Source organism: Mesoplodon bidens, assembly GCF_964165515.1.
Source record: "Mesoplodon bidens genome assembly, chromosome: 7".
NCBI classification, from domain to species: Eukaryota; Metazoa; Chordata; class Mammalia; order Artiodactyla; family Ziphiidae; genus Mesoplodon; species Mesoplodon bidens.
The window spans coordinates 116,660,120-116,732,208 of NC_138164.1; the positions used below are offsets into that span (position 1 = coordinate 116,660,120).

At 44.5% G+C, this 72,089-nt stretch overlaps 1 long non-coding RNA gene and 1 pseudogene across 2 annotated transcripts; one reads left to right on the forward strand and one right to left on the reverse strand.

Annotated features, from left to right (window-relative positions):
- Positions 1 to 560: 560 nt before the first annotated feature.
- LOC308619817 lies at positions 561 to 58,048 on the reverse strand. The gene is made up of 3 exons (XR_014016244.1): positions 57,888 to 58,048; positions 14,647 to 14,889; positions 561 to 1,088 (listed from the first exon to the last, which is right to left on the reverse strand). It is a non-coding gene; the product is annotated as an uncharacterized lncRNA (long non-coding RNA).
- Positions 17,177 to 19,109, forward strand: LOC308620384 (putative ATP-dependent RNA helicase DDX28; annotated as a pseudogene). Its single transcript has one exon. The product of its transcript is annotated as a putative ATP-dependent RNA helicase DDX28 (transcript).
- Positions 58,049 to 72,089: the final 14,041 nt, after the last annotated feature.

The following is a 72,089-nucleotide window of genomic DNA, read 5'->3' on the forward strand; positions in this document are numbered from 1 at the left end:
TAGAGGGCCAGCGCCCGGCGGCTGGGAATGACCCGTCCCGTGGGTCCCTGGCACCCCAGCGGCATCCGAGCGCGGAGCGGAGGGAGTCTAGGGAGCCAGCGCCCGGCGGCTGGGAACGACCCGTCCCGTGGGTCCCTGGCACCCCAGCGGCATCCGAGCGCGGAGCGGAGGGCTGCGGACCGCAGGTAAGGGGACAGGGGTTGGTGGGGGTGGGTGGAGGAAGGAACGAGGAATTACACCAGAGCTGTTTGGTACAGGGGCAGAAACAGAAAACTCAGACGTACCACTGCAGAGGCCATGGGAGTTAAGTTGTAAATGCTGCTGGCTTTCAGTAGCCTGCAGCCATTCTCTTCCTGTAGCTGATGGGATACAAAGCTCTACTGGCTTCTTTGCACGGGATAGTCTTGTTTTGCAGCAATTCAGCTCAGAGCCATCCTTGATGTTTAAGTGTAAGGTCGGATCTTAACAAACGGCATCGCGAAACAGAGGAAAGCTTCAAGTGAGCTTTATTAGGGGGCGCTGCCGGGCGAGGTTCACTGGTCCGAGAGAGGGGCCAGAGAAGTCGCCCCCGGGCGAGGGCTGGGCAAGATTTTATAGGGGAAGGGAAAGGGGTGTGGTGAATCTGGGAGGGCGCAGGGTATTCCTTATCTGGTGGTCTCTTGGGGTGTCGTGGCACTATCTGGTGCCGGTTACATCAGTCTTGGGACCGCTAGTCCTGTCCCTCGAAAGGCGGGAAGGCTGGGCCGCCAGGTCAGTTCCTGGAACTGGGTGGTCCAGAATGTCTCCAGGTCAGCTTCTGGAACTGGGTGGTCCAGGGAGTTTCGGTCTGATGCAACCTGTGAATCTGATTGCGTTCCCCTGCCTCGGGCCAGTTGGCCTTACATCCCGACATCTGGTGTAATGGGGCGGCGTTCCGATCTCTGGCTACTTCATGCTGAATGGGGGCGTCGAAAGGGGAGTCGGGCGACCAGAGGTCCGAGGCTTAGGGGAGACCAGTGGGGGTTTCTGTAGGAAGCAAGGTGTAAGGACCGAGGAACATTTGGTTTGTGGCCACCCGAGAGACTTCCTCCATGCGCCGGCGAAGGAACCTAAGAAAACAGGGGGCAAACATGAGCAAGATACAGATGAGAATTAAGGGGCCTCAGATTGGTGTTAGCCAGGTATAGAGGGTGGATCGCCACCAATCGGGAATTGGGGAGGCGGACTGTTGGTGTTTGCGTTGGAGTTCTTCTCTTAAGCGATGGAGGACGTTTACAGCAGCATTCCTCCTGTAGGAAGAGGCAGGTACCACCTTTGTCGGCCGTCAGGAGATCCAGGGCTCGTCGATTCTGGAGAGCGACTCGGGCTATGGAGGTGATTTGGCACTGGAGAGAGGAGATGGAGGCGGCGGAGCCTTCAATGGCTAGCTGGAGTTTATGTTCTAAGTCGCGGGATGTTGAAACACTATGTGTTAGAGCTCCCCCCCGCCCCGCCCCCGAGGCCTGCAGCGACCAGGGAGGAGGCGAGAGAGATGCCTGCGACCAGAGCAAGAAAGATAGCTCTTTTTTGTCAGGTAAAGGGCGGCGTGATTAGCGAGGAAAATTCGTCTTGGCTATACAGTGTGAGTTGTGGGACGAGAGTAACGGGGATACATGGGAAGGGGGAGGAAGAATTGATCTCTTTTGTGAGGGAACCATTGCACCACAAAAACATGCCTGGTGGTGCTTCAATTGATGTGTTTACCGTGAGGGATGTGTTGCAAAGAAACCCAGTATCAGGTAGATTTGGGCGGCTGCCGTAACAGATAGTGAGATTTTTTTGAATCAAGGAATATGGGGACTTTTAACGGGGAAAAAGGTGGGTTTTGGGATGTGTAGGAAGTAGAATTGAAGGGCTGGTCGAGTGGGACAGCAGCCAAGGGTGGACGGCCAAGCGAGGCACATAGAAAGCAGTCGGAGATGTTACCTATTCCTGTGTGGTTGGGTATCTGTAGTGTTTGGTCAGTTCGGCTGCTGCTGCTAGGGCCCGAAGGCATGGTTGCCATCCCTGAATGGTTGGGTCTAGCTGTTTGGAGAGGTAAGCCACGGGGTGGTAGGAAGGCTCTACAGGCTGGGCAAGGAGTCCAGTGGCTATTCCGGCCCGTTCATCCACAAAAAGGTGAAAAGGTCAGTTTGGGTTGGGCAGAGAAAGGGGAGGAGAAGATACCAGAGCGTTACAGAGGGTGAGAAAGGCCTGTTGAATGGCGGAAGGAGAGGTGAGGAGTCCTTGAGGGGTTTCCTTAGCGGCTAGATATAAGGGTTTAGCGAGGAGAGCAAGGTTAGGGATCCAGTGTCAGAAAAATCCTATAAGGTCCAAAAAGGAGAGAATTTGTTCCGCTGTTTCCGGAGGCTGGAGTTCACGGATAATCCGGGTGCGATCGGCTGTTAGATCTTTTGTGGTAGGGGTGAGATGGAGCCCCAGGTAGGTTACAGAAGATACAGGTAACTGAGCCTTGGCTGGGGAGACCCGATAACCGCGAGAGCCAAGGTAATTGAGGAGATCTGCAGTATGTTGTCTTGAGAGGCTGAGAGATGGGCTACAAAGGAGGAGGTCATCTACATATTGAAGGAGTGTGCTGGGGGTACCGGAGCAGGAAGTGAGGTCCTGTGCCAGCGCCTGACCGAAGAAGTGAGGACTGTCGCAGAAGTCCTGGGGAAGAACCGTCCAGGTGAGCTGACTGGAAGTATGAGTATGTGGATCCGTCCAGGTAAAGGCGAAGAGGAAATAGGAGTCGGGATGTAGGGGGATAGTGAAAAAGGCATCTTTGAGATCCAGAACCGTAAACTGGGTTGTGGATGGGGGGATATGGGAGAGCAAGGTGTATGGGTTTGGTACTACTGGGTGCAGAGGAATTATGGCCTCATTGATTAGTCGGAGGTCCTGGACCAGGCGATAATCCTCAGAGGCCTTGCGGACAGGCAGGATGGGGGTGTTTCAGGGAGAGTCAGTGGTGATAAGGAGTCCCTGGCTTAGGAGTCTGGTGATAATAGGTTGTAGGCCCCTAAGGTGAGTCTCAGAGATGGGAAATTGGGGCCTTGATAGAAATTTGGAGGGGTCCTTTAGGCGGATGAGGACGGGGGAATGGTGTGTTGCTATTATGGGCTTAGAAGTATCCCAGACTTGGGGATTGATGGGGTTGGTGTGATTGGAAGAGGGGGATAGGAGGGGGAGGGTTCTAGAGACAGGCCGAGAAGAGGAAGCAGGAGTTGGGAGGAGGGGACCTTAGCGTCAAGTCTAACCAGCTGGAGGGAGGCCCCTAAGTGGAAAAGGACATCTCGGCCTAGCAAGGGAACTGGGAAGGATGGTATCACTAAGAAGGAATGAGTAAAAGGGAGTCCTTCGATATGACATGGGAGTGGACCGGTCTGGAGTGGGAAGGATGGTTTGCCATCAATACCCATGACCGAGATCTGGGAAGGAGTAACTGGCCCAGAATAAGTAGGCAGGACCGTATAGGTAGCCCCTGTGTCCACCAGAAATGAGATGGACTTATCCACTACCTGTAGCGTTACCCTGGGCTCGGCGAGGGTGATGGGGGTCTTCGAGTCCGGGTGCCGTCAGTCGTCAGCCAATCCCAGCAGTTCGAGTGGTAATGCCATTGGGTCGGCCTGCACCCCACGTGGAGACGCTGGGGGAGGGCCAGTCGTAAGGCAGTCACTCTTCCAGTGGCCCGTTAACCCGCAGCTGGGACAGGGCTTAGAAGGAGGTCGGGGATTGGGACATTGGCGAGCCCAGTGGCCTTCTTTTCTGCATTTGAAGCAGGCCCCCGGCGGGGTTGCCTTTTGCGGACCCCATGGATGCTGTGATACATGGGAGATGGCCGGCCTTAGGGCGGCGACAAGAGGTTGGGTTTGGAGGGCCACCTTCTGGTGCCTCCGAGCCTGTCAGCTGGATCCTGCCAAATCCTCATGGCCATTGTAGACTTTAAAGGCCATCTTTACCAGATCTCGAATAGGGGTTTGAGGGCCATCTTCTGCCCGTTTTAATTTCTTTCAGATGTCCGGGGCTGATTGGGTGATAAAATGGATGGCTAGGACCGCTGCCCCTGTCGGGATGTCGGGATCCAGCTGGGTGTAGAAAGTTAAGGCCGCTGTTAGGCGATTGAGAAAGATAGCTGGATTTTCGTTAGGTTCTTGGATTATCTCTTTAGTTTTTCAAAATTGACTACCTTATGAGCAGCAGCCTGCATGCCAGCCAGGAGGCACTGGATCATGAGGTCGTGTTTATGACGGCCATCTTGCCCATCCTGATAAGTCCAGCCTGGATTGGTACCAGGTACAGCAGTCACTCCGACAGGCATGGAGTTGTCGGTAAGGTGAACCTGATCTGCATGGTTTCGGGCAGCACTTTGAATTCTCTTTCCCTCTCATCAGGGGTCAGAGTAGAAGATAGGATCACAGAGATATCATACCAGGTTAGATCGTAAGCTTGAGAGAGGTAGCGAAATTATTTGATGTAGCGGGAAGAGTCGGCCGAAAAGGAGCCTAATCGCGTTTCTATTTGAGAGAGAACTTGGAGGGAAAAGGGAACATGAACTCTAACTAATCCTTCCGCTCCTTCTACCTCCCTCAGAGGGCAGAGGAGATTTGGATCTTGGGAGTCATGAGAGCGTGTATGTGCACTAATTGGCGAAGCAAGGGGCGAGGGAGGAGAAACCGTTGAGGGAGGCGGGGGAGCAGTTGGATGGGCCGGAGCGGCTGCGGGATGAGGAGGGACCGCTTCAGGGTTGGGTGGAGGCTGGAGAGGAGCTCTGGAGGGGGGAGAGGCGAGAGATTCGGGTGGGTCGCCTAGTGGAGAGGAGTCATCATCAAAGGAAATTGGGGGCTTGGATGTAGGAGATGTCTGTTTGGCAAGAAAGATCTGGGAAGTGGAACAATCGACGTAGAGGGAGGGGCGGGAGCGTAAATACCAGAAGGCCTGAACATAGGGGACCTCGGATCATTTGCCCATCCTGCGGCAGTAATTATCTAGATCACGGAGGATGTTAAAATTGAAAGTCCCTTCAGGAGGCCATTTGGATTGATTGTCTAGAGGATATTGTGGCCTGGCCACAGTGGAATAGAAAATAAGCCGTCGGCAACGGAGAACTTGGGAGAAACCGAGGGCTGTAAAATTGGCTAGGAGACACCCCAGGGGTGTCTTAGAATCTGGTTTCGATTCTGAGGTTCCCATGACCCCCAGTCTGTCCCTGAGTGAATGGAGAAGGAGAGAGGCGTGCCTGGTCTCAGTCTCCAATTCACGGCAGGTCGGAGGGCAGTCAGGTGATTGGGACGTCTCCACAGTTCCATAGACCTCACTTGCTATATGGTCAGTCTTTTGATATATGTATTTAATAGGTATTTGTACACGTATGGTAACCCTAATCTTAATTTTTCCATTCACCCCACCTATCCTTTTAGATAAGCATACTTCTAAGTCTGTGAGTGTCTTTCTCTGTGGAAATATGTTCATTTGTGTTAGTTATTAGTTAACACCTATAAGTGATATCATAGGATATAGGTTTTTGCTTTCTGACTTACCTCATGTTCTGTGATTATCTCCAAGCTCATCTATGGTGCCTCAAATAGCAGTGTTTCATTGTTTTCCATGGCTAATATTCTGTTGTATAAATAGACCACTTCTTCTTTATCTGTTCATCTGTTGATGGACATTTTGGTTGCTTCACTGTCTTGGCTATTGTGAATAAGGCTGCAGTGCAGATTTTGCAGCCCGGGTCTTCTCGATTCAGGTCTCAGGTGAGAGGCCCAGTGGTGTGACTGCTGGATTGAATGGTACCTCAATTTTTATTTTAATTGCAGCTCCCTTCTGTTCTCATTATTGGCTGTTACCACTTTACATCTCACCAGAAGCTAGAGGGTACAGTGTTCTCTAAAACCCCTTCAATATTTATTGTTTGTAGTCTTTTTGCTGATGGCCAGTTGACTGGTGTGAGTTGAAACATTTTTGTAGATTAGATTTGCACGACTCTAATAATTACTGAGGTTGGGCTTTTATCCATTTTCCTTTTTTTTAAAGAGAGTGAGCCAAATTAACCTTTTCATATTATTTTCTTGAAAAATTTGCAGTTTTGAATTTTTTTGGCCATTCCCTACCTCCGCACAGTTGTTTAGGGCAGGTGTCCTTTACAGCCCTGAGTCCTTCTGAATGTTAAGTGACCATTAGCGGTGGGTTTAAAGTCGCTCTTGTGGGAAACGGCCACAAGGCGGCAGCATTTCTACATTTCCAACTCTGGGTTTTTGGGCAACAGAGCTTTCCTGGAAATTGTGTTAGTAAGCAGCAAATTAGAGTGGAATGTGCCAGCGCAAAGCCCCAAGAGCATATATATCCTAAATTGTTGTTTGCTTTTTAAATTTAATTTTTATTAATTATCAGAGCAAATTTGATAAAAATGTAGATTCTCCTAGGTGTACAGTCTCTGGTTCATCCTATCAATGTATCTGTCTATTCCTCTTTGGATCCTTTCCCGTGTATGTTATTATAGAGTGTTGAGTAGACCTCTCTTCGTATTCCGTAGGTATTGTGTGATTATATATTTCATATGTATTAGTACATGTCTGTTAACCCCCATATCCTAATTCATACATTCCTTACACCTTTCCATTTGGTTAAACATAATTTGGTTTTCTGAATCTATGTGTGTCCTTCTCTTGGAAATTATTTCATGGGTATCAATTTTTAGGTAACACCTATAAGTGATGTCATAGGATGTCTGTCTTTCGGTTTCTTTCTTACTTCATGTTGGGTGATTATCTGTAGATCCTTCTATGGTGGTGCCAACGGCACTGTTCCATGCTTTTTCATGGCTAATATTCCATTGTGTACATGGACGACTTCTTCTTGGTGCATTTTTCTGTTGATGGATATTTTGGTTTCTTCCAGGTCTTGGGATGGTACATGTTGCTGCAGTGCAGGATTGCCAGCCTGTGTCTTTTTGATTCTGGTCTAATCAGGTGATAACCCCATGAGTGGGCCTACAAGATCACATGGTAGCTCCATTTTTACCCCTAAACGCACCTCCAATCTGGTCTCACTACTGGCTGTTACCAGGTTTCATCCCACCAGCAGCTAAAGGGTACACAGTTCTCTAAAACCCCTTCAGCATTTATTCTTTTAGACTTTTTTTGCTGATAATCATTCTGACGGCTGTGAGGTGAACGTTTTCGTACACTGGACTTGCATGGCTTTATTAATTCCTGATGTTCAGCCCTTTTCCGTTCCCAATTTTTTAAGAAACAAAGAAAGGAAAAGAAACAGAAGCCAAATGTGCATAAATTATGCCTCTTGAAACTGTCGGTTTGAAATATGGACGTCTTTTGAATTTTTGGTCTATATATGACCCCAGGATTTGTTTTCAGGGCAGGTGTCATTTACAGGCCTGAAATTATTTTGAATATCAACTGACCATTAGCGCTGGGATTAAAGCTGCTGTTGTGTGAAACGGCCACAAGGTGGCAGCAGTTCTCCTTTACCAAATCTGGTTACTAGGGCAACAGAGCCTCAATGGAAGTCGTGTTCTAGGTTATAACTTAGAATGGAATATCCCAGGAAAAAGCCCCTTAAGTTTATGTCTCACTACTTCTTGTTCGTTGTTTTTATTTAATTTTTATTTTTTATCACAGCAAGTTTGATTACAGGGTTTGGCTTGTTCTAGGTGTGCAAGATGTGGTTCTTTTACATATAAACATATGTCTATTCTTCCTGGGATCCTTATCCCATGTACGTTATGACAGAATGTTGAATAGTCTTCTCTTGGTATTCCGTAGGTCTTTGGTGATTATATATTTCACCTGTGTTTGTATACGTCTGTTAACCCCAATATCCTAATGTATCCAATCCTCACACCTTTCCATTGGTGAACCATAAATTTGTTTAATGAATCTCTGATAGCCCTTCTCTGTGGGAATATCTTCACTGGTATCAATTTTTAGGTAACACCTATAAGGATATCATACGATATGTGTCTTTCTCTTTCTGACTTACTCCAGGTTGTGTGATTCCATCTAGAATCATCTACGGTGCTGCACAGGGCAATGTGTCCTTTTTTTCCTTGGCTAATATTTTGTCTGTACTTGTACCAGTTCTTCTTTGTCCACTCATCTGTTGATGGACTTTTTGGTTACTTCCATATCTTGGCTATTGTAATACTGTGCAGTGCACATTTGCCTTCCTGTGCCTTTCCAATTCTGTCTTCTTTGGTTATAGGTCCAGGAATGGGCCTGCTGAATGATATTGTAGCTCAACGTGTACCTTTTAAAGGCATCTCCATTCTGTTCTCATTAGTGGATCTTTCAAGGGTATGTCCAACTGAAAGTTGAGGTTATGCATTTCTCCACAAACACTTCAGCATTTATTGTTTATAGGTTTCTTGCTGATGGTTATTCTGAGGTGTACCAGCTGAAACCTCTTTGTAGCTGAATTTGCGTGTGTCTCATAATCCGTTGAAATTAAGCTTTAAGGCATGTCCATTTTATTTTTCAAACTGTGATTACAGCTTAGCTCTTCAAAGTGTTTTCTTAAAGTATGAGTCACATTTTGAAATTTTTTGGCCATTACCTCCCTCAAGGCATTTTGTGGGCAGGTGTCATTTACAGCCATGCAGTACTTGTTCACATGAAGTGACCATTAGCACAGGTTTTAAGCTGCTTTTGCAGGTAACGGCCAGAGGGTGGCAGCCTTTCTACGTTCCCCACGCTGGTACTAGGGAAACAGACCTTCCTGCCAGTGGTGTTCCTCGGTTATAAATTAGAGAGGAATGTGCCCAGATAAACCCCCAAATGCTTACGTCTCCTTACTTATGTTTGTTTTTAAATTTAATTTATACTTTTTATTGGAGTAATATTCCATTGTGTACATGGACCACTGCTTCTTGGTGCACTCCTCTGTTGATGGACATTTTCGTTGCTTCCAAGTGTTGGCTATGGTAAGTATTGCTGGAGTGCAGAATTGCCAGTCTGTGAGGTTTTGATTCTCATTTTCTCAGGTGACAGGTCCAGCAGTGGGTATGATTGATTGCCTGGTAGTGCAATGTTTCCCTTTTCAAAGCACCTCCATTGTGTTTTCATTAGTGGCTCTTACCACGTCCCCCTTAGAACGGAGGGTACGCACTTCTCCACAATTGCTTCAGCATTTATTGCTTGCAGCATTTTGTTAATGGCCATTCTGACTGCTGTGAGCTGATAGGTTTTTGTAATTTGGGTTTGCATGTCTTTATAAATTCCTAAAACTCATCATTTTTCCAAGCTTTTTTTGTTTGTGTTTTTAAAAAAAGGAGAAAAAAGTATGCATACAATAAACCTTTTCAAATTGTCCTCTTGGAAGGTTGCCCTCTTTTCAATTTTTTATTCAATTTTCGACCCCAGGATTATTTTGGTGGACAGGTGTCGTTACAGAACTGCAAGATTAGTGAATAGTTAGTGACCATTAGCAGTGGGTTTAAAGCTGCTGTTGTGTGAAACGGCCACTAGGAGGCAGCATTTCTCCATTCCCCAATCTGGGTAGTAGGGCAGCAGAGCCTTTCTGGAAGTCGTGTTCCTAGGTTGTCAATTAGAATGGAATGTGCTAGGAGAAACCCCCATACGTTTATGTCTCATTACTTGTTGGTTGTCTTAATTTTTGTAATCGGTGTGATGATTAGAATATTGTTTGTCCTAGCTGTACACAATCTGGTTCATTTGTACATTTTATATGTCTATTCATATACAGATCCTCTTCCCATGCAAAATATTACACAGCGTTCCGTAGACCTGCCTTGCTATATGGTCGGTCTTTTTGACACATGTATATAATATGTATTGGTATACATAACACTGATCTTCATTTATCCATTCCCCCCACCTTTCCTTTTAGATAAGTATATTTTTTTCCTACATTTGTTATTGTCTTTCTCTGTGGAAATATGTGAATTCGGGTCAGCTATTAGATAACGCCTATAAGTAAATATCATAGGATATAGGTCTTTTGCTTTGCAAATTACCTCATGTTCCATGATTATCTCTAAGCTCATTTGTGGTGCCTCAAAGGGCAGTGTTTCATTGTTTTAAATGGGGAAAGTTCCACTGTGTACATGGACCACTACTTCATTATCCATTCACCTGTTGATGGACATTTTGGTTGCTTCACCATCTTGGCTATTGTGAATAAGGCTGCAGTGCAGCTGTTGCAGCCTCTGTCTTCCCGATTCGGCACTTCTCAGGTGAGAGGCCTGCTGGTGGGTCTGCTGCATCGAATGGTGTTCAATTTTTGTTTTTCTAACGCAGCTCGTTTCTGTTCTCATGATTCACTCTTACCACTTTACATCTCACCAGCAGCTAGAGGGTACACAGTCCTCTAAATATCCTTCAGTATTTATTGTTTGTAGAATTTTTGCTGATCGTCAGTTGACAGGTGTGAGTTGTAAACTTTCTGTAAATTAGAGTTGCATGAATCTAATAATTCCTAAGGTTAAGTTTTTATTCATTTTCCATTTTTTTAAAGAGAGTGAGTCAAACGTACCTCTTCATACTCTCTTCTTGAAACATTTGCCTGTTCTGAAATTTTTTGTCCATTCCCTTCCGCAGCACAATTTTTTTAGGGCAGGTGTCCTTTACAGCGCTGAGTCCTTGTGAATGTTAAGTGACCATTAGCTGTGGGCTTAAAGCTGCACTTGTGGGAAACGTCCACAAGCCGGCAGCATTTGTACATTTCCCACTCCATTTTTGGGCAGTACAGCCTTCCAGGAAATCGTGTTAGTAGGCTGCAAATTAGAGTAGAATGTGCCAGGGAAACCCCCCAAGAGCTTATATCTCCTTTCTTCTTGATTGTTTTTAAATTTAGTTTTTATTAATTATCAGAGCAAATTCGATAAGAAAATATTTTGTTTCTCCTAGGTTTACAGAATCTGGTTCATTATATCAATGTATCTGTCTACTCATCTTTGGAGCCCTTCCCGTGTAGGTTATTACAGAGTGTCGAGTAGACCTTTCTTGGTATTCCATAGGTATTTTGTGATGAAATATTTCATATGTATTAGTACATGTCTCTTAAGCCCCATATCCTAATTCATCCATTCCTTACAACTTTCCATCAGGTTAAACGTACTTTTATTTTCTTAATCCATGCTTTTCCTTCTCTTGGAAATAAGTTCGTGGGTATCAATTTTTAGCTAACACCTATAAGTGATGTCATAGGATGTCTGTCTTTCGGTTTCTTACTTCAAGTTGGGTGATTATCTGTAGATCCTTCTATGGTGGTGCCAACGGCACTGTTCCATGCTTTTTCATGGCTAATATTCCATTGTGTACATGGACGACTTCTTCTTGGTGCATTTTTCTGTTGATGGACATTTTGGTTTCTTCCTGGTCTTGGGATGGTACATGTTGCTGCAGTGCAGGATTGCCAGCCTGTGTCTTTTTGATTCTGGTCTACTCATGTGATAGGCCCATTAGTGGGCCTACCAGATCACATGGTAGCTCCATTTTTACCCTTAAACGCACCTCCAATCTGGTCTCACTACTGGCTGTTACCAGGTTTCATCCCACCAGCAGCTAAAGGGTACACAGTTCTCTAAAACCCCTTCAGCATTTATTCTTTTAGACTTTTTTTTGCTGATAATCATTCTGACGGCTGTGAGGTGACCGTTTTCGTACAGTGGACTTGCATGGCTTTATTAATTCCTGATGTTCAGCCTTTTTCCATTCCCATTTTTTTAACAAAAAAAGAAAGGAAAAGAAACAGAAGCCAAATGTGCATAAATTATGCCTCTTGAAACTGTCGGTTTGAAATATGGACGTCTTTTGAATTTTTTGGTCGATATGTGACCCCAGGATTTGTTTTCAGGGCAGGTGTCATTTACAGGCCTGAAATTATTTTGAATATCAACTGACCATTAGCGCTGGGATTAAAGCTGCTGTTGTGTGAAACGGCCACAAGGGGGCAGCAGTTCTCCCTCACCAAATCCGGTTACTAGGGCAACAGAGCCTCAGTGGAAGTCGTGTTCTAGATTGGAATTTAGAATGGAATGTGCCAGGAGAAAGCCCCTCAAGTTTGTCTCACTACTTCTTGTTCATTGTTTTTATTTTTTATCACAGCAAGTTTGATTACAGGGTTTGGCTTGTTCTAGGTGTGCAAGATGTGGTTCTTTTATACATAAACATATGTCTGTTCTTCCTGGGATCCTTTTCCCATGTACGTTATGACAGAATGTTGAGTAGTCTTCTCTTGGTATTCCGTAGGTCTTTGGTGATTATATATTTCACCTGTGTTTGTATACGTCTGTTAACCCCAATATCCTAATGTATCCAATCCTCACACCTTTCCATTGGTGAACCATAAATTTGTTTAATGAACCTCTGATAGCCCTTCTCTGTGGGAATATCTTCACTGGTATCAATTTTTAGGTAACACCTATAAGTGATATCATACGATATGTGTCTTTCTCAGAATTTCTGACTTACTCCAGGTTGTGTGATTCCATCTAGAATCATCTACGGTGCTGCACAGGGCAATGTGTCCTTTTTTTCCTTGGCTAGTATTTTGTCTGTACTGGTACCAGTTCTTCTTTGTCCACTCATCTGTTGCTGGACTTTTTGGTTACTTCCATATCTTGGCTATTGTAATACTGTGCAGTGCACATTTGCCTTCCTGTGCCTTTCCAATTCTGTCTTCTTTGGTTATAGGTCCAGGAATGGGCCTGCTGAATGATATTGTAGCTCAATGTGTACCTTTTAAAGGCATCTCCATTCTGTTCTCATTAGTGGCTCTTTCCAGGGTACATCCCACTGAAAGTTGAGGGTATGCATTTCTCCACAACACCTTCAGCATGCATTCATTCATTCATTCATTCATTTATTTATTTTCGTTTGTTTGTTTTGCAGTACACGGGCCTCTCACTGTTGTGGCCTCTCCCATTGCGGAGCACAGGCACCCGCGGCATGTGGGATCTTCCCAGAACGGAGTACGAACCCGCGTCCCCTGCATCGCAGGTGGACTCTCAACCACTGCGCCACCAGGGAAGCCCCAGCATTTATTGATTATGGGTTTCGTGCTGAAGGTTATTCTGAGGGGTGTGAACTGATACCTCTTTGTGGTTGAATTTCCGTGTGTCTCATAATCCCTTGACATTAAGCTTTAAGGCATGTCCTTCTTATTTTTCAAACTGTGATTACAGCTTAGCTCTTCAAAGTGTTTTCTTAAAGTATGTGTCACATTTTGAAATTTTTTGGCCATTACCTCCCTCAAGACATTTTGAGGGCAGGTTTCATTTACAGCCCTGCAGTACTTGTTCACATGAAGTGACCATTAGCACAGGCTTTAAAGCTGCTTTTGCAGGTAACGGCCAGAGGGTGGCAGCCTTTCTACGTTCCCCACGCTGGTACTAGGGAAACAGACCTTCCTGCCAGTGGTGTTCCTCGGTTATAAATTAGAGAGGAATGTGCCCAGATAAACCCCCAAATGCTTACGTCTCCTTACTTATGTTTGTTTTTAAATTTAATTTAAACTTTTTATTGGAGTAATATTCCATTGTGTACATGGACCACTGCTTCTTGGTGCACTCCTCTGTTGATGGACATTTTCGTTGCTTCCAAGTGTTGGCTATGGTAAGTATTGCTGGAGTGCAGAATTGCCAGTCTGTGAGGTTTTGATTCTCATTTTCTCAGGTGACAGGTCCAGCAGTGGGTATGACTGATTGCCTCGTAGGGCAATGTTTCCCCTTTCAAAGCACCTCCATTGTGTTTTCATTAGTGGCTCTTACCACGTCCCCCTTAGAACGGAGGGTACGCACTTCTCCACAATCGCTTCAGCATTTATTGCTTGCAGCATTTTTGTTAATGGCCATTCTGACTGCTGTGAGCTGATAGGTTTTTGTAATTTGGGTTTGCGTGTCTTTACAAATACCTAAAATTCATCATTTTTCCAAACCGTTTTTGTTTCTGTTTAAAAAAAAGGAGAACAAAGTGTGCATACAATATACCTCTTGAAATTGTCTTCTTGGAAGGTTGCCCTCTTTTGAATTTCCTATTCGGTTTTCGACCCCAGGAATTTTTTGGTGGACAGGTGCCATTACAGAACTGCACGTTTGGTGAATAGTTAGTGACCATTAGCAGTGGGTTTAAAGCTGCTGTTGTGTGAAACGGTCACAAGGAGGCAGTATTTCTCCATTCCCCAATCCGGGTAGTAGGGCAGGAGAGCCTTTCTGGAAGTCGTGTTCCTAGGTTGTAAATTAGAATGGAATGTGCCAGGAGAAACCCCCATACGTTTATGTCTCATTACTTCTTGTTGGTTGTCTTAATTTTTGTAATCGGGGTAATTATTAGAATAATGTTTGTCCTAGCTGTACACAATCTGGATCATTTGTACATTATATATGTCTATTCATATACAGATCCTCTTCCCATGCAAAATATTATACAGTGTTCCGTAGACCTCCCTTGCTATATGGTCGGTCTTTGTGACACATGTATATAATATGTATTGGTATACATAACACTGATCTTCATTTATCCATTCCTCCCACCTTTCCTTTTAGATAAGTATAATTTTTCCTACAGCTGTGAGTGTCTTTCTCTGTGGAAATATTTTCCTGTGGGTCAGTTATTAGATAACACCTATAAGTAATATCATAGGATATAGGTCTTTTGATTTCCAACTTACCTCATGTTCCATGATTATCTCTAGGCTCATCTGTGGTGCCTCAAAGAGCAGTAATTCATTGTTCTCCATGGTGAATATTCCATTGTGTACATGGACCTCTTCTTCTTTATCCATTCACCTGTTGATGGACATTTTGGTTGCTTCATCATCTTGGCTATTGTGAATAAGTCTGCAGTGCAACTGATACAGCCTGTGTCTTCCCGATTCTGGACTTCTCAGGTGAGAGGCCTAGCGGTGGGCCTGCTGTGCCGAATGGAAAACGTAGGGAGTAACCAGGCAAAGTCAGTTACCATGGCAGCCCTGGGAAAAACATTACCAAGTGACACTAACACTCCCAGGAGCCTACATTTGTTTCCACAATAAGTAAACCTTTCTCATTTCTAAAGTACTATACTGTGAAATATGCATCTCAGTCACAACTAGAGGTTACTCAGTGTCTGCTGTGAGTGGGAGGAAAACAGAAGGGCCTTACACAGTACCTAAAGCAATGACAAGAAGAAACTAGTGGCCACGGGCAGAGACACACAGACTCAGACAGGCTCCTATCCCTATGACATTCGGAGGAGATCACGTTGTAAGGGCTCAAGCACGAGAAAGCAGCCACTAACCAGCTACCCTGTCTCAAATATTTGGAGAAAGTCAATGCAAATACATGCCTATGTATTATTCTTTTCTGATAATTCTTTCAGTGTAGCCCTTCTGGCTTTGTGCAAAGCGATTCTTTGTTTTGTACCTGAAAAATGAGTGGCACATGTAAATGGATGAAACATGTCACAGCAGACATCCAACGAGCACTTCAGCTAACGAACGAGGAGCTCCGGGTTCTGGGAAAGAATCGTAAAAGTGGTGTAGAATCACAATATCTTAGAGCATCCTTTATATGAAATCCCCTCTTTCATATCACCAGTCACTGGTCATCAGCCTATACATGAACTTTGCAGTGACAGAAAACCCAGCACTCTCTAGACGGATCTAGGCATTTCTAGTTGCTACAGCAGTCTATATCAAATTCAGAATCGGACTCTCTGTCACGCATCAGTCCCAGTCTGCCTTCTGCAATGGTACACCCCATGGCACACCTCATCTCTTTTCCATCTGGCCCATTTCCCAAACACATGAGGACAATTTTGTTCTTCCTAAAGCTCTCTTCTCCCACGTCACCCTCCTAAATCACTCCTTCCTGTGTTTATGACTTTGAGGAGCCCCCAAGGTTTTCTCATCCCAAGGCCATGACAAGCAATGGCCATCAGTGTGCCTGATACAGATTCTGGGAAAGGGGCAGGGCCACACAAGGGTCTGGCAAATGTGACTGACAACCTCATGTGAGAGTACATGTGAGAACCTCAGCCTCTCTTCAGTCCTCAGCCTCTATCCAAGGTTTCTCCATACCACGCTATTGACATTTTGGGCCAGATAATTCTTTTGGGGTGGTGGGGAGGGCTGTCCTATGCCTTGTACGATATGTAGTAGCATCCTGACCTCTACCCACTAGATGCCTGCAGCACCACCACCCCCACACCCTGGACGTGACAATGAAAATTGTCTCCAGCCATTGTCAAACGTCCTGGAGGAAGGGTGAGGGCAAAATCACCCTCACTCAGGAGCCACTGCTCTATCCAATGACTCTGTTCACCCATGAGTACTCAAAACTCTCTCCTCCGCTGGCTTAACAGGTAACTCTCCAGAACGTTTATCGGGTATCAAAATGCTATTTGAAATTTGATAGTATTTATCTCTATAACGGTATCTGATGAAAGTAAAACTCTTTCGCCAGATGTTAAGAACCTCCCAGGTGATTAATCCACGTTTACCTTATCTCCTACCCAAGACACTGGAAATTACAGAAATGATCGGACACCCATTTTCGGGATCCGTTCAGGAAGTACCTGTTGTCTAAGGCTTTCTGGCAACCTGAACAACTGAATTAAAGTAAAATATTCTGCCTGACCGTGGCTTTGTGGGACAGGCCACAAACCTGTAGCAGGACCCTCCTCGCTGCTATTTACGGAATTGAGGTATCTGACTGGAAAGCCGGTGGAGATGAACTACCCAAGAAAGCAGTGGGTTCAGGATTAGAAGATGTAAAGGGTGACGAGAGGGGAGAATGAACCTCAGCTGAAAAGAAAGGGGAAAAGTACCAAGAGATGAGTTCTCTTGACTGAAGAGAAGATACGCTGAAAGCCATCAGCTTGCCCTCGGGGCCCTCTGGGGAGCTCTAAGGGAAGGGTGAGCCTGGACCTACGACTCCGGACTCCTGGTCTCGGCCCCCAGGCCTGACCATTCACTCAGACTCTCAATAAATACTTGTATTCAGAGACCTTACACGGGGACCACATCTGGGAAAACATCGCCGCACCCTCATCATAAGTCACAGGGGGAGACCCGAACTGGCCAAGCCATGACAGGAGCTGTGAGGGCGACGAAAGAGCACGGCAGGGATCGGACATCGGATCGCCAGAAGCCCTCCGCCCTCCTGGTTCGTAATGCCAGGGCCCCATCGCCGCGTACCGCCGGACCCTGGTCCTGCCTCCGTCGCGCACCCTTCCCCAAGGTTGGCGGGGGTCTGGAGTCACCATCCCCGGTTCGGACCTACAGAGCTCGCCGCTGCTGAGCTCTACAGATCCCGCTCCTTCCACACAGTTCGCCGATTCCACGGGCCTTACTGAGCCGCGCCGGCCACCGTCCGCGAGGCCTTGGCGCGCCTGTGACGTCACTGTCGTGCGCCTCTCCCGCAGCAAGCGGAGTATGGCTCTGGCAAGGCGGCTGCGGCTGTTGTCGCTCGCGGCTCGGTTGCTTCTGGCGCCTTCCTGGGACCTGACGGTCCGCGGTCCCAACGAGCCGCTGCCCGTGGTGCGCAGCCCGCGGGCTCTACAGTGGCAGCAGGAAGAGCGGCATAGCGGCCAGCGTAGCCCCCCCCCCCGTGGCCGATGCTGGCGCGTCCTGGGCTGCCGCTGATGTCAGCGTGGCGACCCGAGTTGAACCAGCCGGCTCACCTCACGCTGGGCTCTTGGAACCCGCGCCACTCTCTTCGTTCGGCTGGAGGAATCGGTGCACCCACGCGGACCATTTCTCCATCGAGTGCGCGCAACATGAGGCTCCAGCGCTGCGGAACCTTTCGCCCAAGGGCAGCTGCACTGAAGTGTGTCTGGAGCTCCCCGTTCTGAGCGCACTACAAGAGGCTGCTCCCGAAGTTGTTCGGCCCACAAACGTGCAGTCGAGTACCATTCCCCCACTTCTTCGCGGCCGCCACATTCTCTGCGCCGCAGAAGCCGGCAGTGGCAAAACTCTCAGCTACATGCTACCTCTCCTTCAACGGCTGTTGGGCCAGCCAAGCCTGGACCCCTGTCGTATCCCTGCTCCTCGAGGCCTCGTTCTTGTGCCTTCTCGAGAATTAGCCGAACTGGTGCGTGCCGTGGCCCAGGCCTTGGGCAGCTCCTTGGACCTCCAGGTGCGGGAGTTAGGGGGAGGCCATGGCATGAGGAGAATCAGGCTGCAACTGTCCAAACAACCTCCAGCAGATATTCTGGTGGCCACTCCGGGGGCTCAGTGGAAGGCCCTGAAAACTCAACTGATCAGCCTGGAGCAGCTCTCCTTCTTGGTGTTGGATGATGCAGACACGCTGTTGGATGAAATCTTCCTGGAACTGGTGGATTACATCTTGGAGGGGAGCCATATAGCAGAAGGCCCAGCTGACTTAAAAGACCCCTTCAATCCCAAAGCTCAGTTAGTGCTGGTGGGTGCCACATTTCCCGAAGATGTAGGCCAGCTGCTGAGTAAAGTTGCCAGCTTAGACTCTCTAACCCCTGTTACCAGTGACAAGCTCCACTGCATCATGCCTCATGTCAGACAGACATTCATGAGGCTGAAGGGAACAGAGAAGGTGACTGGGTTGGTACAGATCCTTAGGCAGCATGACAGAGCATATAGGACTGGCGCCGCAGGAACTGTTCTGGTGTTCTGTAATTGCTACAGCACTGTGAACTGGCTGGGGTATATATTCTGGATGACCACAAAATCCAACACTTAAGACTGCAGGGACAAATGCCAGCCTCAATGAGAGCAGGCATCTTCCAGTCCTTCCAGAAGGGCTCCCGAGGCATTCTTCTCTGCACAGACATCACCTCTCAGGGCCTGGACAGCACCCAGGTGGAGCTAGTCATCAATTATGATTTCCCTCTCACCCTGCAAGACTACATCCACAGAGCAGGGAGGGTGGGCCGGGTGGGGATCGAGGTGCCAGGCACCGTCGTCAGCTTTGTGACCCATCCCTGGGACGTGAGCCTGGCTCAGAAGATTGAACTGGCAGCTCGCCAGAGGAGAAGCCTTCCAGGACTGGGGGCCTCAGCGAGAGAGCCTTTGCACCAGCAAACCTTATTGCAGCAGGCTTATATATGATGCCATAACAGGGACCTTTCCCTCTGTGCTGGATGGGTGAGCACACTTGTCAGTAGGGTGCTCTGGGCTGCCTAATCACCTTCCGAAGACCCGGGCTGCTGTCTGGCTTCAAAAGATAAGTTGCTGGCCAACACTTGAGGGTGAACTACTGAGCTTGGCTCTCTGTAGTCTTTCACGTGAAGAAGAATGTCGATCTTGGCTCTGTATTATGTCATGGTTTCTAACAATAAGCCATGTTTCTATGGGTGCCCCTTAATAAGTTTCCACTGGGGCAGAATTCAGTAGACCCTGAGAAGATTCACACTCCAAACTACCACACTTAGGACGAAGGCTCTTTCAATTGATGTTTTAGTTTAAATTTTGTTTCCTGCCCCCAAACATCCATTAAGCCTCCAGGAGAAGGAAAGGGGGATGTGACTAGCAATAAAGAGAAATTTTCTTCACAACAATGGCCAAGGCAAGCTTAGGCACTTTTGGTGAAATCTCTCTGGGAAGTACTGGCAGAGGAATAAAAGTCAAACTGACACAGAAATATTGCTTGGTGTGCATTTCCAGGCTCTGCCTTCTTTCTCATCTCTTGGTGGCAGGTGGAGGAAGAGAAGAAAAGGTTAAACTTTTTTATAAACCAGCAGAATAAGCTTATAACATCCTCTCACTACCTCTGCATAGATTCTAGTCTCTGCAGCATTATATAAGCTTTGCCCAAAGTAATGAACTGTTGAAAGTCAAATGTAATACTTCACCAAACAACTTAAAAATGCTTGCGCACTGGAAAGGGTTAAGTTGCAGAGAACACAAATGGACCCAGAGCAACCTTTGCCGAAAGAGAATATTGTGCTAAATGTACAGTCATAGCTCTTTTCCATATGAAGAAACAGTCAGAAGGATAAAAGAACTTGGTCAAAATCACAGAAGTCAGTAGGAAAGAATCTGGTTTGTCTGTCCTCAGGGTTGTGTTCTTTAACCACCAGGCTAGCTTTTCTCAAATCTGATTCATGCATAGAATAACTATACACCTCTGCTTGCCTTGAATATTCCCTGTTTATACATATGCCTGCTGCAGTTTTTAATATTGCCCACTTTGACTCCCAAAAGCAACCAAGAATACACAATAATTTGGTCTCTCTATCCATGGACCACTGTGGTGGGACTGCCCAGGAAGCTTATGAAAAGTGCAGCTTCCTGAGCCCTACTCCAGATCTAGATAAGTTTTCTGAGGGTTGGCTCAAGAATCCAGGTACAAGGCTTTTTAAGTGGTTTGGTGGAACCCCCCAGGTGATTCTCTCGCTCTCTTAAGTTAATAAACCGTTTATTCTGCCTCCCCCAGATGCCCAGCCAGGTCCTGTTAAGGTAGGAGTCCCCACACCACATCAGAGGGATGCTCCCAGCCAAGTAATCTCCGGAGCCTTGGAGATTCTGAATGGTCTCATGCTGGCCCACCTGCCGTGACAAACCTCCGCCAGAGCATTCCCCTTCACATTTTACCTTCTACCACTCCCAAAGGCAGTCTGCTCCAATGAGGCCTGACTTCGTCTGTCCTAACGGGCACCCACTGATTCAAGCAGTTTAGGGATAGAAGGTGCTGTGGTTCTCAACCAGGGTAAAAGGGTAGTCCAAGCAGTCTCTACCTCATGGGCACATCCCCTCTGCAACAGCCCCAGTAAACGAAGGTCCCATCTTTGCTTTTTCAAGGTCGGCAACAGGGAGTCCCCTCCTAAAGAAGGTTCTCTCTCATTGCCACACTGTCAAAAGCTGCCCCAAATGTGGTTCCTTCCTGTGGGCCTGATCAGGCTAAGGGCAGAGTTGTCTCTTTCCTTCTCTGAGTCGGACCAAGTTGTCTTACTAACCCCTCTTCACAGTGTTGACCATGATTTTCACGGGGGCTGCTGCTGAGCCTTTATCTCATCCTTTCATGGTGGAGAGAGAGAGGATTATAATGATTTTTACTTCTAGGGGAGAGGGGAGTGTAATGATTATGTTGTCATTTTGTATTATGTCCTTTTGTCATGAATTTGTTTTGAATTTCATATTAAAATGGGCCCACCATTCCCACTTTGTGAGGTCATTCAGCACCCTCATTTTGCACCTTTAACATCTCTCTCAGTATCACTTGGAAATGTTTGAAACGGCATGAGCTTGTCCTCACATTCCTATCAGCTGTAAATCCGGAGCCCCGACATGAACGTAACCATTGAGCAGAACCCCTCTCCACTAGCTGTGTAACACTGGGTAGGCTCCTTAACATCTTGGTTTTTCTAAGCCCTCAGGTGTAAAAATGTGAGGGTTCTATGAATTTATATTTGGGGCAGGACAAGGTCGAGAAGAGTGTGTCTTTGCTTGTATTCTTCCAAACTGGAATGTCTTCCCTCTCTTCCCCATGGGTCCAAATCTCACTTCTCCTTCAGGCCCACTGCCAAGGAGCCTTCCCTGATTCCCCAGTCCACACAATTCTCTGCCTCTTAGGGTCAGTGCCATACAACCTAGCTGTCTCTTAACGTTAATCTTGCCTCTCAAGCCAATTTCAGAATGTGGGTCTCTCTTGCCCTCCTGTACCAGCCCACCTGCACGCCCCACGTGGGGTGTCTACTAGACTAGGGCATGGGTGGGGAGGCCCAGGTGTGAGGGGCCAGGCAGAGTACCTCTGCCTCCACCCTGCTCTCCTCCACAAAACTGCCCCTCCTCCTGAAGCCTGACCGCAAGTCACAGGTTCCTTTTTATGACCTCACTGGGTAGTGATGACCTCACAGGCCTTCTCACAGTTTCCATGGCAGCGTAACTATGGAAACGTGCTGCCCTCAGAGAAACTTCCCTACCAGTTCTCCACCAGATACCAATCTCTTTGGTTGTCTGAGAGAGAATGTCTGACCGGATCATCTATATTTACTCAAACCTGTGCTCTGTTCCCTGACTGGGCAGTGCAGCAGGTACACCGAGACCGGGCACCTGTAGAAGAGGCATGGTGTACACACAACCTCACCTGGCTGCCACATGTTCCTGTGGGGCTTGCCCACTACGTAAACCTCAGCACTTTCCCAGCTGTAAGTAATACCAGTGACCTGGGACACCTTCAGTGTCCCACAGTGCTCACTGCTGAGGACAAGTGAAAGGTCATCCCTGAACTAGTGTTCAGGAAGCTTCTGATCTTTATAAATGTTGCCTTCCGCTTTGGGCTACAGGATGCTTCCATTCAGACCCTTTCCTGATTGGCCTCTTAGCAAAAGACAAGTGCGTTTTTGTTGGCAGATGGTAAACGGAGCAGTTTGAGGAAGACGGCCACTCTTGAACCGCACCTTCCAACCCAGGCGCCTCTGTGCTGTCCTGTACACATCTATATCGGTCCCCTCAGACACATCCCATACTGAGCTGCTGAGTACTAGGGGAGAGGGTGGTGCCCTATTCATGGGAAGACCGGAAGGACCAAGGGGGGTGATGAAGCGCTAGTGAGACTGGAGGGCTGAGCAGACGGTGTCCCAGGAGGCTGGGTGGATGTGAGCCTACACTTGGTACCCAGAACCCGGTTCTGAGTCTCCTGATCACTCTGCCTCAGTATTTGGCCTTGTTCTAATCTAGATAAAAGTATCAGAGGGCTAGAGTTCAGTGTGGTTGTAACAGGCATTATAAATGGGGCCCAAGAGGGGTTGCCAAAGTGGGAGGGGTCCTTAACCAATTTATATTAGATTATCTTTTTCTAAAACTTGAAAGACGTTTCCATTAAAGCCTCAGAAGTGACACACTGCAAGAAATGTTTTCTCTGTTGTGGAAGGGAGAGATGGAGAGGATCATGATTGCAATTTCTTTCAGGTTCTACTGTTTTCCCTGGCAACGGTGAAGAGACTACCTCACCTGATGCAGCCGTAGGCTCTAGGAATTGCTTTTGCAGCCAGTGTCCCTTCTCTAGGGACTCATAGAGGTGATGGGCCAAGTCTGTGTTTGGGATGTCAAGTAGATTAAAGGTCTTCAGCCAGAAACTGGGAGAGACATGAGAGAGGGAAATTCTGGCAGGAGACTGTGTACAGCAGAAGTGACTGATCAGTTCTGATTTTCTTTGCGGCAGCTGTGGCTCCCATTTCTCCCCCTAAACCTGGTCACTACCATGTCCTCAACCGAGGGTGTGGAGAAACGCAGTTGGGCCGGCATGGGGAGACATACTGCCTGGTTGGTGGCTACCGGGCCTACGGGGATGCTCCTTTGGCCATGCCAGCAAAGGCGGAAGCCGAGAAGCCAGTCCCCAGATGTGCTCCCGAGAGAAAGCACGCTCCGGAAGAGTCGGACGAAGATCTCGGTTGCTCCAGACCCAAAATCCGGCGATTGTAGCATGGTACCAGGAGGCGGACTCCACAGAATCTTGCTGGCTGAACCATTCTGAAGACAGGGCAATGGTTTAACTGCCTAAGACAGCGAATGCCTCTTCCTGCAGTGACCCCTCCCGCCCCCTCCCCCACTGCCCACTACCACAGATTAGAACCTGCGTCGTTCTGTCTGAGCCTTCCTCAGCCAGGAGCCTCCCTGCACACTAAATGGCCATAAGCCAGGAGCCTCAGAAAGTGAGGTTTGAAATGAGAGTCTGCCCTGAACATCCCAGGGCGGAAGCTGGCCTGGAAGAAAACCTGGCATTCCTCTGCTCAATCCTCACGGGCCCCTTTGTGAGCTGGAGAAAGTGAAGTCTGCACTTTGCGAGCCAAGGAGGATGCAGGAGCAGAGACAGGGTGCAGAGAAGCCTTAGCAGTCTACCACATGGGCTCCTGCCCTGAGCCATTGTCAGCGGCCACCACCACAAACCAGGGGGGGAGCTGGACTTTTTGAAACTGAAAGCAGCAATCTGTGGCTTCCCAAAGAGCCTCCTGCCTGGGGTCTCAGGAGGCAGGACAGAGAGGCCCAGGAAGCCCTGCTCCCTGAAGCAAGAACAGGATGGAGAGTCAAGCAGCACGTACCCCGCCCCGAGGTTCACATGCTCCTTTATTGCCAGCCCTTTCTGTCCCCAGTGGGGTCCCTTACTGCTCAATAAAATGTTTTTCTGTAACAGATTTGTAGGGTCACCAGTGCTCAGACTTAGGTCACTACCCCTGTGCTAGGCACTCCTGCCACCTAGGAAAGGTTCCAAAGGTGGAACAGCTCCAGGGGGTGCCAGGGATCAGAGCAAAAACTTGAGAGGCTGGGGATGCAGGAGTATGGGCACAGTCCCTAAATCATCTCAGTGGTTGAGCTGCTGTGAGAAGGCACATCCCCAGTGTGCGTGTGTGTGTGTGTGTGTGTGTTAGGGGGAGGGGGTCCCTAGAGGAGGCAGCTAGAGGGAGGGCCTGAGGCTGGAAATGGGGAATGGCGTGCGGCCTCTGAGCAAGCACAGGCACTTAGCCCTTGAGGTTTCTGGGAAAGCTAGAGCCACAAGGGCCACGAGATAAGACAAGTGTAGCAGCAGAACCCAGGTGCCAGGTCTTTCTTCAGAACCTACACTTCTCCACGAGGCCGGGCCTTCCACGCTGAGGTAGGAGGGATCCTGGCCAGAAGATCAGCCAGCAGCTCTGGGACGAAGGTTGCTGCGGTGGAGGCTCTTCTGCCATGGAAGCGACTTCATTTCCTTCCACACAAATAGCCTACTGACTGAGTTCCTGCTCTGTTGAGTAAAAGGGTGTTGACTCTCCCCAGAAGGTTCAGTTCACATCCCAAAAGTCCCTCTATTCAGGCCCTGGGGAGGTGTAGCAGCTCCTGAGGGTGCTCTCCTGAGGCTGGCTGACAGAAGTGGGGGAGGTTCCTGATAGTTCCCAAGCGCTGGTTCAAGTCCCCAGAGAATGGTCATGCAGGTTGGGGAGTCAAGTAGGAGGAGAGAGAAGATCGGGGGCAGAGGGCCCCCTCCTGAATCCAGAGCTCACATGGTTACCCCCCCCCCCCATTTCCAGAAACTATCTCTTCCCCCACACCAGCCCCCATGGCCCAGTACCGGGAAACCGGGAGCCCAGAGCACTTGTGGCCACAGAGACCCTCGCACGCAGCCCTCGGGGTGGGCGGGGCCGGCTGCAGGCAGATGGGGACGAGGTGTGCTCCCGGGAGGCCACGGGCTGCAGGTGGCCCTCCGAGAGAAGCACCCCATTTTGGACAGGAAGTTTAGAGGCGGGGGAGAGCACCCTAGGGCGCCCCCTCGGAGCAGTGGGTGTGGGAAGAGGGGCGGGGGCGGAGGGAACCCGCGATGGGAGGCGAGTGGGCTCTCAGCAGAGGCCAGCTTAGCCCGCGGGAGCTGCCTCTGAGCAGGGGGCGGGAGGGCAATGCCGCCCTGTGGCTGCCGGGCCTCCCGGATCGCGGCTCTCCACACACGGGTCGCAGGGTCCTGTGACTCTGTATCCCCTCCCTCACCCCGCCCCCCTCGCGAGGCCGCGCCGCTGGGTGGCCTGTGTCGACGGGCAGAACCCCATCGCCCGCCCCTCTCAGACCCGCCTCTGCCCGCCTGCCTTGCCCTGCGCAGCTTGCGGCCCGGGGGCCTCGAAGGTCCCCGTGCACGCAGCTAGCGGCCTCTGCTGTGCCTGCTGCTCCTGCTGGGTCTGCTGCTGTGATCAGTAACCCTCGTGCAGACCACGCTGGGCACCTCCAGCACCCCAAGTCCGCGGGAGCGCACGCGGGCCCTGATGCGGGACTTCCCGCTTGTGGAAGGGTGGCTGCAGTGTGTGCGGGCTGCTGGGGGCCGGTGGGGGCCTAGCCTGGCCCTGGGCAGGGGAGGAGGTCCGGAGCATGTAGCGCTAGTGGGGAGGCTCCCTCACACCACCCCTGGATGTCCTCTCCATCATCTATGGATGCCCTTCCCCTTCTCTGTCATCCCCTCCCTGGTGGGAAACCCTCAGCCCAGGCCTCAGCTGCTCCTAGTATAGTCTGTGTGACAGTGTGAGGTGGGGAACCCCCAGGCTGGCCCAGGCCAGGCAATGTGTCCTGCCCGATCCCAAGACCTAAGGAGCCCACCCATTTGCCTTGACCTCCCTCCAGCCACAACAACATGCCCCTGGTCCTGAGGCAGTTTTACCACAATGGGCTATAGCATGGTAATCTGCGCAATTTCAGCCATGGCTAGACCAGCTTGGACAGGCTGAAAGATGGTCTCGTGGGTGGCCAGGTACCAAAGGGACACACAAGGTGCCACCATGGCTGCTGGGGAATGTGGGGCAGTTTGGGGGCCACAGAGACCACAGGTTAGTCACATTGGAACGAAGTTACCATAGTGACCTAGAAAGTGCCATGCCATGGATGCTGGGGGCTACAGGGGTCACAGTGAGCCCACCTGACGGGCTTCCAAGTACCACAGAAAAAGCAACGCATTACATGTGACTTCTGGGCACAGTAAGTGCTGTGCCAGCTGAGGAGGCTATGAGAAGCCCAAGGAGTTCCAAAGCCCAAACTAAGCCCTGGCCTTCCCTCAGTTCTGGTCAGCCTACGTCCCATGCCAGACCCACGAACGGGATGCTGTGCGCCTCATCCTGGAACAAATTGACCTCATCCGCCTCATGTGTGCCTCCTATTCTGAGCTGGAGCTTGTGACCTCAGTTAAAGGTAGATGGGGGACTTCCCTGGTAGTCTAGAGGTTAAGACTCCACGCTTCCACTGCAGGGGGGTCGGGTTGGATCCCCGGTGGGGGAACTAAGAGCCCTCATGCTGCGTGGCACGGCCAAAAAAAAAGGTAAACAGACTGGTGGTAGTGGGTGTTAGGGACTTCAGTAAGCTACCCCTGCCTCTGAAAATGATCATCTGACCTACGTGCCCCCAGCTCTCAACAATACCCGGAAGTTGGCTTGCCTTACTGGTGTGGAGGGCGGGCACTCACTGGACAGTAGCCTCTCCATCTTGCGTACCTTCTATGCGCTGGGTGTGCGCTACGTGACACTCACCCACACCTGCTACATGCCCTGGTGAGCACCTGAATATATTCAGGAAAAAACGCATTCGCCCTTTTTGGCCAACCAAACAAGCGGGCAATGCAAATCAACACTGCAAAGAAGTCTCACTAGGCATCGGTCAAAAGGGCCATGCTGAAAAAGTGTAAAAACCAGAAATGCAGGGCAAGTCAAGGAGAAAAGGGAGCTTTTTTACGCTGATGGGCGTGATATAAATTGCCAACGGCCACTCTCGAAAATTGTATGGTGTTTCCTAAAACATCTAAAAAACAGAGCTACAGAGCACAGGGCACTTCCACTCATGGGCTTATATCTTGAGAAAACCAAAAATCGACAGGACACAGGCACCCCAAATTTTAGGGCTGCTGTGTTCACAAAATCCTCGACTCGGGTACACCTAAAGTATCTCATGAAAGAGAAAAATGGATAAACAAGTTGTAGTACTTATGTACAATGGAATATCACTCAGCCATGAAATCAATGTCCTAAGGCTAGTAGCAGCATAATGAGTGGATTTAGGTACGATGATTCTAAGAGAAATACGTCACACAGATAAAGAAACTTATCATAAGATATCAGTTATAGACGGAATGTAAAAATCGCTACATGAACTAAATTACAAAACAGAACAGAGTCACACATTTAGAAAACACACTTATGGCTGCTTAAGGGGAAAGGTGAGGTGGGGTGATGCATAAAACAGTTTGAAATTAGCACAGATACCATTCAATCAACCAAATATGTAATAGAGAAGACATACTCATTGCTCAGTGAACTGGATTCAACACACCTTATTCACCACAGAAGAATATATCCACGTAGTAAGAATCTTAAAAAGTATGTATTGATATTTCTCGGTAAGTGAATATAGTGGGTGTAAAGAGGCACAAACACAGCATTGAAAATCAGCTAAATCCCATTATAAATACAAACTACAAAAAAAAGCAAAGATAGTGAAAGAGAGAGAAATTCTTACAAAATTCGTTCAGTGGCTGTGATGCAACCCGGATTGACCACATCTAGACCCACAGCTGGAAGAGACATAAGGCTGGACACTCTTGGGGGCGACCGGATTGGTGAGGTTGCGTGAGCAAATGCAGACCCTTTAAAGTAATACTGCGTGCTACCCATTCCATGGGTCAGAAATCTCCAGGTTCAAGGGAATCTTCCTACAGCTAAAACATGCATGGGAAACCCAGAGGATGGTACACCATATGATCGGGAAACGTTTCTAAAACGCACCTCATTTTTCATCTCGTGGTGCTCGGGTTCGCCATTCCAGCTGCTTTACCAACAATCTCCCCACTTGGAGAATCAGCACCTTTAACCTCCTGTTTCGTACAGTTTGCAATTTGTCCAGAGGTTGAACGGGTAGAGGGGGAACCAATGAGAGATTACCTCTAGGTGTTTGGACAGACACATGTCACTCTAATTTCCAATCAGGAAGAAGAATTAACCAAAGGCTCTGCCTGCCCCCCGGAACCAGAATAGGGCCTGAAGCAATCCTGCGGTTTGGAGGCCAGCTCCCAAAAAGGCGAGTTGAAAAATGGATCTCAGAGGCACTAAAATTCACAAACCTGCAGGATAATAAATGATAACTTTCGTACCTTATTGAGGTAAGGCAACGAAGAGGAATTGAAAACAAGGCAGAATTGCAGGAAACCGTTTTCAAGAGGTAGATCGGAGTCGCCTTTAAAGCACATGAAAAGCGGCAGAACTTCGACAATGATGCAGTTGGCCAAAATGGGCGTACGTTTTTTTTTCCTGAATATATTAAGGAAAAAACACGTAGGCCCTTTTTGGCCAACCAAGCAAGTGGGCAATGCAAATCAGCACTACAAAAAAGTCTCACTTCGCATCGTTCAAAAGGGGTTTTACCATGTTTGAAATTCCAATATTTTAGCCTGACACGTTTTTGGATTTTAGAAAAAAAAATATTTTAAATGAGACAAAAAATCTTTTTTATGACCCAAAAAGACAGCAATAGTTTTATATTTTTATCTATTTCACTTGCACACAAAAGTCTCATGGGGTTATGTAAAGCAGTCCTGTTGGATGCTGTGCATGGTGCAAATATGGATTAAAGCTTTGGAATCTTAAGCTTCACTCACCTGAAACTTTTAAATTAGGATGCAAGCAATCCTTTCCAACATGTGAACAGAGAAGGACACTGTCTTTATTTTATTTGTCAGGTAATTAATCTGTCTTATGCCCCAAGGAGAGAAACACCTGGCACTTCTATCAATGTGTTGTACAAAAATCTTTGAACACAGAGTGCAAGCAGAGGCTGATACAAGATGTGAAAGAAAAAAAAAAAAAAAGAGAGAGACCCCTGTGGCATTTTCTCCTAACTTACTGCAATTTCCCATTTAAAATGTGGGAATAATCAATCTTCTGAGGAAAAAGGCCCAAGGAAGCTTTTTGCTTTTGTGGAATAATGCAATCAATGCCTAAAGATTTCATGAGGCAAGAAGAATTAATGAGAATGACCATGAGAAATCAAGAAAAGTCAGATCCATGGATGAAGTGATGTTTACCTCTGTGAATCAATGAGAAGTAGGAGCAAATGAAAAGAAAGCTGAATACAACATTTTCTGAATAAATGTAACCCTTCAGCTGTCATAGACAAATTAATGCTCACTATGATACAACATATTTAGTTCAGAAAGTTAACTTAAATTTAAAGCTTAACAATTAGATTTATTGAAGAAACAAAAACATATTTGTGGTTTAGAATATATAATGTGTTCTGCAACAGATAAGAAGATTACATAAATAAATAGAAATAAGACTAAATAGAGGAAAATAACAAATTAGATGTTATTAACATTAAAAACTGACACTCATCTAAAGAAAGAGGAGAGACAGAAAGACAGAAGAACTTATATCAAGTATATATTTAAAACTCCTAAATAAGAAGTCTTCAGATGTTAAAAAAAAAAGTCTTCAATAAGAAGATAATGTAATAGCAAAGATGGGAAAAATATACCAAAAGATATTTCAAGAAAGAGAGTACAGAATGCTAAGTAAACATATCAAAAGATGCTTGGCTTCTTAGTAGTCAATTAAATGCAAAAAACTCATACCTGGAATTATCACTCACCAACCAGAAAGTTCAAATGAAAATGACAGGTATTATCAAGCTTGACAAGAATGTGTGTAATCCTTGAATCTCATTCACTGCTGCTGAGGATGAAAAATCATACAAATGTTTTGAAAATATTTAGAAATATCTAAAAAGATAAACAGATGAAAGCTATGAGTCAAAAATTTTACTACTACATGTATATTGAACAATAATTTATACACATACCACCAAAGCTCAAGTTCTAGTATGTATATACCAGTGCAATTCTCAATAGACCCAAACTGAAAATCACTCATATTGTAATACATTTTGGAAAAAATTAATTAATAGTTAAATATTTACACTATGGAATCCTATGCAACAGTGTCAGTGCATGACAACAACAACAGGCAACCATATAGGCGTATTCATAAACAACATAAAATAAAAAAGCCCAATCCAAAAGTGATTTTACTGTGCCATTACATTTATATAAAATACAAAATACAGGTAAAGTGATCTTTTTGTTAGATACAAGAACAATATTAAACCTTAAGGGGAGTCACTAGAATTGGACAAGGGGGGCTCTGAGTATCTGGCAATTTTCTGTGTCTGTATCTAGAAGCTATGTATAGAGTGTATGCAGATTCTGAATTTTCTGAAATTTGTCATTTCCTTACAAACCATGCATATTTTTAGTTGTTTTTTATACATAACGAAAAGTAAAAATGATAGACTAGGGAAGGTAATTATATTAGCACTTTAATATCCATGCTTTTCAAGGTGGAAGGGAAAGGTATTAAATATTTGACATTGTGATTACTTCTTAAAAGTAAGGTGAAAATTTCAGATTAATAAATAAGACATACTTCTTCATATATCATCCTCAAAGAGGAGGGGTAGAAAGGAGTATTATTATTTTTTATTTAATATAGAACAGTTAAGATAGAAAATAATGAAAACAGACTAGGTTTAAAAAAGAGCACACTGGACTTCCCTGGTAGCTCAGTGGGTAAGAATTTGCCTGCCAATGCAGGGGACAGGGGTTCAATCCCTGGTCTGGGAAGATCCCACAGGCTGTAGAGCAACTAAGCCCGTGTGCCACGACTACTTGGCCTGCGTTCTAGAGCCTGCAAGTAACAACTACTGAGCCTGCGTGACACAACTACTGAAGTCCATGCACATAGAGCCCATACTCCACAAGAAGAGAAACCACAGCAAGGAGAAACCCATGCACCACAATGATGAGTAGCCCCTGCTCGACACAACTAGAGAAACCCTGTGCAGCATCAAAGACCCAACACAACCATAAATAAATAAAATTAAGTATTGTGACTTGTGAGATGACTCACTCATGTGGCTGTAAGTAAGAGGCCTCAGCTCCTTGCCACATGAATCTCTCCTTAGGGCTGCTTGAGTGTCCTCATGACATGGCAGCTGGCTTACCCCAGGATGAGTGATCTAGCAGAAACCAAAGCAGAAGCTCCAATATCTTTTATACCTTTGGAAGCTGCACTTTGTCATTTCTGCAATGTCTTATTAGTTAAAACATCAGCCATTTTCAACTGTGAGGAGGCACACAGGTGCATGATGACTGGGAGATAATTAGGGTATGATTAGGGCCTTCTTGGAGGCTGGCTACCAAGGTGGCTGACTCACCGAACACTGAATTTTGTTTTCTTCACTGATGGAGAGAAAATGGTGAGTGAATCTCATTGGTGTTCTTTGAGATGTACCAAAGCTAGCTCTTGCTCTCACCCCCAGCTGTGTGGCTGAGAGGGTCTTGGTGCTCCAGCCGGGTGTCAGGCCTGTGCCTCTGAGTTGGGAGAGCAGAGTTCAGAATATTGGTCTACCAGAGACCTTGGGCACCTTGTAATATCAAAACGGTGAAAGCATCCCAGAGATATCCGTCTCAATGCTAAGACCCAGCTCCACTCAAAGACCAGTAAGATCCCGTGCTGGACATCCAATGCCAAACAACTAGCAAGACAGGAATGCAGGCCCACCAATTATCAGAGAGGCTGCCTAAAATCATAATAGGTCACAGACACCCCAGAACACAACACCGGATGCAGACCTGCCCAACAGAAAGACAAGATCCAGACAAACCCACCAGAACACAGGCACCAGTCCTCTCCACCAGAAAGCATACACAACCCACTGAACCAACCTTAGCCACTGGGGGCAGATACCAAAAACAATGGGAACTACGAATCTTCAGCCTGCATAAAGGAGACCCCAAACACCGTCCACAAAGCCAAATGAGAAGACAGAGAAACACAGAGCAGATGAAGGAACAAGGTAAAAACCCACCAGACCAAACAAATGTAGAGGAAATAGGCAGTCTACCTGAAAAAGAATTCAGAGTAATGATACTAAATATGATCCCAAATCTTGGAACTGGAATGGAGAATATACAAGACATGTTTAACAAGGACCTAGAAGAACTAAAGAGCAAACAAACAATGATGAACAACACAGTAAATGGAATTGAAAATTTTCTAGAAGGAAACAATAGCAGAATAACTGAGGCAGAAGAATGGATAAATGACCTGGAAGATAAAATAGTGGAAATTACTACCACAGAGCAGAATAAAGAAAAAAGAATGATAAGAATTGAGGACAATCTGAGACACTTCTGGGACAATGTTAAACACACCAACATTAGAATATAGGGGTCACAGAAGTAGAAGAGAAAAAGAAAGAGACAGATAAAATATTTGAAGAGATTATAGTTGAAAACTTCGCTAATATGTGAAAGGAAATCGTTAATCAAGTCCAGGAAGTGCAGAGAGTCCCATACAAGATACACCCAAGGAGAAACATGCCAAAACACATATTAATCAAACTATCAAAAATTAAATGCAAAGAAATAATATTAAAAGCAGCAAGGGAAAAACAACAAAAAACATACAAGGGAATCCCCATAAGGTTAACAGCTGATCTTTCAGCAGAAACTCTGCAAGCCAGAAGGGACAGGCAGGACATATTTAAAGTGAAGAAAGGGGAAAAGCTACAACCAAGATTACTCTACCCAGCAAGGATCTCATTCAGATTTGACAGAGAAATTAAAACCTTTACAGACAAGCAAAATCTAAGAGAATGCAGCACCACCAAACCAGCTTTACAACAAATGCTAAAGGAACTTCTCTAGGCAGGAAACACAAGAGAAGGAAAAGACATACAATAACAAACCCAAAACAATTAAGAAAATGGTAATAAGAACGTACATATCAATAATTACCTTAAATGTAAATGGATTAAATGCTCCAACCAAAAGACATAGACTGGCTGAATGGATCTGAAAACACGACCGGTATATATGCGGTCTACAAGAGACCCACTTCAGACCTAGGGACACATACAGACTGAAAGTGAGGGGATGGAATAAAATATTCCATGCAAATGGAAATCAGAAGAAACCTAGAGTAGCAATTTTCATATCAGAAAAAAGAGACTTTAAAATAAAGACTATTACAGGAGACAAAGAAAGACACTACATAATCATCAAGGGATCAACCTAAGAAGAAGACATAACAATTGTACATATTTATGCACCCAATATAGGAGCACCTCCATACATAAGGAAAAGGCTAACAGCCATAAAAGGGGAAATCGAAGGTAACACAATCGTAGTAGGGGACTTTAACACCCCCCTTTCACCAATGAACAGATCATCCAAAATGAAAATAAATAAGGAAACACAAGCTTTAAATGATACATTAAACAAGATGGACTTAATTGATATTTATAGGACATTCCATCCAAAAACAACAGAATACACTCTCAAGTGTTTGAGGAACATTCTTCAGGATAGATCATATCTTGGGTCACAAATCAAGCATTGGTAAATTTAAGAAAATTGAAATTGTATCATGTATCTTTTCCGACAACGCTATCAGAATAGATATCAATTACAGGAAAAAAATCTGTAAAAGAATACAACCAGGGCCTCCCTGGTGGCGCAGTGGTTGAGAGTCCGCCTGCCGATGCAGGGGATACGGGTTCGTGCCCCGGTCTGGGAGGATCCCATATGCCGCGGAGCGGCTGGGCCCGTGAGCCATGGCCTCTGGGCCTGCGCGTCTGGAGCCTGTGCTCCGCAACGGGAGAGGCCACAACAGTGAGAGGCCCGCATACCGCAAAAAGAAAAAAAAAAAAAAAAAAAAAGAATACAACCACATGGACGCTAAACAATACACTACTTTATTACCAAGAGATCACTGAAGAAATCAAAGAGGAAATTAAAAAATACCTAGAAACAAATGGCAATGAAAACATGACGACCCCAAACCTATGGGATGCAGCAAAAGCAGTTCTAAGAGGGAAGTTTATAGCAATACAATCCTGCCTCACGAAACAAGAAACATCTCAAATAAACAAACTAAACTTACACCTAAAGCAATTAGAGAAAGAAAGAAAAAAAAAACCCAAAGTCAGCAGAGGAAAGAAATCATAACGGTCAGATCAGAAATAAATGAAAAAGAAATGAAGGAAACAGCAAAGATCAAAAAAACTAAAAGCTGATTCTTTGAGAAGATAAACAAAAGTGATAAAACCATTAGCCAGAGTCATCAAGAAAAAAAGGGAGAAGACTCAAATCAATAAAATTGCAAATGAAAAAGGAAAAGTAACAACTGACACTGCAGAAATACAAAGGATTATGAGAGGTTACTGCAAGCAACTATATGCCAGTAAAATGGACAACTTGGAAGAAATGGACAAATTCTTAGAAAAGCACAAACTTCCAAGACTGAACCAGGAAGAAATAGAAACTATAAACAAACCAATCCGAAGCACTGAAATTGAGACTGTCATTAAAATCTTCTAACAAACAAAAGCCCAGGACCAGATGGCTTCAAAGGCAAAGTCTATCAAATATTCAGAGACGAGTTAACACCTAACCTTCTCAAACTCTTCCAAAATATAGCAGAGGGAGGAACACTCCCAAACTTATTCTATGAGACCACCATCTCCCTGATACCAAAACCAGACAAAGATGTCACAAATAATGAAAACTACAGGCCAATATTACTGATGAACATACATGCAAAAATTCTCAGCAAAATACTAGCAAAAAGAATCCAACAGCACATTAAAAGGATCATACACCATAATCAAGCTGGGTTTATCCCAGTGATGCAAGGATTCTTCAATACATGCAAATCAATGTGATACACCATATTAAAAAACCTGAAGGATAAAAACCATATGATCATCTCAATACATGCAGAAAATGTTTTCGACAATATTAAACAGTCTTTTATGATAAACCTCTAGAAAGTAGGCATATAAGGAACTTTCCTCAACATAGTAAAGGCCATATATGACAAACCCACAGTCATCATTGTTCTCAATGGTGAAAAAGTGAAACCATTTCCACTAAGATCAGGAACAAGACAACGTTGCCCACTCTCACCACTATTATTCAACACACTTTTGGAATTTTTACCTACAACAATCAGATAAGAAAAAGAAATAAAAGGAATCCAACTCGGAAAAGAAGAAGTTAAGCTGTCACTGTTTGCCACTAGATGACATGATACTATATATAGAGAATCCTAAAGGTGCTACCAGAAACCTACTAGAGTTAATCAATGAAGTTTGTAAGGCTGCAGGATACAAAATTAATGTACAGATATCCCTTTCATTCCCATACACTAAAGATGAAAAGTCTGAAAGAGAAATTAAGGAAACACTCCCATTTACCCATGCAACAAAAGGAATAAAATACCTAGGAATAAACCTACCTAAGGAGACAAAAAACTTTTACTCAGAAAACTATAAGACACTGATGAAATAAATCAAAGATGAAACAAACAGGTGGAGAGATATACCATGTTCTTGGATTGGAAGAATCAACACTGTGAAATGACTATACTAAACAAAGCAATCTACAGATTCAATGCAATCCCTATCAAAATACCAATGGCATTTTTCAGAAAACTACCACAAAATATTTCCCAATTTGTATGGAAACACAAAAGACCCCGAACAGCCAAAGCAATCTTGAGAAGAAAAACAGAGCTGGAGTAATCAGAATCCCTGACTTCAGACTATACTACAAAGCTACAGTAATCAACACAGTATGGTACTGGCACAAAAACAGAAATATATATCAATGGAACAGGAGAGAAAGCCCAGAGATAAACCCAGACACATATGGTCACCTTATTTTTGATAAAGGATGCAAGAATATAGAATGGAGAAATCACGGCCTCTTCAATAAGTGGTGCTGGGAAAACTGGACAGCTACAGGTAAAAGAATTAAATTAAAAGACTCCCTTACACCATACACAAAAATAAACTCAAAATGGATAAAAGACTTAATGTAAAGCCAGACACTATAAAATTCTTAGAGGAAAACATAGGCAGAACACTCTATGACATCAATCACAGCAAGATCCTTTTTGACCCACCTCCTAGAGAAATGGAAATAAAAATAAAAATAAAAACATGGGACCTAATGAGACTTAAAAGCTTTTGCACAGCAAAGGAAAACGTAAACAAGGTGAAAAGACAACCCCCAGAATGGGAGAAAATATTTGCCAATGAAGCAACTGACAAAGGATTAATCTCCAAACTTTACAAGCACCCCCTGCAGCTCAATATCAAAGAAACAAACAAGCCAATCCAAAATGGGCAGAAGACCTATTAGACATTTCTCCAAAGAAGATATACAGATTGCCAGGAAACACATGAAAGAATGCTCAACATCACTGATCATTAGAGAATTGCAAATCAAAATTACAATGAGGTATCATCCCACGCAGGTAAGAAGGGCCATCATTCAAAAAACTTACAAACAATAAATGCTGCAGAGGTGTGGAGAAAAGGGAACCCTCTTGCACCGTTGGTGGGAATGTAAATTGATACAGCCACTATGGAGAACAGTATGGAGGTTCCTTAAAAAACTAAAAATAGAGCTACCATATGACACAGCAATCCCACTACTGAGCATATACCTGGAGAAAACCATAATTCAAAAAGAATCATGTTCCACAATGTTCATTACAACTCTATTTGCAATAGCCAGGACATGGAAGCAACCTAAGTGTCCATCAACTGATGAATGGATAAAAAAGATTTTGCACATCTTCAATATAAAATGGAATATTATCAGCCATAAAAATAAATGAAATTGAGTTATTTATAGTGAGGCGGATGGACCTAGAGTCTGTCATACAGAGTGAAGTAAGTCAGAAAGACAAAAACAAATACTGTATGCTAACACATATATATGGAATTTTAAAAAAGAAAAAAAAATGGTTGGGAAGAAACTACGGGCAGGACAGGAATACAGACGCAGACGTAGAGAATGGACTTGAGGACATGGGGAGGGGGAAGGGTAAGCCGGGACGAAGTAAGAGAGTGGCATTAACTTATATATACTACCAAATGTAAAATAGATAGCTAGTAGGAAACAGCTGCATAGCATGGGGAGATCAGCTCAGTGCTTTGTGACCACTTAGAGGGGTGGGAAACGGAGGGTGGGAGGGAGATGCAAGAGGGAGGAGAAATCGGGATATATTTATATGTATAGCTGATTCACTTTGTTATACAGCAGAAACTAACACACCATTGTAAAGCAATTATAGTCCAATAAAGATGCTAAAAATAAATAAATAAATAAATAATTTATACCTCCCCCAAATTAAGTTCTTTTAAAAATAAATAAATAGGGCTTCCCTGGTGGCGCAGTGGTTGAGAGTCCGCCTGCCGATGCAGGGGACGCGGGTTCGTGCCGCGGCCTGGGAAGATCCCACATGCCACGGAGCGGCTAGGCCCGTGAGCCATGGCTACTGAGCCTGCACGTCTGGAGCCTGTGCTCCGCAACGGGAGAGGCCACAACATTGAGAAGCCCGCGTACCGCAAAAAACAAACAAACAAACAAACAAACAAATAAATAAAAAAGGGTACTCAATAACATGGTAACTCTAAACCTAAGTATTTTCAATACTACAGCAAAGGTAAATGGATTAATGTCTCCTATTAAAGTGTAATTTTTTATATTATGTGCAACTAAAATTTTTTCCCAATATACAGGTAAAATAAAATAATTACTTTAGAAAGGTGAAAACATTCCATGTATTTAAAAACAGTAAAACGATAAGCATATGATATGCATCTTAGATAAAGTAGTGTTTAATTTCAGAACAATTTGTCAATATTGTAACTAGTACTATTATCCCAATTTCTTAAAAATATTTCAATACTTTTTCTATTTGAAAAAATACTTTAATATTTTTTTCTTTGCTCTTTTGTGGTCTAATACATGGTAAGTATTTAGCTGCTAACATAACTTTAAAATATATGTTGTTTTTTACAGCCAAACAAAACTGAATCAAGAAGAAATAGATAACTTGAACAGACTGATCACTACAAGCAAAATAGAAACTGTAATTTACAAAAACTCCCTACCAACAAAAATCCAGGATCAGATGGTTTCACAGGCAAATTCTACCAAATATACAAAGCAAAACTTACACTGATTCTTCTCAAACTCTTCGAAAAGACTGAAGATTAAGGAATACATCCAATGACATTCTATGAAGCCACCATCACCCTGATATCAAAACCAGATGGGGGGGGGACTTCCCTGGTGGCACAGTGGTTAAGAATCCATCTGCCAATGCAGGGGACATAGTTTCAAGCCCTGGTCCGGGAAGATCTCACATGCCGTGGAGCAACTAAGCCTGTGTGCCACAACTACTGAGCCTGTGCTCTACAGCCCACGAGCCATAACTACTGAGCCTGATAGCCACAACTACTGAAGCCCACGCACCTAGAGCCCATGCTCTGCAAAAAAGAAGCCAGTGCAGTGAACAGCCTGCACACCACAACAAAGAGTAACCCATACTCGCCACAACTAGAGAGAGCCCGTTCACAGCAACAAGCACCCAATGCATCCAAAAATAAGTAAATAGGGCTTCCCTGGTGGCGCAGTGGTTGAGAGTCCGCCTGCCGATGCAGGGGACACGGGTTCGTGCCCCGGTCCGGGAGGATCCCGCATGCCTCGGAGCGGCTGGGCCTGTAAGCCATGGCCCCTGAGCTTGTGCGTCCGGAGCCTGTGCTCCGCAACAGGAGAGGCCACAACAGTGAGAGGCCCGCATACTGCAAAAACAAAACAAAACAAAAAACAAAACAAAACAAAACAAAAATAAGTAAATAAAGAAATTTACTGAAAAATAAAAAAACACAGATGGGGACTTTTCTGGTGGTCCTGCAGTTAAGATTTTTCCTTCCAGTGCAGGGGGTGTGGGTTCAATGCCTAGTGGTGGAGCTAAGATCCCACATGCCTCACAAATAAGAAACCAAAACATAAAACAGAAGCAATACTGTAACAAATTCAATAAAGACTTTAAAAAAAAAACACAGAGAAAGACACTAGCAAAAAAGAAAATTGCAGGCCAATATCTCTGATAAATATGGATGCAAAAATTCTCAACTGAATATTAGAAAACCCAATCTGACAGCACATAAGAGGATCATACACCATGATCGAATCTGATTCACCCCCGTGTCACAAAGTTGTTTCAACATATGCCAATCAATCAACATGATACACTCCATCAACAAAGGAAAAACACAAAACAAATGATCATCTCAATAGATGCCGAAAAAGCATTTGAGAAACTTCAACATCCATTCATGATAAAAACGCTTACTAAAATGGGTATAAAGGAAACATCTCAACATAATAAAAGCTATTTATGACAAACCCACAGCCAATATAATATTCAATGCTCATGACAAAATATCAAAGAAGCACGGAAAAGTGATGGAGGAGATGGAGAAACTTCTCAGTGTGCAGGTGCAGGATCAACATCAGCACTAAATCCTGCTCAGCTTATGGTGATTCAAGAGAAAGCTAAAAGCCTTTATGAAGACTTGAAGAAGAAACACGGGAAAGAATCAGAGGGCATATTTTTTAATGCCAGCCATGGCTGTTTTCATCGGTTCAAGGGTAGAGCCAACCTCAACAAGGTAAAAGTAAGTGGAGAGGCAGCAGGTGCAGATAGGGTAGCTGTCCAGGAACTTCCTGAAACACTTTGAGAAATTATTGATAATGGTGTGCATTTACCCAACCAGGTGTTTAATGTGGATGAGACACAACTGTACTGGAAGAGGATGCCAGACCGAAGTTACATCAGTAAGAAGGAAAAGTTGATGCCGGGCTGTAAAGCAGAAACAGATAGGCTAACTGTTGTTTGGTGGCAATTCTTCCAGTGATATGAAGCTGGAGCCTCTCTTAGTTCATCATTCAGAGAACCCAAGAACCCTTAAAAACATAGCCAATGACTCTCTTCCTATTGTGTGGAAGTGTAACCCCAAATCCTGGATTACACAGGCCACGTTCCAGGATTGGTTTTGCCAACACTTTATCCCAGATGTAGAGAAATATTGCTCGGAGAAGGACGTCCCAGAAAAACATTCTTTTGCTGCTTGACAATGCTCTGGGCCACCCCCCTTTCATGGATGACTTTTCCCAACGTCAAAGTAGTGCATCTGTCACCGAATACTGCATTGCTCATCCATCCTATGGACCAGAAAGTTATAGAGACTTTCAAGAAATATTATTTATGTCACACTTTTTGTCAGGCAGTAAAGGTAAGTGAGAAATCAGGAAGAACCTAGGGACAATTTTGGAAGGACTATAACATCTACAAGGCCATAAAAAACATTGACTTTGCATGGTGTGAGTGTATGTTGGTCACCATGAATGGGGTTTGGAAGAAACTTTGCCCACAGTTTGTTCATGATGTTTGTGGATTTGAGAAGGCAGATCAGAAGTCTGAAAAGGTCTTCAGCAACGTAGTGACCCTCAGCGAGAAGCTGGAGCTAGATCTGCAAGAGGACGATTTCACTGAACTCCTTGCTGTGCAACATGAGGAGCTTACTGATGGAATTGGAGGCGCAGAGAAAGGATGAAGAGGGACAGGAGGAAGAAGAAGTAACTGAAGAACTGAAGAGATTCACGACACAGAAAATGCCAAGGGCATCTTCTAAATTTGAGGAGGCACTGTTAGTTTCTGAGGCACAGGGCTCGAACCTACAATGGTACCCAAAGGTGGCAGCAGCCATTCAGAATGCAAACCAGTGCTACCGTGTCATCATCTATGATGAGAAGAAACGAGTTACGACCCAGACATCAATGGATCAGTTTTTCAAGAGGGTAGATAGAATTAAATCCAGCAAGGAACCAGAACCTATGTCATCAATGTCAGGTATGAGTGAAATTGGAGCTTGCCCCCTGTCTCCCACTGCTGATAATCCTTCACCTCTACCATCTCCCACCTCCTCCCCCTCCTCCAATCAGTAACTCTTCTCGCCTGTTCCCTCGATGCCAGCCCCAGTATCCCAGCTGTTGTACTGTATTACTGTACTTTTCAAGTCACTGTACTGTAAGACTAAAAATGTCTTCTTTGTTTTTGTGTTTGTTTCTTATATACTGTTTGTGTGAAAAGTATTATAAACCTATTATGGTACAATACCATATAGCCGACTGTGTAACCTGGGTACATCGGCTAACTTTGTTGGACTTACAAACAAACTGGACTTACAAACGCACTCTTGGAACAGAACTTGTTCATACGTAGCGGACTTACAGTAAAAGCAAAAAAGAAACAGGAACTAATCAAACTTATAAGCTTTTGCACAGCAAAGGAAACCATAATCAAAATGAAAATACAACCTATGGGCTGGGAGAAAATATTAGCAAATGATGAGACTGACAACGGCTTAATTTACAAACTATACAAACAGCTCCTACAACTCAATAACAATATAACAAATAACTCAATGGAAAAATGGGTAGAAGACCTAAATAAACATTTCTCTAAAGAAGACATACAGATAGCCAATAGGCACATGAAAAGATGCTAATCATCACTAATTATTAGAGAAATGCAAATCCAAATTACAATGAGGTATCACTTCACACTGATCAGAATGGCCATCATTAAAAAAAAATCTACAATTAACAAATGCTGGATGGGGTATGGAGAAAAGGGAACCCTTCAGCACTGTTGGTGGCCATGTAAGTTGGTGCAGCCACTATGGAAAACAGTATGGAGGTTCCGCAAAAAAACTATAAAGAGAGTTGCCATCTGATCTAGCAATCCCACTTCTGGACATATATCTAGACAAAATTATAATTCCAAAAAATATATAAAACCCTATGTTCATAGAAGCACTATTTATAATAGCCAAGACATGGAAACAACCTAAATGTTCATTAAAAAATGAATGTATAAAGAAAGTGTGGTATACGTATACAATAGATATTACTCAGACATAAAAAGGAATGAAATAATGCCATTTGCAGCAACATGGATGGACATAGAGATAATGATACTGAGGTAAGTCATAAAGAGAAAGACAAATACCATATAATATCACTTACATGTGGAATCGAAAACAGGACACAAATGAACATGTCAGCAAAACAGAAACAAACACACAGATATAGAAAACAGAGTTGTGGTTGCCAAGGAGAGAGTGATGGAAAGATTGGGAGTTTTGGAATAGCAGAAGCAAACTATTCTACATAGGATGGACAAGCCACAAAGACCTACTGTACAGCAGAGGAAACTATATTCAGTATCCTCTGATAAACCATAATGGAAAAGAATATATATATATATATATGACTGAATCACTTTGCTGCACAGCAGAAATTAATACAATAATGTATAAAGGCTGCAGAAGGTGTGGAGAAAAGGGAACCCTCCTGCACTGTTGGTGGGAATGTAAACTGATACAGCCACTATGGAGAATATGGAGGTTCCTTAAAAGCTAAAAATAGGACTACCATATGACCCAGCAATCCCACTACTGAGCATATACCCGGAGAAAACCATAATTCAAAAAGATACATGTATCACAATATTCACTGTAGCACTACTTACAAGAGCCAGGACATAGAACCAACCTAAATGTCCATCGACAGATGAATATAGAAAGAAGATATGGCCTATATATATAATGGAGTATTACTCAGCCATAAAAAGGAATAAAATTGAGTTATTTGTAGTGAGGTGGTTGGACCTAGAGTCTGTCATACAGAGTGAAGTACGTCAGAAAGAGAAAAACAAATACTGTATGTGAACACATATATATGGAATTCAGAAAAATGGTACTGACGAACCTAGCGACAGGGCAGGAATAAAGACACACATGTAGAGAACGGACTTCAGGACACAGGGCTGAAGGGGAGACAGGGACGTAGTGAGAGAGTAGCACTGACATGTATACACTACCGAATGTAAAAGAGCTAGTGGGAAGCTGCCACATAGCACAGGGAGATCAGCTCGGTGCTTTATGTCCCCCACAGGGGTGGGATAGGGAGTCTGGGAGGGAGCCTCAAGACGGGGGGATATGGGGATATATGTATACATATAGGTGATTCACTTTGTTGTAAAGCAGAAACTAATACAGTGTTATAAAGCAATTATACTCTAATAAACATGTATTTTAAAATACCACAACGTTGTAAATCAACTACACTAGAAAATATTTCTTAAGTGAAAAAGATTTTTTGAATGTATGTTTTATTGTGTGTGTGTACCACAGGTTCAATATATATGAATTATGTCAAATTGATTACATTGTTTTTCAAAATAAAGAATTTTTGATATTCTACATCAGCTGCATAATATAAATGCAGAAAAACTATATTATTTTTTTCTAAAGTTCAGAAATACCCATTTTGCTCATTCGGTATACTATAAACCACTAACTGTTAAAAAGGGATTCATGACCTCTTTCTTCCAAAGAAATATTTCTGCACTCACACAAGTTTAATAGAATGTTCCACCATGAACTGGCTTCCTACCTTAGAGACACGAGATTTGCATCCTGAAATCTCTTTCTTGCAAAAATGTCCAATTAGCATCCTAGCATTACAGAAAAGAAATGCTTTTTGCCAGATCTCAAATTACATACAACTTTATCACGACATCATGTATGTTTTTTTCCACACACACAGACTGCATTTTATTTTTACAAGAGAAAAATCAACTGACACCAAACATTGTAAATGGATGACCACAGCAAAAGCAACAATGATTGTAATTACCAAACATGAAACACACTCATACTATTGTCATAATATTGACATTCATTCCAGGAATCCTCCAAAGCTCCTTTATTTTGCAGTGAAAGACACCATGTTTTTTTTTTGGTTTTTTTGGTTTTTTTTTTTTGCAGTACGCGGGCCTATCAGTGTTGTGGGCTCTCCCATTGTGGAGCATAGGCTCCGGACGTGCAGGCTCAGCGGCCATGGCTCACGGGCCTAGCCGCTTCGTGGCATGTGGGATCTTCCCGGACCGGGGCATGAACCCGTGTCCCCTGCATCGGCAGGCGGACTCTCAACAACTGCACCACCAGGGAAGCCTGACATCATATATATTTAAATTATCAGCACTCACCTGAGATCTTCAAAAATCAACAAAAACATAATTTTGTGCTCTCTTTCATTTATTCTGGTTCTAAGTGGTCATTTCTAAACGAAAGTATTTAAGTATGTTAACGTCATCTTATAACATATTTCAAATGACTACCGTCTCTCCAAAGATGCAATATGAGGAACTCATAAGTAGGCTCTCCAAAGTTTTACTCTTTGAATCTGTATTACACTTCTGCTGAACTTCACACTGTTCATTATTCTCTGAGAATATTCTTTTTCTTGTATGCCCATCTCACATGCTCTTTCATTTCATGAAGTTTTTTCCTACAATTTTATGCCTAGTTTATTTCTGAGAAAATGCATTATTCCAGATTGATAATTATAGACACAAAAACTTCTATATAATTCCCTGAGAGTTTCAAAAACTCCTTCTTCTTTTTTTTTAAATACCTAGATTCTGAAGCTCTCCACAAAGCATTACTAAAATTGCATTTACATAGTATCTACATATTAATCACACATTAATGCATTTACAATTGTATTATGCTTTATTGCTAATTTTGGAGCATAAACGTAGCTGTCTTATTTACCACCCTCTTGGAAATCACTTTAATATTTGCACTTAGGACTTGAAAGAGAATGGATAAATAAAAACCTGAAGAATATGCAAATACAATTTATATATTTCTCATAAAATTAGGTGATTATCTAACCTTTATCCAGAAAAAAGAAGAGCCCACATACTCTGCAGTCATGATACTCGAGAATGTGTGGTCTTCCCTCAGGAAAACATGCGGTAATCCACGTGGCAGAGTTTACCTGTGACCAGCTGGGGTTAGTGTCCTATGCATTCCTTACATGCAACATATCAGGAGTGGCCAAAGTGAATTTGTCAGTTGTGGCAATAAGTATAATGAAGATTTGTAGCAGGTCATGCTCATATATGCAGCACAGGTACAATCAACATTTTGCTCAATTCTGGTAGATCTAAATCTGTATCTGTTACTTTGTCTTTAACGAGGAAATGTCAGAACTGACTTACCAAAAAAAAGTGTTTTGTTTGTTTGTTTCTTTTAATAACAGTCACGGTGAGTAAGACATAGCTCAGAACAACTAATGTGACTTAGTGATTCTCTCATCAGGAAATGCAGTTTCTACTTCCCTGTTTATTCTCCACATCTTGTAGTAAGTTAAGTTTCAGTGAAAGATGAATCTACAGGGTGAAAAGAAAAGAAAACTTACATGTGTTGATAAGATCATTCTGACAGGTTTTACCACGTATGTCAGTGTTTCTGGTGATGGACACAAGCTAGAGCTCCCTACTGTGACATTTTCACTGATGTCATTCCCCTTGATCCTCAATTTGAAAGTGGATAAAAATGTTTTCTATGTTTTCTTCTTTAAGAAATTAAATAAAGAATGCTGTCTAGACATGATCCTCTAATGACTTTCAGTCAGTGGTCATCAAGAGAAGAAAAGCACAGAATCTCATCCCCACAGAAGGGTGACGTTCAGTCAGGTAAGAAAATTCTCCCCAAAATCAGAGCTTCATCTTTAACATTCAATCAAAGGCTTTCACAGGTGCTTCATACTCTGCACTCAGCCTTACCATATGGGATTGGCTCTGAGAATCTCACACCAGATGACTGACAAACATGTCATAGTACAGTGATCTGGGACCAGATCCTGCCTCTCTTAATGATCTCCCGCAGGGACATTGCAATATTCTAGGATATTTCCTGGAGCCCTCTACTCTATACAGGTACACTTCCAAGTAGAAACAGAAGCTTTGATTCTCACTGGGACCCCTGCTCTGTCCAACCAACCTCTCTAGAAATATGATGTTCTAATCTCTCCTGATTAGAACACTGCACGGTCTCTCACTGTGCTAATTTAGTAAAGGTAAAAGAGAAACAAGAAAGAGCAAACTATGCAGGGAGCAATATATAAGATTCCTTTACTTAATGTATTTATCTGATATACACAAATATTGAGAAGTATAGATTCATTTCATAATGGTCAAGAAAAGAGGAGGAGGAACCTCCATGCCAACAGTATATATAAGTTGGAATCAATCCTGCATAAGCTCCAGCTAAAGCTTAGCTACGAGGTACTAACTCTTCTCATAAAGAAGCAATAGTTCTCCATCATTTGAAGCACACTGAGGACTCAGACAGCTGGACGCTGAGGGTGTAGTCTCCTCACTCGAATTCTGTACCTGCATCACAGAGCAATGAAATATTCCCAAAGAATTATTAAGGATGAGGTGGGGAGCCGAAATAAAAAAGATGAAACCACAGTCTGCCCTACCATCCATTCTGCTGGATATTACCACCATCTTGGCCCAGTATGACCTTCCCACTTTTCTCTGGGCCTCCCTACTTCCCACCTCCATCCTCTCATTATATCTTACCTACACTTGGAAACGACTCTAGTTTTTCCACTGATCTTCATCAACAAGCAATCCAAATAGCAACTGTGTATATAACTCCTTAGAAACCTCAGGTATGACTCATTTGAACGGATCCTGGGTCACACCTACCTCCTGATCTTGGAGAGTCTCCCAGAGAGTCCAGAGGCAACTACAGCACAGCCTCAGGGACATAGACACTGGCAGCAGCCACTTGGGGGAGCTCCTTCTACCTCGTGGCCACTGGTACCAGCAAGCATAATTTCAGAGTCCTCCCTCTATCTTTTTAGCCTCAGGGTCTAGCCCTACCCATTTCCACCAGACTATAGACACAAGTACTAGGATGCTGCAGGCCAAGCAACTAACTGAGCAGAGGCATAGCCCCATCCACCAGCAAACACGCTGCTTTCAGACCCTCTCAATGCACAGCTGCCGCTGGACATGGGCCCAGCAACCAAAAGCCCCAGGACCAGCCTCCACACCTAAGTGGAGAGGCACCAGCCCCAGAGTCCTTGGCCCCTCTGACAAGTGAGCCTGCTCTGGCCTTGGAATCAGTCTCACCGTCGGCAGGTGATTACTGCACAGGGACTGGATGGAGCTTGGACCTACCCAACAGCAAATCTGCTCTAGCAGTGGGATCAGCCTCATACACCAACAGGCACACACCAGCTCCAGGAATACCACAGCCCAGCAGCCTGCGTGACCAGAACACTCACTTGCAGGCCACAAGCAGCCATGCACTCACTTGGGTCTTGACCCAGCCCATCAGAATGACAGCACAAGATTAGGGATACCCCAGACCCTGCAGACAGCTGTGTCAGGAACAGTGATCCAACACCAACTCTGAGACTCCTGGGCCCTGCAGCCAGAACTCAGGACCTGTGTCTTCCTCCCAGTAGCCAGCATCACCGCAGTGACTGGGCACTAGCCCTGATATCACCTGGACTGCAATTCTACCCATAAGTGAACCAGCACTAGATTTCGCATCCCACAGAGTTGTGCAGCCAACTGCCTTATGATTTAGCCTTACCAAGCAGCACAGACAGCCTCCATACAAGGCAGAGTCTGTCAAACAAGCAGTCTGGGGGCAGCCAAGCCTACCAGACCACCCACAGCAGTCAGCCCACCACAATAGAAGAGCCCAAGTAGCCAACATAGGGGGTACACCTAGAACATATAGTTCTAGTGATCAGGGGACAGTGGGCTTCTGGGACACATAGGACCTCTCCTACAAAAGGCCACTTCTAGAAGGTCAGGAAATGTAACGAACCTACTACATACATAGCAATAAAAACAGCAAGTTAAGAAAAATGAGGTGACACTGAAACACGATCCAAATGAAGAAACAAGATAAGAACTCAGAAGAAGATCTAAGTGAAGTGGAGGTAGCCAATCTCCTCAAAAAATAGTTCAAGGTAATGACTATAAAGATGATCAAAGAACTCAGGAGAAGAATGGACGACCAGAGCAAGAAGGAAGAATTTTTTTAAAAAGAGTTAGAGCATTAAAGAGCAACAAAACAGAGATGAGGAATACAATAACTGAAATGAAAAATACACTAAAAGGAAACTACTGTAGACTAAATGACAGAGGAATGAATCAGAAAACTGAAGGACAGAGTACTGGCAATCACTGAAGATGAACTGTAAAACAATAGATTAAAATGAAATGAAGAAAGTTGAACAGACATGTGAAACATCAAGTGTACTAATATTTGCATTATACTGGTCCCAGAAGCAAAAAGGAAAGAGAAAGCAGTGTAGAGCATACCTGAAGACATAAGAGCTGAAAACTTCCATAACCTGGGAAAGAAAACAGACATCCAAGTCCAGTAAAAACAGTAAGGCCAAAACAGGATCAACCCAAAGAGGACCACACCAAGGCTCATTGTAATTAAAATGGCAAAAAAATAAAGATAAAAAGACACTATTAAAAGGAGCAAAGGAAAAGCAACAAGTTACAAACATGGAACTTGCATTAAGTTATCAGCTGACTTTTCAGGATAACCTCTGCATGCCAGAAGGGAGTGGCATGGTATATTTAAAGTCATGAAAGGGAAAAGCCTATAACCAAAAATACTCTACCCAGCAAGGCTCTCCTTCAGATTTGATGGTGAGATCTAAAGTTTTACAGAGAAGCAAAACTAAAAGAGCACAGCATCGCCAAACCAGCTTTATGAGAAATCTTAAAGGAGCTTTTCTCAGTGAAAAAGAAAAGGCCATGACTGAAACATAAAAATTAGAAAAGGAAACTTACTAACGGAAAAACCTCATTGGATAAGGCAAATATTCAACAAAGGCAGTAAATCAACCACGTACACAGCTAATAGGAAGGATGAAAGAAAACAGTAATAAAATCATCTATATTCACAATAAGAAGTTAAGGGACACACAAAACAAGTAGATGTAAAATACAAGGTCAAATTCAGTAACTGTGGGGGAGCAGAGTAACAATGCAGGGTTGTTAGTGTCCACGTGAAACTAAGAGCTCAGCAACTTAAATAATCACACACACACACACACACACACACACACACACAACTGAAAGAAATCCAAACATCATATTAAAGATAGTCCTCACATCACAGATGAATAAAAGGGGAAAAAAGGAACAGTGAAGAAATTAAAGAGGGATTCTAAAAATACCCAAGAGAAATGAAAATGAACACACAGTGATCCAAAATCTATGGGACACAGCCAACGCAGTTCACAGGGGGAAGTTATAGTGATACAAGCTTATTCTTAGGAAACAAGAAAAATATCAAATAAACAACCTAACATTACACCTGAAGGAATTAGAAAAAGAAGAAAAAAACAAAACTCAAAGCTGTCAGAAAGAAAAAAATTAAGAAAACAATACCACATGCAATCACACTAAAAATAATAAGATACCTAAGAACAAACACACCTAAGCAGGTAAAAGACATGTACTCAGAAATGTATCAGCCATTGGTGAAAGAAGTTGAAGGCAACAGAAAAAGATGAGAAAATATAGCAGGTTCATGGACTGGAAGAATTAATATGGTTAAAATAACCATACTGCCAAAGACAATCTACAGATTTAATGCAATCCCTATCAGAATACCAAAGCATTTTCACAGAACTTGAAAAAGTAATTTTAAAATTTGTATAGAAACACAAAGACCCCAAATAGCCAAACAATCTTGAGAAAGAACAGAGCTGGAGGCATCAGGCACCTTTACTTCAGATTATACTGCAAAGCGACAGTAATCAAAGAGCATCGGACTGGAGCAAAAACAGACACAAAGATCACTGGAATAGAATAGAGATCCCAGAAATAAGCCCACACACGTATATTTAATTGATTTATGACAAAGCAGGCAATATGGAGAAAGAACTGTCTCTTCAATAAGTGGTACTAGGAAAACTGGTCAGCTACATGGAAAAGAATAAAATTAGAGTATTTTAGCACACCGTATATAAAATTAACGCAAAACTGAATAAAGACCTAAATGTAGGACCATAAAACCCCGAGAGGAAAATACAGAACATTCTTCAACATAAATGATAGCAACAGTTTTGCGTTCAGTCTACTAAGGCAAATGAAACAAAAGCAAAAATAAACAAATGGGACTTCACTAAACTTAAAAGATTTTGCACAGCAAAGGAAACCAAAGACAAAACGAAAAGACAACCTGCTGAAGGAGAGACAATATTTGCACATGATAAGAGGTTAACACCAAAAAGATGATCAAGCAAGGGTTCATATCTAAACTACAGAAACAGCACATACAACTCAATATCAGAACTGCACCCAAAATATTTTTTTAAAAAATGAGAAGACTTAAATAGACATTTTTCCAAGGAAAAAATGCAGATAGACAGCCAGAATGCACAAAGATGCTAAACATAGCTAATCGGCAATAAAATGCAAATCAAAACTATGAGATATATCACCTCAATCTTGTCAGAATGGCTGTCATCAAAAAGGTCACAAATAACAAAGGTTAGTGAGGATGTGGAGAAAGGGAAACTCTTGTAAACTCTTGATGTGAATGTGAAGTAGTGCAGCTACTGTGGAAAGAAGAATGGAGGTTCCACAAAAAACTAAAAATAGAACTACCATAATATCCAGCAATTTCCCTCTTGGGTATATCAGAAGAAAACAAAAACACTATTTTAAAAAAAAAATAACTGCACACCAATGTTCATAACAGTGTTATTTGCCATAGCCAAGATATAGAGTCAAACTAAGTGTTCATCAATAGGTTAGGGGATAAAAAAATGATATTTATGATGACTTCAGCAAAAAATGAAATGTTGCTATTTGCAAGAACATGGATGGACTTGGAGGGTATTATGCTTAGTAAAATAAGCCACAGAGAAAACAAGCCTGGTAGGTTATCACTTACACGTGGCATCTAAAACATTGAATACAACAACAACAACAATGAAACAGACTCACAGATTAAAGAACAGACTAGTGGTTACCAGCAGGGAGAGACAGGGTGGAGGAGCAAAATAGTGGTAGGAGATTCTGAGGAAGAATCCACTATGTATAAAATCAATAATCTACAGTGACGTTCTGTATAGCATGGGGAATAGAGCCACTCTTTTATAATAAGTATAAATGGAGAAGAACCTAAACATTTATGAATCACTATGTTGTACCTCTGAAACTAATATAATAATGTAAATTAACTATAGATCAATAAAATATAAAGTAAGAAACAATAAAGGAGAGACAGATTATTAGATAGAAATCAATTAAATAAACACAAGTTTTGGAAATCAAGGAATTAAAAAACAACATGTAAGACAACATTGGCCTTTAAAGTGTACGATCTATTCATTTAAAAGAAATCATTTAAGTGGTGAAAAATGGTACCCATTCTCACAATTTTGTATATCTAGGATAAATTATTATCTACAAAAATATGTTAGAAATATTCACTCAAAAAGAAAGAGAAAATTTGGATTAACCCATTTTAGTATACAAATTTAATATCAAAGTCTCTATGTAACATTGATGTGAATAAGTTCTGTTAGCCACTTCTAGTTTCTTTGTGATGTAAAATCTTTTAAAGCATAAAAATCAGCCTTTCTACATCATTCCATTAGACATACATAGAAGTTAAAAGAAATGAAAAGACAGAAAAATCAACCAGGAAGGTGAATTTTCTGAGAAACAGTCATTCATTCTCCCTCCTCCTTTTCTTTTCCTCCTTTTCCAGGTCTCTTTAGGTTCCAATCAAGAGAAGTCTTGAGAATTCTGAGAATATTTCTTTGAGGGCTTCAAATCACCATACCTACATCCTCTGCCACAACTACACACATGGGAACAAAAATAAACCTCTGATATCTACTCATGTAGGAGGGATTCATTCAAAATAAACTCCTACATGGAGACCAACAGGTGAGTTTTCTACCTGTTCTTTATAATGTCCTTCCATTATAGTAAATCCCACACATTATGAGGCAGAAGGGGTTATGTGAGCTCTTCCTTGAAGTCAAAAACCTTGCATTCATTTCAAGTACCTGGTGATCATAGGGTACAGCCAGGGAAGGTGCCATCACCCTCGGTGGGGGGCGGTGAATGGGCTTCCGCAACCATGCACCTCCTGATGAACAGATTCTGAAGAAACAAAGGGCGGTCACACCGCAGCCAGCCTGTCAGACTGTCGGGCCACTGGGCAACCCCACCAGTCTGGAAGTGCCCCATAAGTTGCTCAAAGCAAAACTCTGCCCCCCCATGAAGCCAGGCAATTTGGGCCAGAGAGTCAGAGGAGACCGGTAATCAACTCCTCCTCTCTGCTCACCTCCTTGGGGTTACAGCAACCCCATCTCCAAACCCAACTCTGATCCTGGAGTGCCAAGGTGGGAGCGCAGGTGGGCTCTGCCGGTGCTTCAGCGCCTTCTGGGAAGCCCCCTAGTTTGAATATGATTTGAGTTTGATCCTGAGAAACCATCAGAACTTCCCACCAGAGATAAATGAGGAGATTCTGGCCTTTATTAGTGCGCACGGTGAACCCGGTCGTCCTGGCTGTACTTGCCAACCCTCCTATTTTACGCACCTATGTTTATCCACCTTCCTCCCTGTGAGTACCTTTGACTAACCCTGAGCTCAGACTCCTGACCTATTACAGTGACTTTTTCAGTCTTTCTTTAAAAATGTACAGGTAGGGCTTCTCTGGTGGCGCAGTGGTTGAGAGTCCGCCTGCAATGCAGGGGACACAGGTTCATGCCCCAGTACGGGAGGATCCCACATGCCGCGGAGTGGCTAGGCCTGTGAGCCATGGCCGCTGAGCCTGTGCGTCCGGAGCCTGTGCTCCACGACGAGAGAAGCCACAACAGTGAGCAGCCCGCGTACAGCAAAAAAAAAAAAAAAAAAAAAAAGGACAGGTAATAAAATGAATTTAACCTAGAAGCAGCAGCTCAGTAAGGGAAATAAAATCATCAGAAGTTATCTAATCACAGCCACAGCCATCCAGGGCCCTGTCTTATCTGCTGGGGCATAAGAATGGGACCTTCCTAAACTTGAAGGGCATCCAATCAGATAAGTTGATTACGCTCACCTCTGGCTCTTGGAGGGACTGCTAGGCAGTCTACCCAGTGTATACTGACTGCAAAACACGGTCATGGTTTTGAAACACCTATGCTCCAGGAAAGATTTTTGTGGTGCATGGGGAAGGTTTCTTTTTGACATCAAGCAAAAAATAAGTCACCAAGCCCTTTGAGCACAGGGCTTCTTAAGAGGGAAGTAGAAGGAAGGAATGGGCAGAAAACATGATCTCCTCGGAAGTGCAGGGCGTTCTTCCAAAAGAGTAGGATTTAGTCTCAGTTTAAGGAGAACACCTTTAAATAGCTGGGACAGCTCCAAACTGCAGTTTAGGGAACGAGTGCTCCAAAAGAACAGTGCTTTACAAGTCCTGGCCAGGCAGCAAGAGGATGAAGAGTTGGTTTTGCATAGTTTTGAACGCAGGAGTAAAGAAACCGAGGCATCTCTGACTAAAAGGGCCTGAGATCCTATGGCATCAGTGGGTCAGTCAGCTGCAGGGAGCAGGGGGTGTGGGGGGCGATATTTCTCTCTCAACATCTCCCAGGGCAGCCACCCCTCCCAACCCCACCCCCCTACTCCCTTCACCCTTCCTCCCTCCACTGTTGGGTCCCCAGGGACAGCACTTCTTAAGCTGGAGCGCTCAAGCACCATCTCTGCAGTCTGGATTCTTCTGGAGCCTGGCAAGTTCTGGGACAGGAAGCCAGGTCTGCAAGGCCGCTGGGGTGCAGTCAGCCCTGGAGGTCTGGAGGGGAAATGGAGCCCTGAAGCCCACCCACGTCCTTGAAGCCGAGGGAGGAACACATCCTTCTATCAGTACTTCTCAGGGGTCAGCATGCTCCCCACCCAACAGTGATCCATACTCACTTGAGGCAACAAGGACTGCCTCTAACTGGCCCCCTCGATTGTGCCTTAAGGGTCCTCGCACATGTGTGATAGCGCTGGCCCTGGTTCTCTTTAGTCAGCCTAGGCCAGTGCTGCCGGGGTCCCTCCAGTCCCATTCCCCAGCCCCTCCCTCTGGGACTGTATCTAATAGAAGAAAGAGCACAGAGGAATTGGCTAAATCAAGGGACCTGGGAGCCTGGGTATGAGTTTGAAGACCGAGAACCTAAGGCACAATTACATATTATTGGAGACTCTTGTGGGGTGTGTGGGGTGAGGTTAGGAGGCTGAGAGGCTGAGTCGACCTGGTGAGTCCAGCCCCAGGACACCACACAGCCCCGTCCCCCCTTCCCTGCCATCAGACAAGGGGTGCCGCAACTCCAGCCGGGACTCTGCACTTCCCCCTCCCTGATTCTCCTCCAGAAGAGCAGGTGGTCCCGCTCTGAGGGCAGCGGCAAGACAACGGACCAAGTCCCCCCCCGCACTAAGGCACTACTGGAAGCTCTTCCTGCACAGCAGTGCTGGCTTGGAGCAAACCCGAGCAGCGCCAAAGTTGGTCTCGTCCTGCAGCGGAGGGACGCAGGGTTTAAGTCAGCTGCCCTGGCTTTAAAGCAATCAGCCCCCCCTTTAGGTCAGGTGACCCGACTTTAAATCACTGTGTGCCCCTCAAGCCTGCAACTTCAAAAGTTGGGAACTTCACTTTGATCCCAGCACCTCACATAGCTGAATGCACACTAGTCACCCCCAAGCCTGGCTTAGAGGCAGGATATAAGGTAAGGGGATGGGCGTGCACTCATGGTGATGAGGGTGTACTTCATGTACCAGAAGGGTCTAGGCACCCTGGGGTACAGCTAGCAGTGCACGATACAGCAGCTCCCTGGCAAAGCTGGTGAGGCCCAGGGAGAGCAGACACACCCATGCGTGCAGAGGTTCCAGGACGGGAGCTGGGGCACAGCCAGCCAGGAGGGTGTGAAAGTGGAGGATCTGAGCCTTTTGTGAAAGGCAGACACAGAGGATGGATGAGAAACAAAGACCAGATGAAATATGGATTTGAAAAACACACCCTGCCCTTGAAATTGGGGTGGGGGGGCACCCCAGACTTGAGACTTCTTACTCCCCAGTACCTAGTGCTTTGGCCTTTGCCCAATTACTTATAAAATTTACTGATAATATCTAACCCATAGAATACTGCATTTGTAGTGCTATTGCATGTTAATGTTTCTATAGTGGAAAAATCTTTTCTACAAGAAACAGGTACACTATCTGAAATCAATTAAAACCCCTCTTTATAAAGTACTATATTGGACTTCCCTGGTGGTGCAGTGGTTAAGAATATGCCTGCCAACGCAGGGGACATGGGTTTGAGCCCTGGTCAGGGAAGATCTCACATGCTGCGGAGCAGCTATGCCCATGCGCCACAACTAGTGAACCTGCAGGCCACAACTATTGAAGCCCGTGTGCCTAGAGCCGGTGTTCCACAACAAGCGCAGCAAGAGAAGCCACTGCAATGAGAAGCCCGCGCACCACAACAAAGAGTAGCCCCCGCTCGCCGCAACTGGAGAAAGACCGCGCACAGCAACGAAGACCCAACACAGCCAAAAATTAATTAATTAATTAATTAATTTTAAAAAGTACTATATCCTTCTGTACAACTTCTCTGGGAAGCACAGAGATGGCGTGGGAGAGTGAGAAAGACCAATATTTAGTGCACATCTCTCATGCAGGTGCTCTGCTGGCTCAGATACATTTATCCCCACTTTACAAAGGAGGAAATAAGCTCAGAGAGGTTTAGTAATTTTCCCAAAGCCAAACAGCTATTGAGTGGCAGAACCAACATCTGAACCAAGTCTGTTCCCTCCAAAGCCTAAGTCCTCATCACAACAAAACTCAATTAATATTTACATTTATCGAATTACATTGCAGCCTGGGGAGTTCTTGGCACAATCCTGAATAAGAGTGAGAAAGAAAGAAATAGCATTGTTCCTACAGTCAACCAAAATTTTTGGAGCAGCGGCTAGATGCCTGGTCCTTTTTGGGGTTCAGCAGTGATCACGACAGGAAAAGTCGTGCTTTCATGAACCATGTAGTGGGGAGGAGAGACGGGTGCAACTTGGGTGAGGGATTTCACCTTGCTGGGCCTCTGTTTTCTCATCTGGAAAATGGGATGGGTGTTCCTCATTTTCTGGGATTGTCCGGCTGGACATTCTCTGATTCCATAAGAAGCATTTGTTTTCCTGTTTCTTTAAAATTCATTCAAGCCATGAGCCGTGATGCATGTTGTTAGCTGCTCCCCAAATCACTCTTCCCCACCCTTTTCCTGTGATCAGGTCTTTCCCGAAACATGACTCACAATCAGTCAAGTCACAGAACCTAAGGGGCACCCAGCAGAAAAATTCCAACCCTTGCTTCTCAGGAGCTCTGCGGCCTACCTGCCAGGTAAACTTAACTCACCTGGAACAAGGTGGCCATCCCTGGTTTCACATCAACATGATCTCAGGCACAAACCTCCTTTTTTTCCATTTGGTCTTTAAGTTACTTGTTGAAACAACTGTACAAATATGACAAAGGTATAAAATCAGGCATCTTCTGCCCCTAGCGCCTACTAATACATGATGTTCTGCCACTTTAAGGATAAAGATAGAACATTTCAACATTCTGCTGCCCTCATTATTTGTCATTTTTGTTGATATTTCTATTGAATACATCTTTCAAAATTTTAACAATGGAACATTTATTTAGGTTGCTCCAGACCCAGCCTTTAGTGGTAAGGGGTTTTTTGTTATATTTCTATTATGTTTCCTTTAAAAACCATTATCCTATTTAAATGGATTAAGTCAATTCTATAGGCATGTATCTTATGATATTCATGAAATGCATCCATAGAGGGCAGTAGTACAATTGATCACACTTGAGAACCTCTAGTAGCACAGTTAAGTGTACATATTATCTATGTGTAAACCAAAGTACATGCCGAGTGAGATTCTCCTACCCTTTTCACTCTGTGCCCCTCAAGCCGGTGAGAAATGGAATATTTCTTGCCATCTCAGTAAACAAAGGATATCACAGTCATCAGCCCTTGCAGCCCTCCAGTGTGAGCCGCGAGCCCTGAGGATCTCAGGATATGCAAATACAGAATGCAGGCCCCAGAGCGCTGAGGTGCATATGAAAGGAAGGAATTCAGAGAGCCCAGACTCTGGCATCTCCGCAAACAAAGAAAAGCGCTGCATTCCTCACGTGGGGAGAGCCGGTTTTCCTTAGTTAACAATCACCTGCTGAGGGTCCCCATTACCTGCGCCAGTGCCCTGCCCTATCCCCTCCCCCCGGTACTTTAGCTCAGGGAGGAAGGAGGGCAGAGGGACTCCGCTGAATAAGGGGCCTGCGAGCCTCGGGAGGAGTTTTTAGCCGCTTTCCCCGCAGTCGGGGGGAGACGCGCTGACGCTGCAGCCGGGCCCTGCGCCTCCCTTGCCCCGTTTCCCCTCAGGACACTCAGGCCGACCCCCTCCCCACGCCCCCCAGGCCCCGCGAGCCAGGCCGAGGGCAGGGGCGAGAGGAGGGACCGAAGTTCCCGGGACCGGACGCTGGGGGCCGCCCTTTCTGCACAGCAGCGGCGGGTGGCAGCGAACCCCTGCCCCTCAGAAGCTGGTCTTGCCCTGCCGCCAGGGCACCGTACCAGGCGGAGGGTCGGCGCCCACTTACCCGGCCCGCCGTCCGCACGACTGTCGCGGCTTCGGCCGCCGGGGCCCCTCCAGAGCCGGCAGCGTCAGTGAGGCCGCCCTCGCCGCGGGCTCCGGGGCAGTTCCGTGAAGGCGGAGGGAAGAGACCCCGAGCCGGGAGCTCCAGCTCTGCGGAAACGCGGGCTCCGCTCTGCGCGCAGGGGGTGGGACCGCTCTGCCCCGAGGCCTTCTGGGAGGGACGGAGGCGCCGGGGGAGGGAGCCGCCAGGAGCGCAGGGCCCCGTCGGGGGTCCTGGAGGGGCGGCCCGGCCTGAGGGCCCCGCCCACTGTGACCGCAGCCCAGGCCTTCTTCCTGGAGTCCTACATTAAAAAGTTAGAAAGATACACGGTCTATAGTAAATATTCACAAATGATTGTTGCTGCTGTGCTTACTATCCTATTAAAGGTGTAAAATCCATAAAACACTTTAAGTTCAAAATTAAATATGAATTTTTACCTTTCTAATTATGTCTCTGCTATTCACAATTGTCGTTAATGAATCAGAGACTGTGGCATCACTAGTTAAAAGTGAGCTTGTTAAAAAAATAGAACTCAGGCCCACCGGACCTACTGAATCACAATCTGAACTTTTACAATCTCCCCAGTGTACTTGTGTACCCATGAATAGTTGAAAGGTACATTTCTACCTCGACACGTCTTTTCTGTCTGAGAAATACACACATTTTATCCAATTTGATATAAATAAAACACTCAAAAATGCATATGCCTGTGTTGAAACCATCATTTTATCATTTCTTTTCCAGATAAGTATAGTCTCTATACTGGTTTTGTGGATCACATGCCACACTCTTTTCTTGTAGTTAGAAATAAGATAGAGAAACTTACTTTGTAAAAAAAAAAAATATATATATATATATATATATATATATATATATATAAGTGGGTAATTGAAGACACTTCTAAATTAAAACCAGTTCTCTTGCTCTTTTCTTCTTGGGTCACATTATGAACTCTTCCCGTGGCCACACGGTATGTATACTTTTAATTTCAGGGACTGCTGACATTCCAGGATATAGCCATAGTTTTCTCTCAAGAGGACAGGCAATGCCTGGACCAAGATCAGTGGGAACTGTCCAGGTATGTGATGTTAGACAAGTATAGGAACCTGCTCTCCTCGGGTGAGGATACCTTCCTTCCAGAATTCCTTATCCAACCACAGGGTTTAGAGTCCTTCATTTGTAGAATGTCTCCTGGAATCTTCTGCTTCCTACAATAGGGTTCCAGATTGCAACGTTTCAGGAAAGATTGGAAGTTTGTGGGTATAATTTATCTTATTCTTTTAACATTGCAGCCTCCCTCAGGCGCATAGCACAGGGAGACCAGCAGTGCTTTGTGACCACCTAGAGGGGTGGGATAGGGAGGGTGGGAGGGAGGGAGATGCAAGAGGGAAGAAATATGGGAACATATGCTTATGTATAACTGACTCACTTTGTTATAAAGCAGAAAATAACACATCATTGTAAAGGAATTATACTCCAATAAAGATGTTAAAAAATAATAAAAAAAATAATAAAAATAATAAAAATAATAATAAAAATAATAAATTGCAGCCTCCCTTTTAATATACTTTGTAACTGCTTGGGCTGTGTCTATATGAACTGTGTACTATATGCTTCTGTCACAGTCCTTACAATATTTTATTGTCTTATTTTCTGTAACAATTCTCCATGGATTCTTTGGGCTTAAGATATACTAAAAGGGAGACTGCGATTCTGGGACTTCCCTGGTGATGAAGTGGTTAAGAATTCGCCTGCCAATGCAGGGGACACGGGTTCGATCCCTGGTCTGGGAAGATCCCACTTGCCACAGAGCAACTAAGCCAGTGGGCTACAACTACTGAGCCTGTGTACCACAACTACTGAAGCTGGTGCGCCTTGGGCCCGTGTGCCATTTATTTTTTGGAGAAGCAACCACCTCTGAGTGATCAAAATTTAGACCAACTAGTCAAAATGCTTTATCACCTGTTCTAAAACACTGATCAACAGAACAAGTTTTACTAGGGATAACAGTGTAATTGTATTCTGGAGTTCATAGCGGCAATATGGTTTATGACCTTGATGCTGGATCACGACATTTCAATGGTATAACTGCTCTTAATTGTTCAACGATTAAAGTCTCACGTGATCTGAGTTCAGACTGGAGTCATCCTGGTTGCTTTCTGTCCATTGCAGATTTCTGCCAGTAGGAAAGGACAAGAGCATTACGGCTTACTTTACAAAATGTCTGGAAACTAAATGATGATATAATCTACATTCAATTAATTTATACATACCCTACTGTAGAACCATGTTTGTTAAGGTGGCAGAGCCCGGTAATTATGTAAAACTGAAACCTTTATCTGCACTGGTTCAAGTCCTCTTCCTAAGAATATGTTTATAATCAACATTCTTTCACAAATGACCCAATTTAATTCACCATAGCATTCCTCATATTAATTAAATGGAAAATCCTAGGCTATATACAAATCCAGAAAGGGCCAACAATCCTCAGCCCCCATGGATGATTACAAACCATTGCTGAGGCATACAAATTACTTATTAAAGAACCGCTATGTCCATCAACATCATCAATTTATATATTATTGCCCCAATGCTAACCTTAACCCTGGCTCTCAAAACATGAATTCCTCTTCCCATATCTTACCCACTAATTAATATAAATGTTGGCATATTATTTATATTAGCCATATCACACTTAGCCATTTATTCCATTCTCAGATCTGGATGAGCTTCACATTCAAAATACTCACTCACTGGAGCCCTAGGGACAGTAGCAGACACAATCCCATATGAAGTAATGTAGCAGTTATTCTATTCTCAGTCTTACTGATAAATGGATCATTTACACTTTCAACAGTAATTATTACACGAGAACGCCTATGACTAGTTTTCTCCTGACCCCTACCCAGAATTTATCTCCGCGGTAGCAGAAATCCAATGAAGCCCCACTTGATTTAACAGAAGTAGAATCAAAACCTGTATATGTCTTCAATGTAGAAAGTGTAGCAGGCCCATTCACCCCGTCCTTCCTAGAGAATATGTTAATTTCCTTATAATAAACGTTTCCACAACAATCTACTTTTAGGAGCATTCGACAATCCTTAGGTGCCAGAATTATAGATTCTTTCATCTTGTGAATATAGTTTTTTTTTAAAAATAATTTTTTATAGTTTTACTGCCTTTAAACAAAATGTACTCCATTGCTGTGGAATATTCCTTCATAGGAGCGTGCATGGTTCATTTCTGCATCTGCTTGTGATGGTCTTCAGGTTCTTTCAGGTTTGGCTCCTGTGGCTGCAGAGTCCATGTCCGTGTGTCCTGGTGCAGGGCTGGGGGGGTTGTGTTCAGCTGGGAGGAACACTGTGGGTCTGTGTGCACGGACTTCGCTCTCTGAGGCCCGATTGTTTCAGAAGTGGTTGCACCCCCCGCTGCGCACCAGGCTTTCCATTGCTCCACATCCTGCTGATATTTGATACTGTGTCTTCATGTCTGCCATTCTGGTAGGTGTGTGCACAGTAGTTTTCTTACGGTTTTAATCCCTCGGTTGTTAGTGAAGTTGTGCATCTTGTGTTATTCACGGACTACTTCCTGTTGTTTTTTTTAAAAAGTTTTAAAAATTGTGGTCCAATACACAAAACATAAACTTTATTATCTTAACCGTTTTTAAGTGCACATTTCAGGGTCCAGAAGTAATTCGCACTGTTGTGCAAAGCTGACCGCCATCGTCCTCCAGAATTTTTTCATCCTGCAAAATTGAAACAGTCCCCATTAAACACTCAGTCACCATTGTCCCTCCCTCAGCCCCTGGCACTCACCATCCTACTTTCTGTCTCTATGTTTCCGACTGCTCTAGGGGCCTTGTATGAATGGATCAAGCACTGTTTGTTTGTTTGTGTCTAGCTTACATCACTGAGCATTAATGCCCTCAAGGTTCATCCCTGCTGCAGCCTGTGTCAGAATTGCCTTCCCTTTTAGGCTGAATAACATTCCCTTGTATTGATGGACCATGTTTTTCTTCTCCATTCATCCATTAGTGGACACATGTACTATCTACATTCATTTCTCCTGTCATAATATTTGTGGAATAACGTCAGAAAGTCCTATGAATCAAAAGTCATTTGCCATTAACTTTTTCCTTAAACTTTTTATTGTGAAAAACATCAAAGCTAAGAAAAGGGAAAAATACATGTCAGCTTCACTTGTGTTCAGGACTTAATGCTTTACGGACTCACTTTATGGATTCACTTTATTCCCTGTGTGTGTGCTATGTACATGCGTGTGCATGTGCCTGTTTGCATACCTATGCTGTGCATGTGCATAGGTATGTGCACTTGCACACGTTCGTTAGTGTGCACTTGCTCACGTTAGTGTGTGCATGGGCATATGCGTGCATGTGTGTTCATATGCTAGTGTGTGAATATATTTGTGCTGTGCACCTACATATGTTTGTGTGTGTGCTGTGCCCGCCTGTGTGCACAACTGTGTGTTTGCTGGAACCACTTGCAGATATATCCACACGCAGCTGCTCTAACAATCCTGCGTAGCCACGTAAAGGTCACAGATCTCAGGGATTTAAATGGATGGAGCAGGATGTCCTGACACAGAGTCTGTCTTCCAATGACTGTCACGGTCTCAGTAACATGCTTCACACCTTCTTTAAGCCCCATTCAGGGTGCAGTTTAGACCCCCATTACATTCAGTCACCTGCCCCAGGTCCCCTAAAGCTACAATGTCACAGTTGGAGAGTCCGGCCAAGGCTGGGGATGCCCCTCCTGTTGGCCTGGCCTCCAGGCCCTGCACTTGGCTCCTGTGTTCCCATCTCTCAGCCAGGCCCCGACTTGGATGGGGCCGCCACCTCTTTCCTCACAGTGTCCCATCGCCCAGTCAAGGGGGTTCATTCTCCCAAAGTCAGCATCAGGAGTGGGGGCGTGACAGTCCCCACTGGGTCTCCTTCATGTGAGACCTTGTCCTTTTGAAAGAGCAGGCGCCCTGCCCTCGGGGGTGGGGGCTGGGGGGTGACCTGCGGCCCACGATGGGCAGGCGGGTCACCAGGTGGGGCGAGCCAGTGTGCAAGGAGCTCCGCGGTGGGTTCTCCTCTCCAACAGCTTCTGTGCCCCTACCTCTCCCCGTGACTCCCCTCGAAGACAGCGCGGTGCCCGGGACGGGAGCCATGGGAGCCGTCAGCCACCGCCCCCTCTACACACACCCACACACACACGCACACACACACACACACGCACATGCACATGCACACGCTGCAGGGAAGCAGGACCTGAGTGCAGGGCTCTCAGCGGCCCTGAGCGCCCCGCCAGGAATTGGCCAGTGGAATGGACAGACCGGATCTCCCAGCCCGGACCATGCAGGACTGTCCTGCCTGGGTTCCAGTGTGGCTGCCTCCTTCTGGAAGCCTGGGAGGCTGGAATCAGGCCACTTCTTGTCTGTCCTGGCAGCAGACGGGGCTGCACTCTCAGAAGTTCATGGCTCACCCATGGATCCTGACCATCAGGTGGCCAAAGAAACTGGTAACATTTCTGTTTTGCCTGTTGAAATGTTTAATGACAAAGATTTTGTTCAGTTTCCTGATGTGGGTGTCCAAAGATGAGAGACCCATGTGTGTGATCTGTACCTCCTATGAGATCAGCCCTAAGCTAGTTTAAACATGGTCAAGTTCTGTCTACACGGTAGATTTAGACCTCTGCATGTCCTTTCTACTGGTTATGTTCAGAGCTGACCATGTGTTGTCTATAAGAAGAAGATTTAGGCCTGACCATGTTCTGTGTATGCTAGGACTATGGGAACCTGGGTAGAAACCCGGCCTGGCCTCAGGACTGGGAAGCCCCGTGCCTGCATCTGAAGGTGAGTGCTTAAATGTCTGGGGTCTGGAACTGAGGTGGGCTTCTCTAAGTAACAGCCTCTCTTCTGAGTGTGGTTACTTGGTCCTCCCAAGGGTCAGTGCTGTGGTCGGGGCCTTAGTCTTAATCCCTGTAAGGTTCACCTTCCCTGGGGCTCGTGGAGAATCCACAGGAGGGCTACCTGGCAATAATTCCAATTCACCAGCACGTGCATGGTGCGTAGGGAGGCAGGTTTAGCTGGTGAATTGATTGCAGGGCACGCAGATCGGGCAAAAGCCCGATGGGTAACAGCTGAGGCTGCTGCTGAGCTCTCCTTCCATTCTACCGTCCCTACTCAGAAGCGTCCAGAGCTGCCCCCCTGCTTTCAGCCCTGCTGTCCTGTGAGTTATCTCAACAAGCATGTGAGACAAGAAAGGACTGAGCCTGCCAGAACCAAGTAGTGTGCTCAACTTCAGCATGAAAGCTTTAAAAACAAGTAAAATCAACAGAATCAAACTGAAAAGAGGAGGACTTCTCTGGTACAAGTGTGGGGAGAGGAGACCCACCTGCCACATTTTCCCATCCCAGGAGGCCCCAGGAACACAGCTTGTTTCCACATGAGGGGATCCACCAGCAGAGCCATGGTGTCCTGACCAAGGGGACATGTCACCCCAGGTGCAGGGTCTGGGGAGGTGAGGTCACCCTGGAGACTGTGCACGTGTGACCCCAGCTGGGGGAGTCTGGGGAGGGCGGTTCACCCTGGGACTGTGGACATGTGACTCAGGTGGAGAGGTCTGGGTAGGAGGGGTCACCTGTTGAGAGAGAACGTGTGACTTTAGGTGCAGGGTCTAGGGAGGTGGGGTCACCGTGGTGAGTGTGGACGTGCGAGCCCAGGTAAAGGGTGTGGGGACTGTGTGGCTCTCACCACATCTGCATGGGTCAGGATCACATGTACGGGGAGAGCCCATATGTGCTCTTTGCCTGCAGTGTGTCTTTTCCCCTTTGAGATTTCCAACCTCTGCATTAAGGGTGTTGACCTGATTAACCTGTGGTACCTTTTCTTCTCTTAGTCTTCTCACATTCATGTGAGGTCAGGCATGTTTGAGTGGGTTGCTGCTCTGTGTTCTGGTGAGTGACAATGCTTGGTGGTATCATATTAATAACATATCATATCATATGTCTAATCTATGGGGGTCACCACTGCCTGGGTCCCCCTGGACAGAGGTCAGGTGAGCACAGACTAACCCCCCCTAAGAATGGTCTTCCATGTGCCATGTGAGGGTACTGTGATGGCCCCTAAGGTAGGGGACTGTGTCTGGGCCTCCGACATCTGTGATGAAGGGGAGTCGAAATGGAATCACAGTGAACAAGACATTATTTTAAGAATTTATTTTAAGTGAAATAAAACACACGTCACATACCCTTTGCCATCTTCACCATTTTAAGTGCACGTTTCTGAGGCATCAGATCTATTCACTTTCTCGTGGAGCCATCACCACCATTCCTAGGACTTTTCATCTTGCAAAACCAAAATTCCACAACCACGAACGTCTCACTCCCCATTCTCTCCCACTGCCCCTGGCACCGATATCCACTTCAGTCCCTGAGTTGTGGACTCCAGGGTACCCACTGGAGTGGAATCCTGCAGTGTTTGCTGAGGGGTCACTTTGGAAGAGCTGACTTTCAGCCTGAAGCTCTGCCTGTTTGCATCTGAAGAATCTGCATTTAAGGAGAGGGTGTATGAGGAAGGGGCTGTATGAGGGACAAAGGTGTCTAGGGTACAGATAAGCCAGGACCTGACCAGCTGCCTGTTGGGTCCTCTGGATCCATCTCTTGGTCTGTGCCTCATCTGCATCATCACTGTTCCCGCTGGCACCCCTGGGGTGTTGTCTGAGTGAGATTCCCCTGGTGCCCCTGCTCTCCTCCCCTCCTCCTGCTGGTTGGGGAGGAAACTGCTTGCTGTGGGGTCTGTACTCCTGAGGCAGGAAGGACCCTGCAGCGTGGACCTGCAGAGTGTGGGTGTGGTCCCAAGAGCATGGGACCCACATAGGACACAGCATTGGGGCGTGACAAGTGCTAGGGTTGCCTTATCACTGACGCCAAGATCCTGCTCGGGAGGGCGTGGTGGGTGGCCTGGGATCCCAGAGGCCCCATTCCTATCCTGGAGCTTGGCGGGTGCATCCCCATGGGCTCCAGATTCACCCCATATCTCAGCCATATCCCTCTGTCCTGTCTTTGACCTCAGGAAAACGAGCTCTCTTGTCCACAACATAGGCCTGGTCCTGTCGGTATTAGGATTCTTTAATTTAGGCATCCTGGGATAGCAGCTCTTTTTAGGCCTGAGAAGGAACAGCTCAGGAGTATACAACAATTTCAGATGAAACTAATATTCAATGACTATCTCTATAGTGCTAGGTTGTTGACTTCTATTAATCACTATTCTCCTGGTTTTAGCTCTGATGTGGGGATTACAGAGCAGTCAACATTTAAATCTTCTTAATCTGTGTATTTGTAGCATCAGTATCATTACTGACCCATAGTTTTTATGCTTTGGGAAGAGTTGTTGATTTCATGTATCATGTAAAGGATTCACAATGATGATAGAGCAGCTAAGATTACAATAATGGCTGGTAAAATGTTCAAATTTTCTCTACCTGTGCATCTATTGTACATATATGAGTTAGTTTAATTGTCAATATTAGTGAAATAATATAGAGGACTAGAGAACTTCTTTTAAAAATCACTATTAATGTGTGTGATGAAAATGTAAAAGTTCTTCCATAATCGGTGATGTTGTATCTTGAGAGCTTAGATGAAATTGATATGCCTTTGTGATATACACTATTTTAGCCTATAATTTCACTTTGAAAATTTTACATCACTTTTTACTTTTATCTCATTTATTGAGAAAGACATAATTGTTATGCTGTTGGCTTCAAACTGCTTGAAAAGGACTTGAGTCCTACCTTATTTTACATTTACATAGGTAGGACTTCAAATATAGGATATGGTGGAGGGCATCCGTGCAACCATTCTAGGTTAGGAGCAGCAGTTTCCACTGCTGAGACTTCTCGTTTGGACACAAATGGTTTTCACAGTATGAAGATTATTAGCATTACTGCTGCTACTGAGACGAATGAGCCTAAAGACAAAATATTTCATGTTGTGTGTGCCTCAGAGGAATATAGTAACCTCCCTGAGAAGCCAAGAAAGTGCTGCAGGAAGTCATATTTACTACTACAAATATACCTGTGAAGTGAGTTTTGCTACTGCTGAGTTAACTGTGTAACCTGAGAATAGTGGGAATCAGTGTAGGAAGCCTCCTATAATAGTGAAGACTGCTCCCATGGACACTACGTCATGGAAGTGTGCTACTACATAGTATGTATCCTGGAGGACAATGTCTGGGGATGAGTTGGCTAAGATGATTCCTGTCAAACCACCTACTGTAAAAAGGAAAATAAAGCCTAAAACTCATAATAGAGTGGGATCTCATATAATATTACCTCCGTGAAGAGTTGCTAATCAGGGACTTCCCTGGTGATGCAGTGGTAAAGAATTGGCCTGCCAATATAGGTGAAATGGGTTTGATCCCCGGTCCAGGAAGATTCCACATGCCGCGGAGCAAAAAGCCCGTGCGCCACAACTACTGAGCCTGACCTCTAGAGCCCGTGAGCCACAACTACTGAAGGCCACATGCCTAGAGCCTGTGCTCTGCAACAAGAGAAGCCACCGCCATGAGAAGCCTGCGCATGGCGACGAAGAGTAGCTCCCGCTCACCGCAACGAGAGAAAGCCGGTGCGCAGCAACGAAGACCCAACGCAGCCAAAAATAAAAAAATAAAAAAATTAAATAAAGAGTTTCTAGTCGGCTAGATACTTTTACTCCTGTAGGGATAGAAGTAATTATGGTAGCTGATGCAAAGTATGCTACTGAGTCGACAGCTACCCTTATGGTAAATATGAGATGGGCCCACGAGAGAAATCCTGAAAGGCCAGTGGACATGACTCATAATATTCCCAAATAGCTGAAAGGCAGTTTTTGTCCTAAATCGTATGTAATGATATGTGAAATTATAACAAACCCTGGTGGGCCATGAATACACACTTCAGGGTGACCAAAGAATGAAACTAGGTGTTGCTATAGGATTCGGTTTCCTTCTGCAGGGTCAAAGAATGTAGTGTTGAGATTTCTATCTCTTAACAGTGTGGCAATTCTGGCTGCTTGGACTGAGAGTGGTAATTATAGTAATATGGCTATAGTTAGGGAAGACTAAACAAATAATGGTGTTTGGTATTGGGATTTGACTGCTGGTTTTGGATTAAAGACTATAGTAATACAAGAAATAGCACGAAGAATTGAAGAGACACCTGCTAAAGGTAAGGAGGAAATGGTTAGGTCGACAGAGGCTCCTGCGTGGGCCAGATTGCAGGCTAGAGCTGAATATACAGTTCCACTTTTACCAGAACCAGCTTCTACTATTGGTAATATGAGTAGGAGTAAGAATGATGGGGGAAGTAGTCAAAAGTTTACATGATTTATTTGGGGAAATGCTACCTCAGGTATCCCAGTTATTAGTGGCCCAAGTCAGTTTCTGAACCCTGCAGTATAATGGGTACAACTATAAAGAAAATTATTACAAGTGCAGGGACTGTTATGACTACGTTAAAGATTTGGGCATCTCCAAGTAGCGCTCCAGGTTAACATAGCTCAGCCAGGATTAATATCCTCAAGGCGCTGCCTGCTACTCCAGCTCAAGCACCAAATAGTAAATATAAAACACCAATATCTTTGTGATTTGTTGAAAATAATCAGCAGTGTATGAACAGAGGTAAAATGACTTGAGCTCGCATTAGACTGTAAACGTAAAGACAGAGATGGAGCCCTCTGCTCTTGTCCCGTTTAGCTGTGGATCTAGATGGGGTCAATGCAGGTTTCATCACAGCCCCTGAACGAATTTTGTAACAGTTTCTCCTTGGTTTTTTTTTTTTTTGTAATTTATTTTTATAATGGGGTATAGCTGATTTTCAATGCTGCTGCACATCCACTTGATTCACTTACAGAGAGACATCCATAAATTCTTTTCCAGATTCTTACCAGTCGTATATATTCTTTTATGGTGACTAGAGTGTGCCCAGTCTAGTTTTTTGAGCTATAGAGTAGGTCTTGTCAATTACCTATTTGGTCTTTGGAACCCTATCTGTGCTAATTTCAACCCTCTGGTTTATGCCTCACCCCACCCCACCTTTCCCCTTTAGCAGCCTTAAGTTTGTTTTCTAAATGTGTGACTCTCTTTTGTAATTTAGTTCATGTGTAGCCATTTTTAGATTCCACCTATAAGTGATATCTTATGCTAAGTGTCTTTTTGTGTCTGACTTATGTCACTTAGAATGACTGTACCTAAGTTCACCTGAGTTGCTGCAACTGGCCTTATTTCATTGATCTCATGGCTGAGTAATATTCCATTGTACATAAGTACCATATCATCTTTATCCATTTTTTCCTTCCAAGGACATTTATATTGTTTCTAAGTCGAGGCTCCTACAAAAGGGCTGCACTAATAGTTGAAGTGCCTGTGTCTTATGGATTTATGGTTATCCCGAGATATACACCCAGGAGTGGAAGTGCTGTATGCTCTGTAGCTCTATTTTTTTTAATTAATTAATTTTTTTGGCCTGTGTTGGGTCTTTGTTATAGCACGTGGGCTTTCTGTAGTTGCAGCAAGTTGGGGCTACTCTTCGTTGAAGTGCATGGGCTTCTCATTTCAGTGGCTTCTCTTCTTGCAGAGCATGGGCTCTAGGCTTCGGGCTTCAGTAGTTGTGGCTCACGGGCTCTAGAGCACAGGCTCAGTAGTTGTGGTGCACGGGCTTAGTTGCTCCGCAGCATGTGTTATTTTTCTGGACCAGGGCTCGAACCCATGTCCTCTGCATTGGCAGTTGGATTCTTAACCACCGCGCCCCCAGGCAAGTCCCTATAGCTCTGTCTGTATTTCTGGCATGGTATGACATGGCTGTTTTGATAAGTACTTTATTTTCTAGTAAATTTCAAGTGTATAAAAAACTTTAAATAGCAGTATAAAGTTTTCCACATTCACAAAATACTCCAGTTTGTTTTACCCTGTGAGAGTAGGAGGGCCACTCTCCCAGGGAACGAGCACATAACCCCAAAATGAGGAATAATTATGGTTTCCACATTATAATCCTATCTACAGACCTGCTTCAACTTTCACCAGCTGCCCCCGCTTTGTGGAAATGTATTTTTCTATTCGAATCCAGTTTTCTTTTCTTGGAACCATCACTGGGGCTTTTCCTCACTTAAAAAACCTTGCTGGGTTTAAAGTGTACAAGATGAGCATGATCTGGGTGGTTTTTCTGCATGGCTTCTTTCACTTAGGATGTTTTCAGTGTTTATCCACATTGTAACATTGATCATTATTTCATTCATTTTTTCCATTGTGATTAAAAACACATAACATTTACTATTTAAATCATTTTTTAAAAACTTTTAAAAAAATTATTTTATTTTATTTTCTATTTTTTGGCTGTGTCAGGTCTTTGTTGCTGCACGCAGGCTTTCTCTAGTTGCAGCGAGCGGGGCTACTCTTCGTTGCTGTGTGCAGGCTTCTCATTGCGGTGGCTTCTCTTGTTACGAAGCACGGGCTCTAGGCGCACAGGTTTCAGTAGTTGTGGCACGAGGGCTCAGTAGCTGTGGCTCACGGGCTTAGTTGCTCTGCGGCATGTGGGATCTTCCAGGACCAGCGCTTGAACTCGTGTCCCCTGCGTTGGCAGGCAGATTCTTAACCACTGTGCCATGGGGAAAGCCCCATTTAAACCATTTGTAAGTACACAGTTCTGTGGCATTAACTACATTCACATTGCTGTAAAAATATCCTCACCATCCATCTCCAGAGCTTTATTTTCCCCATGTGAAACCGTAACCATTAAACACGAACTCATCTCAACCCCTGGCAACCTTATTCTACTTTGTCTTTGAGTTTGACTTATCTGGATACCTCATACTAGTGGAATCATAGAATATTTGTCCTTTTTGTGTCTGGCTGGTTGCACTTAGCATAATGACTTCAAGGTTCATCCACATTGTAGCATGTGTGAGAATTACCTTAGTTTTAAAGGTTGAATCATATTCCATTGTGTATATACTACACTGTACTTATCCATTCATCTGTTGAAGGATGTGTTGTGTTGCTTCCACCTTTTGGCTATTGTGAATAATGTTGCTATGAATATGGGGTACAAATGTCTGTTCCAGCCCTTGCTTTCTAATATTCTGGGTGTACACCCTGGAGTGGAATCAAGGGATCACATCCATGTGTTTTAGGAGCCACCATACAGTTTTCCACAGCGGCTGTATAATTTTACTTTATTCCTTTATATGACAGAATAATGTAGCTTATGAATCTACCTTATTTTGCTTATCCGTTTACCTGCTGATGGACATTTAAATCTTTTCTACCCTGGGCTATTGTGAACAGTGCTGCTATGAATAATTGGTGTACAAGTTTTTGTTTGAAAGCCTGTTTTCCATTTTTTTGGTATATATCTAGGAGTGGAGTTGTTGAACCACATGGTAATTATATTTTATATTTTTAAGTAAATGGTAAAGGTTTGTACGCATAGACTGCACCATTGTGCATCTCCACAAGTAACTTTTAAGGGTTCCAATTTCTCTGCATTGCTGCCAACATTTGTTATTTTTATTTATATATTTTAAAATTGATTTTAAAGTTTATTTTTATTCTAGTGTGTGTGAAGGGGCATCACACTGTGGCTTTCATTTGCATTTTCATCATGACTACTGACGTTTGACATCTTTCCATGTCCTTGTTGACCATTTGTACATCTTGCCTGGAGAGCAGTCCATGCAGCCATTTGTCTGTTTCAAAAATGTTATTGTCTTTTTGTTGATGAGTTGGAAAAGTCCTGGGTATATTCTAGGTAAAGAGTCTTATCAGATATAGAATGTGCCAATATTGTCTTCCATTCTGTGGGCTGTCTTCTTCCTTTCTGGATAGCCTCTTTTGATGCACAAAGGTTTGTAATTTTGAGGAAAGCCAATTTATCTATTTTTTTCTTTCATTTCTTATGCTTTACTGTCAAATCTAAGAAACCATTGGTAAATTCATGGTCAGGAAGATTTAATTCCTTGGTTTATTTGAGAGTTCATACAGTCATCCCTCGGTACCCACTAGGCCAGGCTTTAGGCCTAGGTTTGAGTCAGTGTGAGGGTTCAGGGGTCATGGTTTAGGGTTAGGGGTCATTGTTGGAGAGTCCTGGTAGAGGGCTGTGGCTAAAGGGTCAGGGGTTAGAGTTTAGGG